A 71,672-nucleotide genomic window follows, 5' to 3' on the forward strand; every position below is an offset into this window, starting at 1 on the left:
AAAGCAACTACTGTAGATTTAATTATCAGTGCCAATTCATTGCCCCTCCCTGGATCCACACTTTTTTTTTATAGCTTCACTCTAGGAAGGACGTATTTCTTACTCCTTGACATTAGTCTTTGTTTTGTGACTTTGTTTATTGAACAATGGGGTGTAAGGAGGTAGGCTGAGTCTTCCTGTGTGCCTCCTTCTTTGGACTTATATTCCTCAACTAATGTGCCAATGTCACTGATCACAGAAAGACGAAAATCACCAGGAGGAAAGCTAGCCTAATTCTGAGATTTGTAAAATTGTGTTATCTTTGCCTTTAATCGTTGAACTTTGTGGAGATTATTTAACAATAGCTTCTGTCAATAGCTAACTAACATTACACATCTCAGAGTGGGGACTGTTTTTGTTCCTACTTTACAGATGATAAAACCTGAGGCCGATATAGGGCAAGTAACTCATTAGCTAGCAGGTAGGTAGATGCCTACAGTTTTTCATCATTATAATATTTAGTGCTGGCCTTCAAAGAAAAGTATTATTCAAGCACATTTGCTTGAATTTTTCAACTTCTAATAAAACTTTACTGCTTATTATGAAGATTCTATATGGCTCATCCAGCAGTCTAATACTTTTATGATTTGTCAATATTAATTTTTATAGATTGAGTTAAAACCATTTCCTTCTTAATCCTACTTCATGGATGTCAATGTGTTTGACCTTGGAATTCTTTTTTTAATCGATGTTTGTAAACCCATACAAAAAAAAGCACCTGTAAGCTATTTGAGGGACATTATCCTAATAAGGTGATACCTGACACCCAGGATTTATGTTCTATGCCATGGGTCCCCCTTACCATGCCTGGCAGTCCTAACAGCCACTCCCACTTCCTGGTGGGTTTTTTTTTTTATTGTTTATTTTCGTTCCTTTCTGGCCTTTATGTAGTTGATTTTCCGCTCATTTACTGTGTTCCTTTCCTAGCTCCCACCCCTTTATACAAACAACCTTAGCTTCTCTCATGTGCCTACATGAATGGAGTGGTTCTGGAAACACTATGATACTTCATGGGAAGCCACGCAGCAGAGTGCTGGCACCAGTCTTTTACTGGGTAACATTTAATTGATGGTGATTAAAAATATTTAATTGATAGTCACATAAAAATGTTAAATTAAAAAAAAATCTTCTTTGGCAGTTCAAATCCCCTGACTTTTTGATGTCAAAAACTTTGCTATTGTTGGGGGGGGGGGTTAATTTTGTATATTACATATTGAAAGCTCACTACCTCCTACATCTTTTCTTTTAAAAGTATTATAGTTTATGACCAAAAGTTTCCCCAGAAGAAGAGATGAGTGCTGCACACAATTACTAACCCAGCTAGTTAACCATTCTGGTCTTATTTAACTCAAGCAGCATTAGTTTTATACTCAGTAATGAGTTTATTGTTCAGGGTTGTGATGGTTTGAATGAGCATCCCCTGAAGATTCACAAGTTCAAGGATCCATCTCCAACTGATACCACTGTTAGGAAGCAAGGAAACAGTTGAGATGGTGGTTAATTGACGGTCACTAGTATTATGCCCTAACTGTGTAATGGGGAGCCCTGACCATTTCTACCGTCTTTGATGCCCCAGCCTTCTCCACCGTGATGTGTTGCTTTGCCATTAGCACAAAAGCAGCAAGTCCAAAGATCATTGACTGAGCTCCATAAAACTGTGCCAAAGTAAACCTCTCTCTTTGCACTGCCTCTCTTGGGTAGTCTGTAATAGTAATGCAGAGGTGACTGACACAGGCCCATGTCAAGATGACCACATCAGGACAGACATCTGTTCTGTATTACTTGTGCTTTAATTTAACATTTGCAATGTCTTCATTGTTAAGTTTTTAATGTAGTCATAAACCCAGTGAAACTCTGATGAGGTTTTAAACCTCTCGAGTCATCCGTAAGCGATTATTGAACTGGTTTCTCAGTGTCTAACCTGCCTTTGAAATGGGTTGTATCTTCCAAACATCTGAGTGCATGCTTATTTGAAAATAAGCATGTATTGACAGAAAAAAATAATGAAATGGCAGAAATACTGTCTGATCACCTCTTGTAAAACTTAAGCATGCACAGTTTGTAAAGCTAAAGCAATCCTGTCCTCACATTACAGGAATGAACAGTGTCATTCTATGGAGAACCTGAACATGAATGTCTCAGAGTGATACTTGTCCAGTTTGCCCATGGTGTTCTTAGCTTTCCTACGCTCAGATGGGTCATTCATACTAAATGCTCTACTCTATTCTTAGTTTCAAGGATGTGGCACCCGGGTCTGTTTCTGGATAGAGCCACAGGTCTGTGGGCTGGCCTTATTTAGATTGTAGTAGTGACCATCCCACTAATTTGTCCTAAGTTTTATTTTCTTTTTATATTATCAAATTAAAGTTCTGTTTGGAGTTCCCCCATTTGCATCCATTTCCCTCTCTTGGTCGATTAATTTTATTGAGCTTTGAGTGAGTGTTCGTTCTCATAACCTAAGCATAGTATTTTAACCAAGGAACAGGTTACTGTAAAGAATTCAAACTCTCTAGCAATTACGGGATTCCACCCTGTACTTCTCCAAACCCTGGCTGGAAAAGAATTCTCCAAGTTCTCTTTCTATACACTTCATCACTACTTGTTCTAATAAAAAGGTTTCACAAGTTTCAGCCATCTTGAAAGAACATTACAACCAGTCACACTCATGGGCTGAAGTTTCGTTTGTTGATTCTATCTCTATATATCCAGCCCAGAAGAGCCCATGCTAAAATGGCATGTCCTACTCATCAGCTATCCATTTCTAATGTCCAAAATGCCAAGTGCCAACTCTTCAGAACTTTCTGGTCCCCTCAGTATCTGATGTCACAGAAATTCATTCATCTCAGTTCCTGTACTGGCCCAGATGGTTCTAGCTAGTTCTCTCTCTGTGTGTCTCTCTCTCTGTCTCTCTGTGTGTCTCTCTGTCTCTCTGTGTGTATGCCTCCCTCCCTCCCTCTCTTTCTCTCTTTCTCTCTCTCTCTCTCTCTCTCTCTCTCTCTCTCTCTCTCTCTCTGTATATGCCTGCCTCTCTCTCTCTCTCTCTCTCTCTCTCTCTCTCTCTCTCTCTCTCTCTGTGTGTGTGTGTGTGTGTGTGTGTGTGTGTGTGTGTGTGTGTGCATGTCTCTCTCTCTCTCTCTCCCTCAACCCTGCCTGCCTTCCTGCTGCCATGGTAATTGACTCATTCTCTGAAACTGTAAACAAACCTCCAATTAAATGCTTTCTTCCTGAAGTTGCCTTGATCACAATGTCTTTTCACATCATTAGAACAGTAACTAAGACATATGACCACTCTATAATAAAATGAAATGGGCTTTATTTATAATTAAGTATACCTAAGCCGCTGAAATAAGCCTAAGAATAGATTCCATAGAAACAACTGATGCCTGTGAATAAGAAAGTTGATTCCAAAACGAGGAAATAACTACTAAGCTGTACATATATTTCAACTTGACATTTCATGAGAGTGGTAAAACTATTGCCTAAAACAAGAGTGCATGAAGCCCAACTCCGTAGTAGAAAATGTTGAGTTTATGTACATATAATCCAAGCACACAGTCAATAGGATCTTAGCTGCCAGTTGTGATCAGTCAGTGCTTCTTGAATGGGAACAATTTTAAACCCCATTTGTAAGACCTTATTTTAGAGAAAAGGAGCTTTAAACTCACATTTATAAGCCAAAATTTTCTGCAAAAAAAAAAAGAGAAGATAATAAATAAAATAATACCCCTTCAGTTTAAAGGTTATTTCCCTGAACTATCTCACCTCCTAACCGCATACAGCATAAACATAAGCTTTGTGATTTCTTTGAGTTGTTTTTCTCTTCTCCAGAATGCTTTTTTCACAGTAACAATTGGGGCTTCGGGTGGTAGCTGAGCAGAATGTTTCTTTCCCACCATAGTATAGGTTCTAGCGGCAGAAGCATTCTGATTCAGTTGCTCCTTACCACTGATAATTCTGGCTCAGCTGGTCCAATGTTTTGGAATGGAAGATTGCTCCTCATGGCTGGGAGAGAATGATAAAGTATATGAGGCACTAACCACATCAAGACTTAGCAGCACATGCGTGTGCATACAAGTGTCAGTGTCTAGAGTACTATGGCTAGCTCACAGGAAATAGTCCAAAAACGTTGACTTAAAAATTTCTTGACAGAAATATAAATTGGAATTGACTGTCTTTGTCACACAAGAACACAAACAGTCCTTCTCCTACTTCATTCATGAGCTCTCAATTAAAAGTAGCTGGGTCTGTCAGAGGATTTCTGTCTTTTTGGCTCTAGCATCCCATGAGGCCAGTGAAGCCTGGAGCCCTGCCCCCCGGTACTCTAATCTCCAGTAGGACTTTCCTTATAAGTCTGGAAATTTAAGCTCTCAGGATTGCTACTCCCAGTTCTAAACATATCTTCTAAATCTCAACATCTCTCCCCTGAGCAACCAGAATAAGCAACCGCCTGTGAGTGCTGGAGAAATTAGTTGCATGAAACAGCAGTCTGTCTTCCAGGTTTGGTTTCCGTTTCACCAGCTTTGCCTGAGAATTCGACAGGAATTGTAGTACCAGGAGGGAATGAAAGTTACGGTTAGATGATACTTAGAATTATGACTTCACCATTAATTGAGTGTAACGTGTTGTATGCCAGTCCTCAGGAGGTGTTCAGTGAAGTAAGTGTTAAAACAAATATGAAAGAAGCAAGCAAGCAAGCAAACAAACAAACAAAAAAGCATATCTCAAAAATTTTTGACTGCCTCTTCCATAGAGATCCTGCCTCTGAGCATTATTTTAAAAGGCTACAGTTATAGCAAGAGTATGTTTTCTCAAAGGAAACAAGCCACTGTTGTGGGGAGAAGAGAGAGGAGATGGAAGAAAAGGGGAGAAACAAAAAGAAAGAGGGGCAAAGGGAGAAAACCCGAAGATGCTAGACAGGAAACAATGTGTGCTGCAAAAATTCAAAGGCACAGCTCGGCTGACAAGTGCTGGGGAACTGATCCAACATTACACGAACCTGGCTTGGAAGAATCTTAAAATTGGGGGAGTAGAGGTGGTAGGATCAGAAGTTCCGAGTCATCCTCAGGCACACAGTGAGTTCCAGGTCTCAAAACTACACACACATATGGGCTTCCCGTCTTGAGGGTGTAATCTCCCCCCCCCTTCCTCCCTCCTCCTCCACCCCCTCCATTCCTGGCCGGCAAATCCCTGAAAGTTTGGAAAGAGGAGGAAAAAAAGCTTACACTCTTAACATCCTCACTTAGGAAGAGAGTAAGGGGTAAATCGGACTGGAGAGGTCAACTGTTGATAGAAAAAAGCACTACTTGAAATGTTGTAATTGTGACTGTCAGAAAAAAATACGGAGAAAAGAAAAGGCAAAGACAGGGAGGGATATAAAAGGAGGAGGCCAGCAAGGAAGAAAGGTGAACAGTCATCTGTTGCTCTCTTCTCACTTGTTCCAGTGTCTTCAAAAGTTTCGGGATGGGCAAGGGGGGGGGGCTTCTATTTGCATACCTAAGGAAAGACAACCTGCACCGGGACTTCGCTTAGGGAACCCCTGGGAGCCGCCCGGCAGCGCCCTTCCAGGGTCCATCCTTCTCCTAGCTGAGAGGAGGGCGGAGAGCCAGCGCCTCCCCGGCCTGGGCCCGCCCTCAGCCAGCAAGCATGGTTCTCCGGCGGCTGCCTGGCGAGTAGAGAGAGAAGGCACAAGAGTCAAAGTTAAGTCAGCCACCCAAGCTCATGCTGGGACAGCTGTAGCACCTACGGGGCACGTGTGCGCTGGCGATCACAGGCCAGGATCCCCTGAGTGTTCCCAAGCGCTGCGGGGCAGAGAAGGGATAGCCGAAGAGGTGGGAAGGCCGGCTCTAGAACAGGATCCTTCCTTCGCCCCTGGAGAAGGGGTCCTGGAGATTGACTAACGCACAGCGGAAGATGGGGAAACATCCCTGAAAAAGCCGGGAAGGCGGCCTGCCAGAAGCAGGTCCCCTAGGCTCAGTCTGTCATCCACCCAGAAGAAGCAGGGCGTCAGTCGCTCAGAGCAACTTGGCAAGGCTTCCGGAGTGCCGGGGCCCCGGGACTGATGCCAGCCAGTTCCACCACCGCGGGTGCCTGCCTGCGCATGGGCACAGTCCTACTCCCTGACGAAGTGGAGAACTATATGAACACCAAACGTCCCTGCCCTGTGCAGCTATCAAGTCCTCGCTTGTTTGTTCTTTTCTCTTCGTGAGAACTTTTCGGCGAAGATACTAACTTTTCTGTGGGAACTGCTGGGCGGTGTTAGGAGAGGAAAAAGAGCAAACTGATGGAGAGGACCTGCTCCCTTCTAGTTTTTCCAGCATCCGCGGGTTAAACCATCACCTCCAGAGCATCGAAGTTGTGGGAAGTGGAGACAGCTGGGAGGGCAGCAGGATTTCCTTGCCACCTTCAGCTGGATCTAGCCCTCCGCATGCATGAGTGTGCCAACACCAGCAAAGTGGGCAGGATTCTGCACGTGGAGTCTCTTCTGGGACCCTAGTGAATGGCCCCCAGGGACAGCGCGGAGCCTCAGCCTCCGCCACCTCCTCAGGGCTGGGTGTGGCCTGGAAAGATAGTGGCAGTGGCGATGGGTGCCCTGGCAGGCTTCTGGGTCCTCAGCCTACTCACCTATGGCTACCTGTGCTGGGGCCAGGGCTTAGAAGAGGAGGGGCTCCTGGGTGCTCAAGCTGAAGAGAGACCTGAAGCAGGCGCCACGGGCACCACCCAGCCCCATCTCATTTTCATCTTAGCTGATGATCAGGGATTTAGAGACGTGGGTTACCACGGATCTGAGATAAAGACGCCCACTCTTGACAAACTCGCTGCGGAAGGAGTTAAACTAGAGAACTACTATGTCCAGCCTATTTGCACACCGTCCAGGAGCCAGTTTATCACCGGAAAGTAAGTGTTACCACTTCTAGTTATTATCTGAAAACATTGTAAACCTTCATTTACATTGGTTTCTCCATTTAAGAGAGAAACAGAAAGTATGGGGCGGTGGGAACAATCCAATGAATGAACAGATGAATGGGTGAATGATGTACCGTCTGTCAATATTGGTGTGAATAGCCGGGTCCTATTCTCCTGCCTTTCCTTTCCCTGACAGCCAGCTGTGAGCTTTTGAGTGGTGTCAGGCTTTTTATATTCATCCAGCAACCAGAGAACTCAGAACTCATTGGTTGCTGCTTGGATTCTGGTTTGATCCTCAAGTATGTTCACATTTTGTTTCAGGTACAGAGCAGAAATCAGAAGGCAAGGTGTCGTTTACAAACTCTTTGTTACAAAAATCTAGAATTGCATGACCAAAACCCCAGGTCATCACAAAGAGAACAGAGGCCACAAAAGAAAAAAACAAAACAAAAAAAAAACAAAGTGACATTTAGTGTGATGGGTATGGAATATGCCTCTGTTGGTCTCTTTGTTTCTTTGTTGGTGCATTTTTTTTCTATGGTGCCATATCTAACTGCCAAGATAATTCTGAAGAAGCCATGAAGTTCAGTGGAATTTGCTGCTCTTTCTCTGAGTGGGAAGGAAGCCTGAGTGACTGTCACAGTGCAGATACCTGAGAAATGCATAAAATGCTGTCGGTCTGCTAAATAGAATCTTCTTAAGGTGTTCATACATTTTTCTGGTTTTACTCTGTCAGAATATCCATGATCATAACTTGTTTACGTGGTGCAAATTCAGTTTGAAAGGCAGGTCAAGGGTCAAGGGTCAAGCTACTCCTGAACCAGTTCATGCTTCATTCTACGTGTCTTGTGAGTTTGGTTTCAGGACAGAGAATCCTTGCTTCAAGTGAAGTTGTTCTTGGAGTTGGATGCTGTCGGAGTAGCCAGTAACCAGTGTGGAAAAATTAAGACTCCAGTGTTTTGTAGGAATCTGGGTCTTGCAAAGACTTTTGCTTATAGCATAATTTCCACTGCTTAGCACACTGTCAAAAGTTGCCATCACTAGGATAAAAAAAAGACAACTTTTTTCATCCTTAGAAAGAAGAGGTAGAGTGCAGGGCATGGTGGCACACATATTCAATCCCAGCACCCAGGAAGCAGAGGCAGGCAGACCTCTGAGGGGATGATGTCAGCCTGGTATACATAGTGAGTTCCTGGTCAGCCAGAGTTACAAAGTGAGATCCTATCGCAAACATAAAAAAAGAAAGTAATGGTAAATAAAAGAAAAAAGAGGTTGGGGAGGAGAAAAGGGAAGGTTCTCAGTGTCCTTAAGAGTCATTTTCATTGCATCATAAAGTCAAGCGCATTTGATATTTATAAAAGAGCAATTGTTGGCTGGAAAAATAAGCCCATCTGTGGCCTAGGATTAAGTTCTTCATCTCTATTCCCAGCCGTCCTTATCCTTGGCTCATGAAATGAACGTGTCATAAAGACACTTCAACTGATTTATAGAATTCAAATTTGCACAGAGAGCCAACAGAAGTTGAAAAAAATATGAAACTGAATTATACAAACTTACTTTACTCAATAAAGTATGTTCAAGGCTTTCCACTGAATAAGGACATTTGGTCCTGAACATTTTATACTGATAAAATATCGGTTCTGCCTTTATGGTTATCTGGAAGTTTACCCAATAAGATGGAACCAGATGAAGATGGAAACGACTCCTGTTTTTCCCCTTTAATCAAGGGCTGACTCAGCATTTTCAGTGCAGCCAAGCATCCAGTAAGAAGATGCTGATTCCTGCTAACATTTCACGTTTGGTCCAATAAGTTGCATAATTGCTTTGTGGACAAGAAAAGTTCAAATCGCTCCTGAGATTTGCTACAGATTTTTACTTGAATTAAGCAATAAGAGATGTCTCACTTGGAGTTTTCCCTGGGACTTTCCTATAAATCAGTACAGTTGTAAAAAGAAGTGGTCATGAGTGCATAGTTCTGGGCTTAATAGCAATACTTCAGGCCCAGGAATATGGCACTTATCCTGTCTGTGAGAACATGTCTGTGCTTTCTGCATCCTCTAAAGAAAAAAGGAAGGAAGTGATAAAAGTCCCGGTGGGATGGATTATTTCAAGAGGAAAGTAGGTTATGTGAAACGTGAGAGGAGTCAAATATCTTTATGCCAGTTGAGTAGAGTCTAATGTCTAGAGTTCAATTCACGTTCGATACCATCAACACAATGCTCCTTTTTTTGTTTTTTTTTTAAATTTTTTTGAATCCAAATATGAAACTGTTTTTTATGCTGCCTAGCTAATGTCACAAATTCCCTTTACAATTTATATCACACTGCTCTGACAACACTGCATATCAGTCACCGTCAGGAAGCAGCTATTGCGTGCAGACAGCTGCCTGCAGACTGAGGAGCCACTGAGGAACCCTGCTCTCTAGGTGGTGGTAGTTCTCAAACTCAGAAATGCAGACGGAGTCACCTCAAGGGCCAGTCAAAGCACAAATCTCTAGGCCAGCTTCAGCGACGATTTCCAGAAATCACTAATATTTTTATGAATATGTTCCGTTATTCTGATGGCAATGCTGCTTATGGTGAATTAAAAGCATCTTTATTAAACACAAGAATCTAGGGAGCTATCATTGTTACACACGTTCCTGTTTTACATAGATTTGGTAACAGTCCAAGAGGGATAATGATGCAGTGTGGTCAATGGATGCTCGTAATTGTTCTGATGACAGAAAGGATAATTGAGAAAGTGACTGCCTGCATTCAATCCATTTCAAGGTAACTTTATTATTCCTAAGGAATTGTTCCAAGTGGTAACTCAGAAAAATAACACCACTTCTCCTTTAAGAAGATCATAATGATGGCTTCTGAATCATGGACTTTGCAAACCTTAGACACACATTTCCAAAAACCTAAAGAAAGACAGGCAATCTGAATTGGATTTCTCTCGTAATAATTCAGTGTCTTCCTCTTGTGGATTTCTCCATGCTGTTGTCTATTGATGTAACTTGTTGAATCTCTCAGTGTGATAGTTTTCCTTTGCGTAAATGTGCTACAGTGTTTACCCATTCTATCATCAAGAATGTTGGTGCTTTCCAGTTTGATACTATTATGAAAATACTGCAAAACAGTTGTCCATGCTTTGTTGAGCATATCTTTGCATTCATTTTTTTTTATCAAGTAGAATTGCTGAGGTACAGGTACAGTGTGAGACTTTTGTAGATACTGCCCAGCAGTTCCCAAAGTCATCACTTCTGAGCTTGAACTCTGAATCACTGCAACTATGTGGTAAATTCCATCTGTACCACCAGTTCGTGCTGTCTCTTTCCGTTTTAGAATTCATGGTCATTGCACACTGGTATGCTGTCCTGATTAAAATTTCCATTTTCGTAATAACTAGTAATGTCGAGTGTCTTTTAGTAAATATTCATGCAAATTGTCCTTCTACTTTCTGTTTAAGTGCCTGTTCATTCCTTGATGGAGTGTGATGATTATTTATATAATCTCATCCTTTTTTCTGTTTGTACTGCACAACTCCTCCACTCTCGCTGTTTCAGTAATGGGGTTGTTAATGACTAGGTTTTAATTTTATTGTAGTTTAATTTCTGTTATTTTCCTTCCTTGCTTATTTAAGACTCTAGCTTATACTACATAATCATAATAGGCTTTTCCTCCTAAATATTTTATTGCTTTGTTTTTATATTTAGATCAACTGGAATTAACTTTTAATGTAGTATTAAACCAGAATTCCAAAGTATGCGCTCTCGTTTGTCTGTCCATTTGGCCTGACAACTTAAATTTGATCCCCAGAACCCACAAGGTGGCAGGAGAGAACTGACTCCCAAAGGACTCCCTAGAATTGTCCTCTGATCTACATGAGCAGGTCGTGATGTGGGCATGCATGCTGTTGCACATGAATGCCTGCACACACACACATGCATGCACGCACGCATGCACACACACAGAAGAAGGGGAGAATGAGAGATAACTTTTAAGATCACATGTTCTCCATAGCATTGATAATCATCATCAACTGTTACGTTTGGTCCGTTTCTAGACTCTTCTGTTCTAATAACTATCCTTTTCTCCAATGGAACCTTTGTTGTATGATAAATATTAATGTGTAGACCAGTGGTTCTCAACCTTCCTCTTACTGTGACCCTTTACTACAGTGCTTCATGCTATAGTGATGGCCAACCCTAAAATTATTTCATTGCTACTTTGTAAGTGTAATTTTCTACTGTTATGAATTGTGCTGTAAATATCTGACATTCAGGATATATAATCCATGATCCTTATGGAAGGACTGTTAGACTCCAAAGGGGTTAGGATGCCACAGGTTGAAAACCGCTGATCTAGAACGTAAATCCTCCTAATTGTCCCTTAAAATCACTTTAGCTGTTTTTTATCTTTTCAGTCTTTATGAAAGGAACAAAGATGGTTACAAAGTGCAAAGAGATTGGAAGATTGGAGGACTATGGAGGAGTTCACTTTGGAATCATTCTGCTTTCTAAATAACATTAAAGTGAGATCACCAACTGAGAATTAAAATTTAGATGTCTGAGAAAGTTGTATATAAAATGGTTTCTGAAGGGACTGAAAAAAATGAACTGAGCAGGGAAATGCAGTCAGAAAGCTGGCAGTGCAGAAAACCCACCTGAGCTTTGTGGCTTAGTTTTGCTGGGGTCAGACATAGTGGTTTCTATCCTGCTGTATTCAGGTAACACAGGGGTAAGCACCTCAATTGCAGAGCTGAATTTAAGCAGATTGGGAGATTTCCAAAACGAACACAGTGACTGATCAAGGACTTGAATGTGGAAAGAAGACATACAGGGAATTTATGTTCTGGCAGTCGGTGGTCTGAGTTTGCAGACAGAGGTTGAGTGAATAGATTGCTAAGTGAAAGGACAGGAAATAGTGGTTGGGAAAACTCGTGATGGGACAAAATTCCAAGTAGTGCAGTGTTTACAAATGATAGAGAAGTGAGGGCAGAGGGAGCTAGAGGGTGAGATCTTTGGAAGTGAAGAAGTTAAGGTGTTAGGATAGAGTGCTGGATACCTCATTCCTGTGGACACCTAAACCACTGAAAATTATGAGGACAACCATAGAGAAGAGGATGGTGACCCAGTGCTGGTCTATGTCTTAGGGATAAGGGGTGAGGCACAGAAATAGCTAAAAGACTGTGAGATGAGTCTGTTTCACTGCTTTTATTTATTACCTTTTAAAGAATTATGCATCTGAAGGAGACAATAGCAATAGTTGATAAGAAGTGTTAATGAGAAAGTAAGATGATGAAAAAGCAACTAAATTTTGGAGTGACTCGCAGCATAAAGTGAGAAGCTTGGGGACTAGATTTAATTAGCCCATTGTATGTTGTATGGCCTTGTATGTCTACACACACACACATACACACACACATTTCCCATCAACATCAAGGTCATATATGCTTCCTACTCTATCTACTTGTTTAAAATCCTAGTTGTAAGTAGTGTTCTATACCCAGATAATGTTCAATACTAGTTATTAAAAATTCGCTCCTTACCTTCACAAATATTTAGTTAATGCCGTGGCACTTGTAAAAATATAAATGTTTATAGTTATCTGTAGATAAACAAGAATTTCTTTCAAGCCTTGCTTCACCTTTAGAAGATGAATATAGCAAGCAGAGAGTGCCTTTCAGGTATCTCTTAGACCATCAATAAAGAACCCAAAGCCAAGGCCATCCAGCAGATAGCTGCTAGTCCTACTCAACTTTTGGATTAGCTGAGAGTAGATGTGTTGATTAGGTAGGCTAGTGGCATACATTAATGATCAAAGTGCTGAATATTCAATGAGCCTCAAAAGACTCATTTAAAATTAGACATATTCATCATCTGGATAAATATCTGTTGAGTTTCTTAAAATGCTAATCTAAATGGTTGAAATGTATCCAAGTGCAGAGGGCTAAGAACTACGAATTCTAGCAAATTTCTACAGATAATTTTGATTTCATCTCACCCTGTGGCTATTTTACTATGATATAATTAGTTTGATGAAATATTCTTTTATTAGCCTAAATATTAAACATACCCACTAGTGGTTTTTCTTTGAGGCATCTGTTTCTCTGTGTGCTCTATTGTAATTAAAAGAAGAAGAAAATCTTCCTTACTCTCGCCCTTTAGCTTTTACCCCCTCTCTCTTCCAATTCATCTAGTACAGTAGCTTTACTAAAACATGAGACTCATAACAACAGCCCCTTCAGCAAACAGCGCCCTTGGTTCCGCAATGTATCAAAAATGAGAAAAGAAATTAATTTTCTCTGAGGGGTTTCATGTGCCTGTTTCTTTTCAAGCATCCTGCCTTTTAATCTTCACACCCAATATTTGAAAATATTCATAAAATATTTAACAAATGTTCTCATTTTTTATGGATAGAATATTAACATTTTAGGGAGTTGTATAAGCAGACCATGAGTACATAGCTTCTAAACTGTAGAGCATGCATTTTGAGCTTAAACTGTATGGCTCGGTCAATGTCCACAAGGCTTTCTTCAGTACTTTCTGCCTTACATATAAGCTATAATCACACCTTAGCCTAGTTTTTGAGCAGTTTCTTCAGCCTCTGCATTTTCAAACTTTCCACACCAGAAGAAGGGACAAATGGCTCAAGGTTTCTAGGGTTCCTCGAACTGCTCCCCATCTCTTTGCTTCACTTCTGGAATTCACACCTTTGCACTGTTTGCCCAAATGCCAGCCACTAGTTAAGATTCAGCAGAAACCCCACATTCCTCATGCTGCTTCCCGTGAGCTCTTAGCCAGAAATAATTTATCTTAGCAGTGACCTTCCACAATTATTCCTATAACTGTCTTATTAGGCATGATTTTCCACTCCTTCACAGCTCTTAGGAAGCTTTTTACCTCCCTTGCTGGCCCTCTGAGAAGCAAGATTCTGATTTATAACTCCATAAATTTCACAAGACCCAGTCCAGGGCTCTGTATTCCTAGGTGCTAAGTAAACATCTGACGAATGAGAGAAAGAAGAGTTGAATAAGCAATTACTTATTTCCCTTATGTAGAAAATGTGATCAAGCCAAAAAAATGGTTCAGAACTTCTTTATAGAAAATGGATTTTTTAATAAAATATATTCTGATTACTGTTTCTCTTCCCCTAACTCCTCCCAGATCCTCTCCAATTCCCCAACCACCCAAATCCACACTTTTTCTTTCTTTCTTTTAAAATATTAATGAGAAATAAACAATAATGTAAGTAATAGTAATAATAGATTAAAAAAAACCAGAATAGTAAAAAGCAAACACACCGAAGAAAAGGAGCCAAAGAAAAGGCCAAGTAACATGTGTGGATACAGAGATGCACACATTTGTACATACATATAAACTATAGAGACGCAAAACTGGAAACCATAATATATGCCCAAAGGACCTGAAAGGGAAAAGGAAAAACAAACAAACAAGCAGCCCTGACGAAGTATTATCAGACAAAGAACCTCTAGAAATGCCAGAGTTTGTTTTGTGTTGGCCACATACACAAAACCCGCATGAGACCTGCCCTTAAGACTGGCTTGTATACACAGTGAGCAGTGAGACTCCATCAGAGAAAACTAAAGTTTCATTTGCGAATGGTTATCAGCTGCAGATAGCTTTTGTATTAATAATGTGAGTTTGTGTCCACTTTCACTCTTGGGGCTGCGACCCCATTCATCAGGCCCAGACCAGTGTAGGATGATTTTTTTTCCTAGTTCCATTCATTTACTAGCAAATTTCATTCTTATAAGAGCTGAGTGAATGTAAATAAATAGTCATGAATGTATGGGGTGGGGATTTGGAATGGGAGGGTCAGAGGGAAAGGGGGAGGTAAGAGTGGGGTAATTTAGCTTTGAATACCATATTGCTTCATGGTTGACACTTAGTCGTTGCATCAAAACTAGTTTTGAATTAGCACATAATCTAGGTTTGGTGGAAATAAAACTTCATGTGCCTGGTGGCCACTATTTCAAAAACCTCTTGAAAGACCGGGAAGGCTTGCAGCATAAGAATCCACCCCTACAAAGAATAGGAGTGAAATTCCCACAGCACAGCACTAGTCCTGCCAGCTAATACTTCAGCTCTTCCCATTCTCTGGAGGCTACAATCCAGTTCCTAGGTCCATCTGAAGACCTACAAAATCTGGCTCAACATTGATGAGTCTACTCAGGGTCAGTCAGCACTGCAAAGGTTCTAGCACTTTCTCACAAGGCTGTGTGCCCTTCCACAGTCATCTTCCTTGTAGGACTATTCTTCACCCTCCTCTGGGAAACTCCGCTGTGTGACTGCAAGCCTCTACCACTTTCATCCCCTTTCCAGAGTTTTCTGATTGTTTCTCACCCTATACCAGCACAACAGCACTCCTGTGTCATTTTCATTCCTACAGTGGCTATTGCATTTCAATCATTGTAATATGTTGTAAACATGAACTTCTTCCTTCCTAATCCCCAAATATGCAATATTACACTAAATTTAAAATCACATGCAAATATAAATTCTTGACATGGAGGTACACCTATCATCCCAGTTATGCAGTTACCGAGCCAGGAGAATTATGACTTCGAGGCCAACTTGGCCTCTATACTGGAACCCTAACTCTAAATAAACACAAGCACATGCATATGGAGAGCTTTATTTTTAACCCAATTCTGGAGTCAACTTATTTAAGACCAATAGAAACAAATGTTCCTGAAATCTCAAGTGTAGAACCTTTATCTGAAATTATGACCACACGGGGTTCTCCCTTCTGATATGTGTCTTAATCTTCAGAACTACCATTTCTAATTCTTTAAAATGTGTGTGTGTGTGTGTGTGTGTGTGTGTGTATCACACGTATTCAGGTGCCTATCAAGGCTAGAATAGGGTGTTTGATCTCCTGGATTTGGAGTTGCAGGTAGTTGTGCTTGCTCACTGTGCTTGTTAAGAACCAAACTTAACTCCTCTAAGAGATCAATAAGTCTTTCTGACTTCTGGGTCATCTCTTCAGCCCCCATTCTTAAATTTCTTAATACTTTTTTTCTTTTCTTGGTTTTTATTGTTGTGAGGAGACAAGACTATGGCAACTCTTATAAAGGAAAACATATAATTGGGGATGGCTTAGAGTTTCAAGGGTTTAGTCCATTATCATCATGGCAAGAAGCATGACAGCATGCAAGCAGGGTACTGGAGAAGGAGTCGAGAGTTCTACATCTTGAGCCACAGACACAGAAGGGAGACTGAGTGCCACACTGGATGTAACTTGAACATATGAGACTCCACAGCCCACTTCCACAGTGACACATTCTCTCCAACAAGGCTACATCTACTCCAACAAGGCCATGCTTCCCCCTGGGTCAAGCATTCAAACACATGAGTGTATGGGGACCATACTTATTCAGATCATGCCATCTGCCAATGTTGTAAAAGATCCCTGTAAAAGTCATCTCTTTCATATTATTGATGGTAAATAAAGCTGCTATCATTGCTCATAAGCCATTTTCTATCTTCCTTCTCGTCTGCCTCAGTGTATCAAGAAAAGACAAAAGACTTGACTTCTTCCATTATCTCTCTCCCCCCTTCATAATTTATATTTATATTCCCCAAATATTTCTATCAACATTTAGATGAGTTCAAGATGGTTTCTTCCATCTAAAATAAACAAAAGTTCTATAGACAATTGACCCAAATTCTATGCCGCCTTACTTAAGATAAAATACAGAGTTACCTGTTCCTGCTAACCCATTACATTAATAACCTATACTTTAATAATTTATGCTGTAAATTTGATAGTATATCTATACTGGTATAACATTAACTAACAAAACTATTTTATACTCTAATTTTATATAGATCCTCCAATAGATGGATGCCAAAATGTGTGGACCTATCTAAATCTGTGTCTCTATACATTCTCTAAACCTCATTTTGTGTATGATGAACTCACACATAGAGAGATTTGTTATCTTGGCCAAAGTCCCAAAGTAATTAAAATGGGATTCTAATTTAAGAACTGATTTTTCCACTCCATTTCCTAGATGATTGACAGGACAGACTTGGTTTAGCTGTACAGTTTATCTTCAGGGTAGAAGTCAATAATATGGTCCTCCAGTAAAAGCAACTATAGCAAAATAGACATAATTACTTAAAAATTCATTTTCTAACTGGCTTCCCCATTCAAATTTGGTGCATTGATATAAGTTCTTATTTTGGTTTGTTTCATATATAAATTTAAGTTGATAATATCAGTTTATCTTCCCTTAGTGAGAGACAAAATTTGTTACTATTTTATCATTACTCTGATAACTTAAATGTTCAACATATACAGGTCCCCTAAGACAATTAAAATGTACCTAAAATCCAGCTTTTGTTACTGTATTAGAAACAGCAATTATCTACTTCCTATATTTTAACTTTGAAAAATTTAATTTCTTCAGATATATTGCTGATTCTAATAGCCTCCCTTTTATGTTTTTATTTGGCTTTGAGACAGTATGCCATGCTGCCCAGGCTGATCTCAAACTTTCTATGTGGCTAAGAATGACTTTAAACCCTGACTCTTCCTGTTCCCACCCCAAAGTGCTAAAATTACAGGCATTTCCACCACACCTGGTTTGTTTCTAACAAGCTCCTAAGTGTTAATAATTAGAATTTACGGCAGTAAATAGCACTGAGAATCACATGAAGGACTTTTTCTGCCTACTGCCCTTGGTTTCTACTTTAGCAGTTCTCCTGCAGAAGGTCTAGTGTGGAATACGAGGTTTGTCTTTAGCAGCAAGCTCCCCTGTGGTGGGAAATAGGTGTTTCTGAGGGCCATGTTGAGTGGTATTACAACAGAGCTCCAGTGCAGTGTTCTGTACAAGTATGCCTCTCATTTTGCCACTGCCATTGACATAACACCTAGTGCAATCTCAGGAGGAAGTTGGAAGACTTGTGTATCGGATTTTATAGATCCCACGTTTTGGAAAGAGATTCCTTTCTTAGGCAAAGCAATTTGTTTAAGATAAAAAGGCTTTCTGAGAACTAAGTCATAAAACTAAAGGTATTCAGACTTGTAAACATTTGGAACATTGCCATTTTTGAACTTTAATACCTCAATTCCAACTGGAAGGAAAAGTAAGTCAACAACACAGTATGTCAGAGGTAGTAGCCTTCTTTGCAAAAGATGAGAAGGCAGGAAGGAGGGTTTAAGTCAGAAATTGTGGGCCAGCAATATTACAGAGATCAGGGAAAAAGGGATAAACTTGTAGCTAACTGCTCCAAAAAAGAAGAACAGAAAATGCACAGGTCTTGGGAGAGTGGTACCTCTGATGTGCTCAGGTACCACCCAGAAGTGATCCCAGCAAAACTGGAACAGAGACAGGAGAAATGAAGGGGAAAAAAATGAGATGGAAGAAGTAACAGAAGTCATCTCCTAAAGACAAAGACTTTCCCTCTAATTAAGCAGAAGTTTGGATCTTAGGAATGCTATGATCTCAAGTAGGTTTATGGGGTTCCTTTAGTAGCTGCACTGAGGATTAATTTAGAAGAGACGTTTACCCAAGGAAGACCTACTAAGGATCCCTTTACTCTGCCCTATGCAAGAATTAATGGTGTCTAGACATTAAGCAATGTGTGAGCTCTGATTGGTTGCTGAACGGATCCAGAAGGCATGGACATCTAAAAGAAACTAAGGGAGAGATCAAAAATTTTCAAAGCCAGAGGTTATTGAGCAAAACAGGAAGTGTTTTAGTGAATGGGTGTTGTTCAAATAGCAGTTAGAACCAATCACAAAGGAATTGCTGAAAATTGTGCTTTTTGTCTTTAAAGCCTACAATAAATAATAACCTTTGACTTCCCCTTGCCTTTTCCTGGTCCTTTAGGTTTTTTAGCTTGAGCAGTTACAGCCATAAACATATTTTTAAATTAAGCACAATAGATGGAGCAGAATATCTGCATAAAGTTCTGACATGGACACTCAGTAAGATTTTAAAAGAAGACACAGCCACACTGGTGACTATGACCAAGAGGTATTGCCAAGGGAAAAGTGTTTGTCTGACCATGGTTGTCCAGGGCAGCATTAACTGAGTGAATATGAGCTGTCCCTCGTTGGCTCATTTGTCTGAATGATCTCTCTTCAACCAGTAGGACTATATGGGAGGCTGTGAGGCCTGCCAGCTGGAGATGAGTCATCAGCAGAGGTCCATTATGAGGTCCTAGCTTCTCCCTGCTTCCTGCCCACCAATATATGAGCATGCCACCCTATCATTGCTGCCATTACCATGGACCAAGCCATCCCACAACCCTGCCTTTCCAGAAATGTCAAAAGAAACCTCTCCTTCCAGTTCTGTTGAGCATTTGGTTCCAGCCATGAGTAAAGTAAAAGACTATGAAAATGAAAGTGCTGTAGTATTAGATATTAGTCATATTAGATGTCAAATGTCCACGCCTACACAGGCACACACGTTTGCCTTCTTTTCTCTTACTGTAGCAGAAGACCGAGCAGGCTGGTTCCACATAGAAATTTTTAGAGTTATAACTTTTAGGGATTTATTTCTGAGAGTATTGGCTTCTCTTTTAATTGTGGCACATATTTTTTCTCTTTGTTTCTTAATTTTCATGTGTCTAAAAATGTGCCATTTTGCTTTTATTTTTAGAAAGTGGTCTTTTAAAAAAAATCTTTTCCACATGGTGATCTCTTCTTTGTTCTCCAGGACACATCACTGGTTGAGCAACCTATGAGCCAGCCTGGGAAGTAATACTGCTGTGTTCTGCAGTTGCTTTCTGGGCCAAAGAATAAACAACTGTGCCAATAGTAGAAACAAGTCTATAAAGATAAATGTTTCTTACAATATGTTCTTCTTAGTGACCACAGCAAACTTCCAAATTAAAGTATACAGTCTGTCCAACCTAACATACAAGCCCAAGTATCCATTCCCCTGGATTTTAAAGACAAATGTTATAAAGTCTCTTTCTAATACAAAAGAAAGTTCAGTCTTTCTTAAGTGAAACAAGGTCTAAGGAAGTCACTATCATTTTTAATCTCCCTTCTCTGTGTCTCTGTCTCTGTCTTTCTCTCCTTTCTCATATTTAAAATTTCCCATTGGTTACAGAGTGATGCTCTCTGCGACAGTTGGGTTAAAATATATCATATTTGGGTACTCCCATTCCCCTCTCCTGCTATTTAGTGTAAAACTCTGAGCAAGTTAGTTGTCTTATTCTATGGAATTTTACCACTCCCAGATTCTCAATGCCTTCTCAAACCCCCATACCCTCATTGGCCTCTTACGTTGGCCTACCCACTGTCTACACAGAACCACACACTAGTCTCCTTCTCCCATCATTCCCATTGCAGTTTGGACTCCAGGAGTCAGCAGGTTCGTATACGTTGTCTGCCATAGGTATGTTCGCTTATTTCCTTGTTGGGCTTGAAATGTGTTCTGTGATTTGTTCTTTCTCATTGGGGAACTTCTCGTTCAAATGCCATCTTTGACAGAAAAGCCCAATACATCAGACATGAAAGCAGGGTGCCTGGCAGGTTCCCAGACACCAACCGCTGCCTTCTAAGGCAGATTCACAGCCGATCCACCCAAGCTTCAGGGCTCCTAGGTCATTGTTTGAAAGACTCTGGCTTTTTTTTTACTTTCTTTCCTTTTTAACATTTTAATGAAGACAAATTACCAAGTTATTTGCTGCAAATTAATAAAATGTTGAGCCATAATCATGTTCCAGAAATAGGCATCAAAGTTAGAAAACATAAAAATGACAATCCATCAACATCAGAAACAGAAAGCTACCAGGATCTTAGGCATGCATTTTATTAGGAAATGTGTTGTTGTTGTTTCATGCAAAGTACGACCTTCATTTTAATGTGTATGCCAGAATTACATGTAACTATTAATGATGAGGTAGTTCAATGACAATATTTTTTATATTTGTCTTAGATAAAGCTCTTTATAGTTAAACCATTTTGAATTTGTTTCATCCATGAGAAGATACACTTAAGATGCAGGTACTAGCCATTGCTCCTACATACTCCTCATTCCTATCTGACAAAAGCTAGAAGTCACATGCATATATAAACATAGCCTTGTCTGTTGACATTTTTGGATGTTGATGCTCTGCTCTGTTTCTAGTCCTATGCTTCATGAGCCATACATAATTTGTATTCTTCGAGTTCTCATTGAATGTTTTCATTTGGAAGGCATTTTTTTCTATTTTTATTCTTTTTAAGACAGCACAGGCTTTCATTTGTAGGAAAATCCTGCAGTAGAGAAATGGTTAGGGTGGAAGCCTCTGTAAGAATCAGAGCGTGCCATCCACTTATACACCCAGGTAGTTCTAGGGTAGAAAAGCAGCAGGTGGAGATGATAATCTGTCTTTGTTAGGGTTTCTATTGTTGTGAAGAGACACCATGACCATGGCAACTCTTATAAAAGAAAACATTTAATTCAATGTCTTACAGTTCAGAGGTTTAGTCTGTTATCACGGCAGAACATAGTGGCCGTGGAGAAGGAGCTGAGAGTTCTACATCTTGCAGGCAACAGGAAGTAGACTGAGATACTGGGCTTGGCTTGAGCATATATGAGACCTCAAAGTCTACCCCCACCATGACACACTTCCTCCAACAAGGACATAGCCACTCCAACAAAGCCACACCTCCTAATAGTGCCACTCCCATTGGGAACCATTTCCTTTGAAACTGCCACATAATCTTATGACATCGCAATGTTCCAGAGGATGTAGACAAGAAACACTTAGGCTTGGGTCTAGGACACAAAAAGTATGTGGAAAATAATAACAATCACAGTTACTTCTGGGGTATAGAGTTTCTCAGACATCAAAATGCCCAGTTTTTCAAGCTGGTCTCCAATTCCATAAAATAGCCACTTAGAGAAGAGTACAAAGTAACAAACTATTGATCCGTATGGCAGAACAGACACAGTGAAAAATCATAGGACTTTGATGTCTCTTGTGTGACATGCCTATTGATGTCACATTATACCAACACCTCATATTTAACATCTTACCATTGCCTCGTCACTGTTCACTGGTTCCTTTCCAGTCCTGTGAAACTCCACTGTTGGCAAAGAAAAGGGAGCTGCTGAATAAAACCTGAAAAAATAAAATACCAACACTGCTAAGAATGGAGAACTAATCAGGAAACAACCTGGACTGCTACTGAAAAAACATGGGATAAAACTGGACGCTCTGAATGTGGCGGACAATGAGAGCTGATGAGAGGCCAAGGAGAATGGCACAGGAACTTTCATCTGGCGATAGATCGAGAGAGAGACAGAGACCCAATTTGGAGCAACGGTCTGAGCTCTTAAGGTCCAAATGAGGAGCAGAAGGAGGGAGAACATGAGCAAGGAAATCAGGACCACGAGGCGTGCACCCACCCACTGTGACAGTGGAACTGATCTATTGGGAGCTCTCCAAGGCCAGCTGGACTGGGACTGAATAAGCATGGGTTGAAACTGGACTCTCTGAACATGGCGGACAATGAAGGCTGATGAGAAGCCAAGGACAATTGCACTAGGTTTCGATCCTAATACATGAACTGGCTTTGTGGGAGCTTAGCCTGTTTGGATGCTCACCTTCCTGGGCCTGGATGGAAGTGGGAGGACCTTGGTCTTCCTGTAGGGCAGGGAATTTGGACTGCTCTTCAGTATCGAGAGGGAGGGGGAATGGACTGGGGGGAGGAGAAGAGGAGTGGGGATGGGGGAGGGGATTGGGGGGAGGGGGCAATATGTGGGAGGAGGGGGAGGGAAATGGGAAACGGGGAGCAGTTGGAAATTTTAATTAAAAAAGAATAAAAAAAATAAAAAAAAAAGAATCCTACTGAAGGATGGGTCATCAGAACCTTCAAATAAAAACAAGGGCAGCTAAAACTTTCAGAAAACATTCTGCTTCATGTTTGGTGGATCTTAACATTAACACAAATAGACATGAGCCATACTGTGAGGTGGGGAATAACGTTAAACTATGCCATTTGGTTACATGTATTTATTTAATCTTTCAGGGAAAATAATCCTTTAATAATACAGTGCCAAACACACACACACACACACACACACACACATCCTGATGAGATAGTTAATCTGTGCTGGCTGTCACTGCCAAATGGCAAAAAAAAAAAAAAAAAAAAAAAAAAAAAGTGAATTAGCATAAAGTAAGATACAGCAGCTGTCTGTAAAATCTTTGAGCCTTTTAAGGACAATAATGATAGCACTTGAGATTATCTGAATAGATGTTTAAGTTCAGGAAAGATAAGACAGGAAAGCAACTTCATTCTGTTTCTCTCTTACTCCAACATCTCATAACAGCTAAAACTTCTGTCTCCCTTGAGACCAAGAAGTTGTTCACAAGTTTACATATTTCCCTCAAGTTCAGTTAGCTACATGTCTGTCTGCAAGAGTTCTATTGCTCTGACTCATATTTGCCTAGATGATTCAATACTGGGGATTTGAGTCACCAACTTAAGAGTCTGTGAATTTGAAACATTAAGCAGACGGCTTTCGAGAAGAAATGGCATGCGCATTTAGAGGCTGGGCTGTGAATGAGACAGAGCACTGAACTGAGTGTGAACAGAATTATTTCCCCACAGTCTAACATTGGATGACGTGGTTATGTTCCACGTGAGCCAAGCAGCACAATCCCCTGAGCAACTGGTGGCATATCACTTAATTCCACAACGTTTGCCTGAAAAAGAAATGTTCTACTCTGACCTCTAATCGTAATTCAGTTTATATTGTGCTTTAAATTGGCAAAACGGAAGATCATTTAACTACCCAACCCCCACTACCACCACCACCACCACTACACACTCCTTAAACAAGCACTTTGATTCTTGAAGGATGCTTAAATTTGTTGATGGAGTAGAAAAGGAAACCTTTGTAGGCTAGATGAGGATCTCAGCCTAAAGTGAAGGAAAGAGAGAATACCATGATAATTAAAGGGGCCAGAGGTTCAAAAGGAAGGTGTTTCTGAGATGGAAAGACAAACTAGTGAAAAATCAATGATTAAATCAGCAGGAGGAGTGAATTTGAACCACAATAATGAAACCTGATTGAAATTTTACTTACCCTTGAAAATGCAGCCAATGTCGTCATTTTCTTTTCTGCTCTTCTGTGCTTTAACTGGGTTACAGATGCAGTTGTATGTAAAAATAACACCTAAGATTGAAATAGGCAATTTCACAGACACAGAGAAAAGCAGCAGATCCATGATGTAGGGTCTAGTCTGAATGAAGGCATAGATATCATCTTGTCTGCTTAAGGGAGCATATTGCAAATAAATATATTAATCTTATACACATAGATAAACATAAAGTCATATTCTATCACTAGTCATAACATTGATGACTCTTTGCATTGCTAGAATGCACGCAAGTCTTTGAACACAGATTTTTGCTTCTCTATATCTCTTGCCTATTAGACTTGGTTTTTTATAAAGTAACGCTTTAAGCATAGAAGCAGTCAAAACACTGGTGGTCCTAATCTTTCCAGACAAGCAACCAGACACCAATGAGAGTGAAAGAGAAAATGTCACTGGTTAACCAAAACCAGGACAGCTTCTGAAAGCCTTAAATGCTGGGTCCAGTTTGTGTTCTCATCTTAGACTCTAAAACACAAGATAGGTTAGGTAGGATTTTACAAATGCTTACCGAGTTGTTAGCAGGTTGTAAAGGGCAATGACCCATAGTTTTTATTTACCTGGGTCATTCTGATTGAGGTAAAAGTGAAGTCATGCTTGGTAAATAGGCAATACAAGCAGTTCCGTAAGTAAATCAGTAAATAAATCATAAATCAATATCTGATAGTTAGCCTTTTCTACCTTATTCTACTTAATTCTCCCTCTCCACCTCCCCCTCCCTTTCTCCCACCCCTCTCATTTTGCTTCTAACCCCATAGTATGTTTTGGAGGAAGAACTCAGAAGAAGAGGCTTCAGATACTAGCAATAGCTGGAAGGCATCCCTAATTAGATTCCAGGTAATCTCTGGCTATGTTTATAATCTTCCATTTGCTGGCTTACCATTTCTTTTTAACTGGTTCCCAAAACAACATTCAAATGTAGGAAGATTTGCTGTACTTGTATATGTCATTCAGTGTGGTTGTTTTGCTTGGGCACCTGCGCATGGAATATGAAATGGTAATGGCTAAGGTTTAACCTGGAAGATGTTATCCAGACAGGATGTCAGGCTCATGTCGTGAATCAGTGTGCTACTTATTCATAAAACTTTCAAGACTGCCATTACATCATAAAACTGAGAGAGGTACTTAAACCTTGTAGATGAAGTCCTAGCTTGCTTTTAAGTTTTTTTTCCCTTACATAAGCAGTTTATAATCTTTTCTTGATGTTCCTTTTTTTTAAAAGAATCAAAAATTACATAAAATAAGAAAGCAAATCGTGTGTTTAATATGTAAAAGGAACTCAGTCCCATGAAATATAACAGCACATTTGTGGACTGGATTACATGTCTGTGCTCAAGGGGACTCACAGCACACATCCTTGGATGCTCCACCATCCAAAGGTTGATGTAAGCGGCTTCAGTGGAATTCTACATTTGCTACAGAACAATTTGAAAAAACAGTTTTTCTTCTCAAATAAATAATCATGCCGGGTGCTTTCTTTTTTCCATTATATTTTTCTGTGTTGTTGCTTTTCATACACAAAGGACTTATTTTTTTTCTGTCTACTCATCTCAGAAAAGGTCTTTTAAACTTAACTATTTTTTTCAAAAGGGAAAAACTGGTGTTAAATTGAATTGTAGCAATACTTTTTCAAAAGCAGAATATAAAAGAACCATTTCTGTCACAGGCATCAAATACCATGTTGAAGCCCTTGTTGCTATTAACTTTGTGTATAACGAATCTTTCCCAAGGGCCCTGCTCAAGACTAGTGTTACTGGAAGCATTCCATGTGAGTATTCCATGTTGTGAGCATTGCATGTTGTGAGTACCCAATTCATTAAACATATATTTTTAATCCAGCAAAGTATTCTTTATCACTTTTTAGGTTAACATAAAAAGCAAAGGGTTTCATCGTGGAATCTTCATACATATATGTCATGTAATTTTTTTCTCCTTCATTACCCTTCAGAGACTATTTTCACCCATTGCCCTCCACTTTCCCAAACAACTGCTTTCATATTGTATCATATTCCTTAACTTCACAAATTCCCAGCCTTCTTAAGATCTCTTTCTTCTCTCTCATGATCTTCTTTCTAGTTTTGTGAACTACATACACTTGCAATAATTACATGCACACACACACTTTAAATGTAAGTTCATATGAGAGAAAAATGTTATATTTCTCTATGTCCAACTCATTTTGCTTGCCATAGTAACTTTTAGCTGCATTCATTTGCCTCCAAATGTCATTATTTCATTTTTCTTATGGCTCTATAAAAATCACACTGCATATACATACCATATTTCCTTTATCCATTGTTGAAGGACATCTAGGCAAAATTTGCTATGGTGACTTGTTTTGTAATAGACACAGATATGCAAGTACCTCTGTGGTATATTGACTTAGAATCCTTCCGTTTTATTCCCAAGAGCAGGATGAGTGGATTGTGTTTGGGCTTTGTAAGGAAACTCCACAGTGTTTTTCATAGTAACTGCACCCATTTGGAGTCCCACCAGCAGGGAATATGGTGTCCCTTTCCCTGCGCCCTCCACCATTTGCACTGATGTATTTCTTCATGGTAACCATCAGAACTAACTTAGATGGCATCTCAAAAGAGCTTTCATTTTCATTCTCCTCTTGACTTAGGATACTGAAGATTTTTCAACTTGCTTTCATATTTCTTCTATTAGTCTCAACAGTCCATTTACTGATAGGATGATGGGGTTGTGGCTGAATATATCCAGTTCTTTATATATCCTAGATACTAATTCCCCTTTGACATGCAGTTCTTTCCATGTTGAAGGACACCTCATCACTCTGGTGATTTGTTCCCTTTTTTGAGCAGATGCCTTTCAATTTGAAATAATCCCAGATGGCAACTCTTGAGCGTCTTTCCTGTGCTGCTAGATGCTTGTTCGGAAAATCCTTAACTATGTCTGCATCCTGAAGGGTCTTCCCTAGGGTTTCGTCCAGCAGCATCCAGTTAACAGTTCCTACCTTAAGATCTTTAATTTCTAAAACTGTATTTTTGTGCAAGGTGAGAAATATGGTTCTAATTTCATTCTGCTTTTGGAAACACAGTTGTACTGCAGAAGACGTAACCCCATTTGTGTGAACAAACAAACAGGCAGTCGTGTGTGTGTGTGTGTGTTTGACACCTTTGTCAAAATCTAAGTGGCCATAACTGCAGGAATTTATTTCTTAACGTTAATATTCATCTTTATTTCCTTTGTCCAGTGTGACTTTATTGCAAATGTAGGATTGATTAACTTGGGCTACATGAGACCATCTTTAAACAAAGTAACAAACAAAATGAAAGTGCTCACAAAATTAGTTAAAAGGAATGATTTTAGCAATAATTATAAGTGTTCACAAATTAGTTAAATACAATGATGTTAGCGATAATTGTAAGTGCTCACAAAATTAGTTAAATGCAATGATATTAGCAATAATAAAACATGAGAGTTAAATAAAGAGAAAAAAAACCTAAAACGAAGTCAGAATACTACCACAGGCAAGCAAAACTTTAAAAAAAGACCTTCTGCTAGGCCCCCAGCCTAGGGTACCTGCCTTCCCCACGTTCTGACATCTGACATCAGACTTTGCCTTCTCACCCTCACCAGCTGGGGGGATATGTCAGGACCGATGGAGCCCGGGTGGGTGGATGCTCGGACCTAGTAAGCTTTCAAAGGCTTCCAGGGGTCTGGAATCCAGCTAAGGGTTGGACCCGGCTCAAAGGTATTGGGGATCACCCTTTGTCCCTGCCACATGAGTTCTATGGAGGATGGCATCTTGGGGACCTCAGATTGGACTGGGCCTAGTGCTCCAGTTAGCCTGGAGACTTTGCAGTCTGAGGGCCAGGAAGGAGCCAGATTGGAGAAGAACTCAGGGGCGGCCTCCCCTGGGCCCTGTACCGTCTACTTACTGCTGTGAAGTTAGAGAAGGTGGAAACAAGACCCAATTATCTCAGCTCTAAATGAGGATTTTAACAGTTATAGCAGTTAAACAAGGCAACACTAGACTGAAAAACACTGCAGTGGAAAATGCTGCATTTTGATTATGCTTTACTTGGTATTTTATTAAGCACTACCCTTGGAAACATGGGGCTTCTTTTATAAAAGAAACATTTTGGCCCTTGCAAGATGGACTAAAACCTGGGTTCTGAGTGTTTTCGTTGACCTTTCCTAGCACAATTCCTTATTTAATTATACCATCACTGAGATGATCATACACAGCTAAAATCTTATAGAACTTGGTGAAGTGTGCCAAGTGAATATCTCCATAGCAACCAGGATGCTCCTTCATTTTGATAAATGTTTGCTTACAATTGATGGAGAGAAGGCCAGTGTAGCGTATCTCCCGGACTGCTAAAAGCTAGACTCATCCTGGGTTTATAAGATGCCTCTTGTTTGGTGGAAGTGGTCTCAATATACTCCTGACCAGTGTGTGCTTTCCTGGCCCCACCATCCTTTCATCCTTCTCATCCTGCCTATGTAAAAAGCACCTTGACCTTCTTTTCCTCAGATTTTCCCAGTGATGGATTGTATTCATCTGGCTTGGGCTCTCAAACAGATGCTCACGTAAGCTAAAGAAAACAGTCCAGAAATTGAGAAAGGAGAGAAAAGAGCAGAGCTGCATCTACAGAAGGAACAGAGCAGTAAACTAGCGCTAGACAAATAAGTGCACAGAGACCAGGGAAAGGAAGAGCGCTGCTGCTCCAGAACGGATCCCAGACCACGTCTACGAGGTGCATGGCTCCTAGAGTACAGGCAGAGGTTGTCCGTGGGCCTCTTAGAAACAGCCCCAATGTCGGAAGCTGCACATTGCTGCTTTGCTGCCTGGTATAAGTTGGGAGCAGCTGTCCTGCTGCTATGAGATCAGGTCCCACCTATTGCACTTGTACATCACAAACGCCCATAAGAACTGTGGGAATCTTCATCCTTGGAATAGTTTGTACAGTGAAAGACAAGAGAGAATGTGTTTAAAGTACCTCTGTATGTTTAAATTCAAATGAAATAAAGAAAAAATTCTTTTGCTATTTGGAGTTTCCTTGCTGTTCTTCTTGAGGCCAACTTTGGAATACAACATATTTTTTATTTTTTTGGTATTCATGATTAATTTTGAATAATATTTTACAAAATTGAAAATATAAGCAAATAATGTGAATTAGGAGCCTATAGTCCATAAATCTGGAGCATTTTCTACTTCATTCCAACTGAACATTAGTGGGACTTTTTTTTTTTTGAGAGAAAGCGATTATGGAAGTGACATGTGTTAATTTTAAAGAAAAATTAGGAATTAAGTAAAAGGAATGTCATATTTGTGTATGATAGGAAAGAGGAGGTGGAGCCAAGGTGGTCATTGCTACTAGCTTTTTTGTATTTAGATATATAATGAATTCATTCAAATATTTAAAATATTAGCCACTCTGGGAAACCAAAATACTGGTTTTGCATTCAGAAGACTCCAAATAGATTATTGTGATAACACATTATTTATTTATTATTAATATAAATTGACAATTTGATATTTTAATTATTAATTTTATATAATAACACATTAATTATGCTTTTGCTGAGAAAGCTCCTAAAATCTCAGAACAGTAAAACTACAGAGAACTGTATTTACAAAAGAATTCTGCTTGTTACAGTCACTTATAGTTCACTATATGGTACTTCCAGGATGCATAGAAATACTGCCTTTTGAGTTGCAGGCCTTCTCAAACAATGTTATTTAAACACATGCCATGCATCTTTGACCACAGTCTCCTTATCATTTTGAATCATGTTTATTTTTCAGAGTATTTGGTCTTTGCTATTTTGGTCAGTTCTTTAAAGGTTCGTTATTAAGCTTTCACTGATCATCTTAAACAAAGATGTATTTATCCATCCACCTAGTTTTATAGATGAACAAATTAAATGTGTTTCTAGCTTTCTAAGCGTGTCCACCCTTAACTTCATTTGAACACATCTTACCTAAAGTCAGAATTGTTACTGAAACTTCTCACTGAACTTACTATATGAAATGCAGAGAGGTAAACTAAGTTCTATTTATTATACTTATATGGCATATGCTTTCCTTGTGACTTTAAAGAAAACCAAATGTATCAGTAATTTTGCTTGCATCACCAGGTACACAATGAACTTCCAATTGTGAGGGATTGCTGAAGCCCGAGTTAAGAGAGAAGACAGACCACCTCTTTACAGAGACTCACAGGGATGGCTGGCTCTTGGGAGCAGATTTCTACCCCACTCCCCTCTGCCCATGTTTCCTCCCAGGCAATCTCATTACTAAAGTCACGTGCCCGCAGTCCTTCACCACATAGTCCGGTGCTCTGCAGTTCAGTTGACTTCCCCTCATATCTTACATAGCTCTGTTGTCTAAATTCTTGTGGTAGATAGCAGGTGTGCTTAGGCTATTAGTGCTGACTCTGCACTATTTTGATCTTGGCTTTAAATAAAAATGTCCACATCAACCAGCACACCAAGGCTTCTATTGTCAAGACTATTGTCTGACCTCCATCCAAGACTTAGTGGTAATGTCTGACATTACTTTGTGATTGGTTAAGTGTTTACTAGCTAATTCATCCTGCATCCTGGTTTTGTCCAAGTTATGTCCATGTCCTCATGGGATTCTTATCTAAACTGTAATTTAGGGATAAGCCTGAATGAGATTAGTCTCCCCTACAAAGAGGTAGGAACTATTGGTCTATTTGTCCTTTTGACCAGGCCACTGCTTTGTACTTATTTCTTGACCCTCTATTGCCCTCTAGTGACCGCCTCCAGCACTACCTCGCCAGGGTTTAACCTCCCACAGAAACCATCTTAGTTACTGTAAGAAGTTAGCTGAATCGAGAGGCAGAATGGATTAAATTACACACTATGTTTAAACACAAGTACATATATTAAATTATTAATATAAGACACTGAATACTCACGAAAATCAAGGATATAATACTGAAGGTGTAGAACAGGCCAGTGTCAAAAGGACAAACTCTGAATCTTAGAAATATTATTACAGTCACCATAATTAATTTTTTGTTAGTAATTGATTGCATTGAGGAAGTCACTAAAGGCATTAGCGATCACCAAGAGGTACCTTGTATTATTTGCAAAGAAAGAATGCTGCAAAATATCATTTAAATTTGTTCTAGCATAATGGCATCACAGAAAGTTAAAGGTACACAATTTCTTAGTTTCAATGAGGAAGACTTATAGAAAAAGACAATTAATTTAAATAGAAAGCCACAATGAGTAATGAATAAAATGTTGTGCCATTTAAAGTGTTTTTATTATGTATCATTAACCAAAGTACTGTTACCGCAAGCTCTAATATGATTCAGAGGAAGGCACGCATTTCCTAAAATTAACTAGAGGGTTCGGTGATACAGTGAGTGAGTAAACAAATGTTTCAAGACTTATAAATAGTAGAAAGAATGAAAGGAAGACCCAAGAAATGGGAAATTTTCTATAAATATCAGCTAAATGAACCACTCTTCTACAAGATGAAGGAAACTAAGGACAACTTAGATGGAAAGAAAGTATCTTGGGATATTTCCCTGCCTGGAAGTTCACAGAAAGATGCCGAACTTCCAATGGAGAAAAGTGATAGTCCCAGTGAACGCTACACCACGGAGAACACATTCAGAATACTACATTCAACTCAAAGTGAGATGTTCTTATGGAAAAAAAAATGTTCATTTTGAAATAATTTTCATTTAGAAATAGAAAACCTCTTAGGGAAGAAGAAATGAGAGAGAAACACAAAGTACATAGGCAGCATTTTACATCCTGAGCTTCTCACACCCCCATTTGTTCACTAGCTCTCACAATGAGCCAGCTCTCAGCCACCCTCAACGTTATTCATAGGGATATGGGCTAGTTTCACAAAGAAGTCAAGGAGTCCCGTGATAGCAAATCCGCTGGCTGTCGCCATGGCAATCTTCTGGGATTCTTTTCTATTGGGTTTGGTGTATCATTTAATCAGCCAAATTGAGTCCTTTATGAACTTCCAACTTGACTCAACAAACCGCATTACCTGATTCATGACTGAATGCAGGATAGCAGTTTGAGAAGGTAGAGACACCGAGCATAGAAGAGGATTCCACAGAGCAGATTGACACAGTGAAACATGTGCTAAAGACAACCGACAACCACAGAGCATGATGCTTGGCAAAGTAACAGACAACTCAAAAACATGTGAGCAATCATTACAAGCGTGAAAAACTATAATCTGGGGATGGGGTTGGAATTCCGCACTTCCTGAGATACCAGGCAAGGAGAACCTGGGTGAAGACCAAAATAACAAACTCATTGTTAGTAAATAGCTCGGATGCCCTGGAGAGGTGGCTCGGTAAATTAGTAGTGCCTGCCGGGCAACTGTGGATATCTACTTGAGATTAGACTTAACAAGCCAGAACAAGTCCGTGTGTGTGTGTGTGTGTGTGTGTGTGTGTGTGTGTGTGTGTGTATGTATGTTTGTATTCTCTGCATTGGAGACAATGGACACAGAGGATTGGCAGGGCTTGTTGGTTATCAGCCTAGCAGAAAACACAGGAGCTCTGGGTTTAATGAAAGACCTTATCTCAAAGGAACAAGGAAGGGGTGAAAGCAAGGACACCACACCTGGTTCCCTCCACTGGTTTAATCTGTTTTCTGGGATAGTTTCATAAAGCCCTGTTTGACCTCAAAAGCTGATCTGCAGTACATTCATGCCATAGATTTCTATTGGCAGAGCTCACAGAGTTAATAATACACCTTGAGGTCACTTAAGACTGAGGTCCTACTCTGTATTAAGTCTATTTGTTTAAACTTCCTTTAAGAGAACAATTAACCTTACGTGCCTTGTATTCACCAGGTAGTCAGCTACCTAATGCAAAGAACACCTAAAATCTGATGTTGTGTTCTCCCATGCTCCTGACCCAAGGTAATGTGTGATAATGGCCATTTGCTGAAAAAAGCAAACAGAGAGGCTTATGCAGTGAATATCCACCATAAATGTTGAACACAACAATCAGATATTGGTAGATAAACAGCGATGTTTGTAATACTGTTATCTGGGGCAGTTGGAGTCAGTGACTCAGTCCCTTTTAGAAGCCTGTTACGATTCCTCTAACTTATTCCTCATTCTTTCCCAATGTGATCTTTTTCTGTGCTGTTTAGTAAAAGAGAGAGCAAAGCCCTGTGTTGGGGATAGACACATACAAAGTCACATACGGGGACAGAAATAACACTGGGGTACATTCACAAAATGGCCGTTAGTTCCACGCAGATTCAGGCTCTTACAACAGACAGAGGACAGAAGAGACAGAGAATGACACAGAAATTCAAATCTAGACTAGCACTTAGTTAAATGTCACCAAAGAAGTGTTTTTATTTTTTTCCTTAATGTTACCCTAGCATATTATTGGAGAGTCAGTGATTATTGTTAAGACATTCAGTCTACTGCAATGTAATACTTAAAGATTCACTTTTAAAAGTATGGACAGACAACACCTGACAATTCAGTTAACTACACGGAAAATAGGGGATTTTAGTTTTCATCAAAACATTTTATGTAAGATTGACCTTTATTCAAATATTTAAAATTACAATATTTAAGCACTTCAGTAATGATTTTAAATTGAGGAATAATTAGCTCTTTCTTAACATGAAGAGAAGACAGTTAAACCAAAACTACATTGACTATAAAAGGTTCCTAGCATGTTTCACTATTTCCTTTTGTTTATCTTTAAAATCTATTATGGACTATAGTAATCGCCTTCTGAGAAAATATTGCCAAACTTATTTTTTTCATATGTTTTTAATTACAGATTCTTTCTTGCCCTTTCTATAACTGTTTTTAATTTATTAGAAAACTTATCTTTTCTCATTTTACATGTCAAATCCATTTCCCATTTGCTCCCCTCCTCCTGCTCCCTCTATTTTCCCCCATCCCACCCCCGTCCACTCCTCAGAGAGGGTGAGCCTTCCCATGGGGAATCAGCATAGTCTAGCATATTGTTTTGAGGCAGGACCAAGACCCTCCCCACCATATCTAGGCTGAGCAAGGTATCCCTCCAGAGAGAATGGGCTCCAAAAAGCCCTAATAAGTAGTAGGTATAAATTCTGGTCTCACTGCCAGTGGCCCCACAGTCTGCCACAGCCATACAACTGTCACCCACATTCAAAGGGACTTGTTTGGTACTATGCTGGTTCCCCTGCTGTCAGGCCAGAGTTGGAAGGCTTCCATTAGCTCAAGTAAGCAAAACATTACCAAATTTATAAGGGTACAGGTTATATCTTTTAATTGTATGAATCCCATTTAATCATTTTTGTTATAATTTTTAATCTTTCTATCTAATTAAAACATATTTACGTATAGCATTTTTCATATAGATGAGCTCTAGTCAGGAATTACTTGTTGTAATTTTCAGTCCTTCCTTTATGGATCATTGATTTCCTGACTTCACCAAAGAATTTGAATCAGGAAATACTTTAAATTTAAATACTTTAAATAAAGGAATACTTTATTCAGAACCTTCTTTGAAGTTAACAAAGATTTGAACACTTCTCAGAACCCTAGGGGTACATTAAACCTTGTATTTTATAGTTTCTAGGAAGTTTTAAAATAAAATGTTGATATTTTAGTTTATCTAGATAATAGTTGGAAATATTCTAATATTTTGCCCACCCACCTTGATGATACCCTTTTGAATTACTTCTCTATTATGCTTCTGATTTAATTATCTCTGTGTATCCAGAAAACTATACTTTAGAACTAAATTCCAGTGGACACACTGGAATACCTAACAAGTACATGGCCATAGGATTTCAAGGAGAAACATGGTGCTCAGTGCTATGGAGGAGTTGGCAGCAGCTCTTATTTTTTTTAGATTTTTTTTATTTATTCATTATGTATACAACATTCTGCCTCGACGTATGCCCGCACGCCAGATCTCAGTACAAATGGCCATGAGCCACCATGTGGTTGCTGGGAATTGAACTCAGGACCTCTGGAAGAGCAGCCAGTGCTCTTAACCTCTGTGCCATCTCTCCAGCTCCAAGGTCTTATTTTTTTAATCTGTCTTTGAATATTCTCATGTCCTCATTGCACTTAGTCCTCATGCTCTAAGGAACTATGGTAAGAAGCCTGCTACATCTTCCAGACCTGTTTTTTCTGCTTATAGAATTGAAGATTTGGTGCACATCAGAGAAAAGAACAGCTCTTCTTTGTGCTTGACTCTCATCAAAAGTTGGAAAAGGGTTATATAGATATGATGTGTGGCAATGCACAGTAGACTCTCTTATGGCTAAGGGAGGTTTGTGATCTGTGAACACTCATTAAGACCAGTGCTCAGTGAACTTCCTTTATACCGTGGGAACTCCGTGACTGCATCTGTAATTCCCAACTTTAAAATGGAAATAATCTGAGCAACTGAATGTTATGGAGATATTCTCCAGACCGGCCTCTGTGTTAAGGGCTTTACTTCCCTATTCTCCACTTTTCACCAAAAGCACCTCATAGGATATATGGATAGATGTACAATTTGCACATATTGGTGCCATCTTGAAAATGAAGAAACAAAGATGTAAAAACATGGAATAGGTTCACTATATGGAAAGTCACTCAGTGCTGGTGGCACCTTTGAAATCTGTGCCCTTCTCCATGTATTATATCTGCCAATATCTCTGTGAGGTTAAAGGTCACCATCATGGCTCCCGGTTTCTCCACTTGATGTCAAAAAATGTTCTTTAGAGAAACACAAGTATGGAGGATTTCCCTCCGTTGGATTTTCCCAGTTTTTGATCTGAGAAGAAAGTTATACACTTTAAAATTTTAGGTGTATTGCAATGCATGGCTCGCAAATGCAAACCTATCTGTTTTGGGGCGGGGGGGGGGCAAAAGTCCTGATAAGATCTATTGAAAAGTGGTTACACAGACTAATCCTGCCCAGCTGCTGACAGGCAGCGCAGTGTCTCTGCTTCCCTCTTCTGAAGTGACTTCAGCTGTCGAGGCTGCCCTGAAGGAAATCCATCACAGAAGAAAAGAGCTTGCTCTCTTCACTTGCCCCATTCCTTTGAGGTTCCCCAATACCTGCACCCAATACCTACACCCTTACCTCTGCTTTATTTCTGGAAGAGAAGTACTATTCCCATCACAGCAGATGCAAAAGCACCTTCCAGAACTATGAATAGTATCATTTTGGGATGAGAAAGGGCTCGAGAGAATTGTAGAAAAAGAACTCTGAATCACAGGGTGGAGGTGGAGGGGAGAAACACCAACATCTGAGAGACAGACCTAGAAATAAAAGAGTGAATGAGGGAAAAATAAAAAGGGGATATGAGAAAGAAGGGCTGGCAATGACAAGAAGGTCAGGAGGGCAAAGGGGAGGAAGTGGCAGAAGGAGAGAAGGACAAGAGAAGACAGAAAGCCACAGTTGCTGATTCTGAATTCAACAGAGAGTCTTCCAAGAACAGTCTTTTCAAATGTGAAGAGATAATTCCATCCTAATACATGGCCACACTACATGTCACTCCATTTGCTGGCTCTAGAACTCTAATGGATAAGGATTTAATATATTAGCATGTATTTTGTTGTTTGTTTTTATATTTGTTTTTGAGGGGTGGCTTTGGTTTTTAAGGAAGAATTTCACTATGTAGGCTAGGCTAGCCTTGGATTTGTGATCCTCCAGTCTCAGCTTCCTGAGGGCTGGAGTTACAAACTTGCATCACCAGGCCCAGTTCTGAAGGCATTAACTTTTAACTGTGGTTGAAATGATGTTCTGACTTGATGCTTGTAATTTAAATAGTAAGTACGTATAGAAAGAGGAAGAAGCTAGAGACTTCTGCAAGGAACAGAAGAGACTTTCTCGTCACATCAGCAACATAGCTGCTGCTTCTTGATATGAAAGGTACTGCTCAACTCTAATGCTGTGTAGAGAGGAATTATATAATTCATGCAAACATGAAATGATGAATATATTGCTATTATTATCGGGCAAAGAGAAATGTAGGCTGTGTAAATTAGAATGGAACTCGGAGCTTGACATATTAAAGACATAAATTATTTTTCCTTATAGATGTATGTATGTAAAAAGAACCTTTTATTTTATTATTATTATTACTCTAATTGTTCATTGTTAGAATATGAGATGGTAGCTCATTGTTGAAAAGATGATGGTTTAAAGTTATTGTCAGTTTCTTTGTCTTTTGGTGCATTTGCTGCTGCTGTTAAAATGTCATTTTATATAGTCTCCTTCATATAAAACCCTTCTGTGACTGCAATATTATATTTATGCTGGCTGCGGGTAAATCAAGGGTAGTGGCCATATTAGAAAATCTGTTTGCTTTAATTATGGAATAGAATGAGCACCATCCCTGCTATGTGAAGTTCAAGGTAAACAGAGGATGCAGGTAACAAAATTGAAAAAACACACCAGAAAGGGTGAAGAAGGAGACTGAATTACTTTTCACTGTCTTTCACTCACCCAGGGAATACGGTTAAATGTGATTTACACTCCTTTATTTTAACTTAACCATTCCAATAGCTACAAAGCAAATTACTTTTATGCCAGGAGGGAAAAGTGATTCTGGAGGGAAATTTTTTAAAGAATAGAAAGAAAAGTATTTTATGAGAAATTGTTTTCCTAAATCACTCTGCCAGCAACTCTAAACCAATGGATATTTTCAAGCCCCTCGGGGGTCCCATCAACAACCAAAATGGTTGTTGGTTAAAATTACAGAAGAAGCTGTGTGGAAACTACATAAGAGAAGTGTTTTTGCCTTCCCGCAGAAAGAAAGAAGACAAAGACAGACTGTGTGCATGAATCCAGGCCATTTCTAAACAATAATGATTGTATCTTTTTGTATAGACAGATCTATACAAACATAAAAGTAGCCTATGTCAAGCACGTTAATATTTCAGAGAGTTTATAAGGACAATTAAGTGAGTTTTGTCATGCTTATTTATGATTTCTCTTTGAAAATTTCAATTCCATCCCTTAACCCCTCCCCCCAAGTTATATACCTTGGGATCAATTCCACAAATATTCCATGATGGGAATGGTATTACGAATTTCAATAGGAAAGCTTGTTGTATTTCTATTCTATCTTGTCTCGTTGTCAGAAAAATATTTGAGAATGAGACTAAAAAAATAACTAAAGACATCATTTGTCTATTTGAACTCAGAAATGTTTGTTAGTTTTCTGTGCACAACTATTTTCCAGGCTAACACATAATTTCAAAAGCTAAAAATGTTATTCTCATATACAGAATTAAAACATATCCAATATTTTATTAAAACCATAGTTTTAAGAAATTAAAATACCACTATTTCAAATGAGAATGGGGGAGTTATGTATATAATCAGAAATGTTCACGTGAATTTAATGTGCATAATACCATTTAGCTTGCTTTACAACATAGTATTTGAGGCAGTTTTTATATGAAGAAAAGTAAATTTTATCTCTATTGAACAAATTCAGTTGCATTCATATGGGTAAAATAGTTGGTAATGTCCTTAATTCTCTACCACTTATAAAATACCTTTAGCAGTCATATAGAAAGTATGGCCCTTGTGATCTCAACTGAAGCCCTCCACCTCCTGTCCTATACCTGAAAGGACACCATGTCACTCTTTAGCCTGTTTTCAGGCCACAGACAGCCTCTCTTTAACACAGGACATAATTTCGCTGAACGTGTTGGTTTCAACTTTTTTTGTGTGTGTGAATGGGTATCTTTGGTGGCTAGCTGATTCTAAAGTTGTGAACTGAGCCATTACTTGAACTCCACCAAATGAAGCAGCTTCCAACATCCAGAAAGCTACAGGTCTTTAAAAAATGGTATTCTATTTTTATTAATTCAGGACAAGGGGAACTGTGCTTCAGGCTAGGTGAACACTCCAGAGAGTGCAATTTACTAGCAAAATAGGGATGAAAACAGAAGGAGAAATGTGGGGAGTCGATGGGAATCATGGATTCACAGATGCTCAGTTCATCTGTGGTGTGTGATTTGCACAAGTTAAAACACAGCTGGTGTTAGAGTTGAGCCCAGCAGGGAGGAGTGATGCAGACATGGGGTGATGAGCCTTATGGTCACAAGAACATCATCAACAAAGAGGCTGGAAAAACAGGTGTTTTAGGGAATAAGATATTTGTTTTGTGATTCCTGAGTGAATAGAGGGATTATGAATAAATTCTTAGGGATAGATAGGTATATGTCTCAATGGTTAAGAGTGCTTTGTTATACAAACATGGTGACATGGCATATGCATGAATCCCCAGATAGCCACATAAAAAACCTAGGCATTGCCACATCACCCCAGCATTATGGGAGGCAAACAGAAGAATTCCTGATTCTGCCATCCTGTTGACTCTATCTCAGGGTCGTCTGTTCCTGCCCCATGTTTGCATGCCAATTTGTTGTAGGAGGCCACTTGTTTGTTCCAGGCTTCTCAGTCCCAAAATAACAACAAAGAAACTATATTATTTGCAACACTGTTTGTCCAATAGCTTAAGCATATTTCTGGCTAACTCTTATACCCTAAACATCTCCATTAATCTGTGTATCACCACGTGGCTGTGGCTTACTGGCAAAATTTCAGCATGTCTGTCTCTGGTGGCAGCTCCTTGGCTTCTCTCTGACTCTGCTTTCTTTCTCCCATCATTCAGTGTAGTTTTCTCAGCCTAGTTGTACTTTGCCCTATGAGCAGGCTAAGGCAGTTTCATAGGAATAAATACCTTTGAATGAAAGAATTTCTAGCACATATCTGTAACATATATCTCTAATGTATATATGAATAGTTATGTCAGCATGAATTGTAAATGAAAATACATTTAAATATATAATGTATGAAATAATAGCTTTGAAAGAGAAATTTTAAAAGAATTATAAAATACATACAATATTTAATCTTTGTGTTTTTTGCTTTATAGCCACCTTGATGTGATTATATCCAGTTGGTAGATTACTAACCGAATACCTGTCATAGCGTCTAGACAGAATGAGGGTCTGAAAGCCAATACAACTGAACTACTGAGCACTGGGGGAACAAAAACATTAACAGTGTCCCTCTGGCTCCCTTTTCTAGGTTATCAATCCTCACCTTTAGTTGCACATTACATTTGGAAGAAGTGTGGCTGTTACTGTTCATCAACAGTAGACGCATCCATCCAATGCCTTTGACATACGTCCACATTCTTCCCTTACGTGGTTACTTTTGAGCTTTAACTTTTGAAGGGAATAGCTTTTGCTTCTTCTCGAGTCTCTGATGCTATTCTTCTCACACATCCCAAACAGCAGCCTACATATTTGTGCTGTCTGTAGGGAAGATAGCCTCAATTTTAGAAGATCCTCTAAGTGATTGAACATTGCCAAAATAGAAAGAGAGGAAGCTGGCTTCTGAAACTTTGACTTTTGGTTTCAGGCTCTGTTGTAGGAGGCTGCTTGTTTGTTCCCGGCTGCTCAGCCCCAAAATGACCACATAGAAACTGTATTATTTGTAATACTGTTTGGCCAATAGCTTAAGCATATTCCTGACTCTTGCATTTTAAATTAACCTATCTCCATTAATCTGTGTATCGCCATGAGGCTGTGGCTTACCGGGTAAAGTTCCAGCGTCTGTCTCTGGTGGGGTTACATGGCTTCTTTCTCTGGATGGCATTAGTCAAGATTCTATAAAGAACAGAACAAATAGGAAAGATGGGGAATGATTTAAGTAATTACGTTGTGGCTGCCACAATCCCAGCTTCCATAGGATAACCAGGCACCCAGCAGGCTGGAGACAGGAATGATGGGGCGATGCTGCAGTTCAAATCAACAAGGTGTTCTGCTGACAAAATTCTGTTTTCAAGACAGATTCACTTTTTCCATCAAGTGTCTGGACTGATTCCATGAGAACCACACATATTGCTGTGGGTAATCTGATTTATTCATAGTCAACTGACTTAAGTCAATCTCACCTAAAATTACTCTCAGAAACTATCTAGATTACAGGGGAATGAAATATCTGGGTGCCTTGCCTTAGCCAAGTTGACTTGTTTCATCCCACAGTTTTTGTATGTACAGCAAATTGTATTCTTCCATGGAGGACACTGGAAGGAAATTTGATTAAAGAAAATTGTCTTATATAATCACATGGAGCTCCATCACTAGGTAGAGCTTTCCAATTCAATTTTATATTACATAGTTCCATGGTATCCTAAAACATTTGATACCATAATGTCTTGTTTTCTATAAGATAGGAGTATGTATCTAAAGACCATGAACTTTGCAATCACCCCAGTGAAAATATAACAGTGATTGATGAGAGCTAAATCCACCATTGCTTATATCAAGTACCTATAAAACATGCCTATCTATTAGGTGAAGTGTAAGGAGACAGAAACAAGATCAGATAGGACAATACTGTACTACACAGGCCATTATTAAACTAGAACAATAGCTAATCACAAAAGAATAATCAAAATATTTGATAGTAACTCTCTTCTTTACATTTTAAGTATGAAAATTAAGTGCTGAATTATATTTCTTCCTTGATTACAAACTCTCACAAATTAACACTAACTAAAATTGAGTGACAATATTTAATTTGCACTGGTTTACAATTTCACACTCCAAACTCCAATATCCAAAGGGATGAGGTTTAAGTTAATAAGATTGTTGATGTGGTAAAAGAGTTAGAGGCAACTGTTTCATTGTTTCTTAACTTTTCTAGCTTGTCATCAACACCATACTTTCCTTGCAATGACATTGATGGATCGTAAAATGAGCTGGATTGTTGTGTGTTGCCGAGGCATGCTGCCTGTTATTTGACTCGTTCTTGCCATTCATTCCTTACCATGGAATTGCTTGGTACAACCCCACTTTGGTAACACAAGAGGCACCACTCAGTGCATGTCACTCACCAGGCTGTCTGAATGTGTCTGTTTGCTGTGAACGAGGGACTGTTGTGTGAGATGTGGGCTAGAAACTGCTGGCTGCCACCCCTGTTCAGGTAATCTGTAGAAGAGAAAGCTGAATTCAAGGGCATCTGCTCTCTGACTGAGAAGCAAAGCTACCACGGGCTGGGAGACTGTTCCAAGGGCTTCCGACTTTTCCTTAAGCTACGGCAGCAATGCTTTCCATAACAGCCTGTGGAGTGAGCATGGTGATATTTGGAGCTTTGAACCTTTGGTTAAATTTCCATCTCTGGCAATTTAAATGAATTTTGTCGTTCTGAGTGAATAACTGTGAATGTCCCCTCTCTCCCTCTTCATGGGGATTTAACAGAGAATGGGAAAAAGAGGACACAAATTAAATGAATTTTACCGGCATTCTCTCCTCAAGATGGCGGGCTGACTTAGGCACTGTTCTCTCCACTCCTCTGTGTCCTGCTAACAGGAGTGATGCTCAGCACCGTCGCTGCAAGGCTCTGTGCCAAGACTCCACTCTCAGTGCTTTCTATCAAATATTGTGTCCTAATATCAGCCAGTGCTTGAAGCTTCTAATATTTATTCTTTACCGTTTTCTTGGGGGAATGAGGGGCCCAGGCTAGCTTTAAACTCATTGTGTGCTAGAAGCTGATGTTGAACTCCTGATTTCCTTTCTCCACCATCCAAATGCTTAAGTTCCTGGAAGATATCACCACATCTGGGACAGATGTCTAATTCTTATTCCTATACTTTGATTTCCCAGTCATGGACAATTAAAGTAAGAAAGTGTGTGTGTGTGTGTGTGTGTGTGTGTGTGTGTGTGTGTGTGTGTTTCAGAAAACTGAACAGTATCTCTTTTTATTCGAACATGGAATAACACAATACCGATACAGTCATGCCTCCCATGTGTAAACCCAGCGTTAGTCTCCCAGTGTATTGTTACTGCTGGCATTTTTTTTTTCTTTTTGCCCAATGCTTTGTAGAACTTGCTCCTTTCCTAGATCACATATGAGTGTGGCATCTGTTAACTTCCTGAGCTATTGTTATTTAATGTTGTAAAGCTCCATTCTTACTACACAGTGTGATAATATATGTGAAATTCTTGCCAGACTGACTTCCTCATAGGAGTTAATCACCACAGACAGTCCTCACCAGCCATGACTGTGGACTTTAATGTAACCACATTAAGTGTGAGTCACGTTTCTTCAGCCAGTCTTCAGAGTGACCCTTGGGTTTCTGCATTCTTTATGACTGTTCTTTTCATTTTTAATCTTGTGTGTGTGTGTGTGTGTGTGTGTGTGTGTGTGTGTGTGACACATGTAGGTAGGAAGATAATTTTGTCCTTGTCTTCCACTTTGTTTGAAACCTATGACTTCCTATAAGTCATCAAAATGCCCCTTGCTTTTGAAGATTAAAATATCACAACATTTCCCATAGAGTTGTTTGTCCTAAATCCTCAGGATGTTTTATGCTCTACTGGCATGGTCACCTGGATTACAGTGCCTAAGCATGTTTGAATGCTTAAGAACCTCAGTTTCTACTAAGTTAAATAGTGGGGTTTTTTTTTGGGGGGGGGGTGTTTGTTTGTTTGTTTTTTGGTCTGGAAAAAGTCATCTTGAGTTTTAAGTCTTTTCATATGCCTTGGAGCTGTGACACAAATGTGTTCCACATGAGTTTGAAATAAGATACATTCACATTGTCAGTCTAATCTACGTGCAAAGACGCTCAGTCTTGACAAGCACTTTCTAACCACAGCTAAAAGGAAATATTCTGTCCTGGAATGGAACTTTTTGTTGGGTTAATAGCTACAGAAACACTTAGTGAACATAAATTTGAAACTCTTCATAACTAAACTTATTTTTCAAAATCACCTAACTGCCAGGCTTGGGAAAAAGGCTCATTTGAAAGGCACTTGCAGGATTCCTGGTAGCTCGCTGTGATCATCGTCTAGTGATTAGTCCTCTGTGTTGTGAAAAGGCACTTGCTGCTCAAACATGTATAAGTTAACTCGATTTGGGAAATAACCAGGCCAGCTTAAAGATAAACTATTTTATTTTTACTTCTTATAAGGGGAAACTCACACCACAAGAATGGGAAGTCCAAGTTCCACTGTGTCCCATTGGAATCACCCAGAGAGAGCGAGCACCTGGTCCCTTCCCAGTTTTTCTTCCTGAGCCCCAGGTAGCCGTGCCTTGACTAGGTTCCACTTCTTAAAGATGATTGGTTAACAAAGCTTCCCCCATCACAAGCATAAAGACGAGAATTAGGATGATCAGGACCCAAATCAAATCCTTAATAACCAAGCATGGTAGCCCATGGCTAACCATCGTGAACAGCAGATGTGGCAGGCAGAGACAAGAGGCCCTTTGAAGCTCTTTGGCCAAGCAGCTTGTCTGAATACATGAGCTCCACCTTCAGTGAGAGACTCTGTCTCAAAACAAAAAGTGATGTGCAATAGAAAATACACAGATTCGACGTCTGGCCTCCATATGCATCAACACATATGTGCACACATGCAAAGATGTGAACAAGTACACACACTAACACACTACACACAAAGGGAAAATGGCATAACTACAAAGAAATGTTATGTTTCTTAAATATGGCAAGTATAGCTATAGAGGAAAAAGTTAACCTTTATGGATTGATTCCTATAAACAAGAGACGTAATTCTTTCAAATTAACTGAAAGAATTTTAAATTATTGTGAGATTCTAACTATTGCTACAAAGATATTGTTTATAATATTTTCTGTAACATTGCCTATTTATAGGGCACAGTGAATAATGCCAAACATGGTTTAACATTTAGTGTTAAGTATGTTTTCAATTTGGAATAAATGGACTGAACATGAAATTTTTAAAATTAATTTAATAGTATTCTGTGGTAATAATGATAACAGGAAAAATACAAATTTTACTTTGAAGTATGTATACACTGTTTCATGGAATATTTGAATCTTTGAAACAGAGCTGGAAATTAGAGAATTTTAAATGTGTCCACGGAGCTGTTTCTCAAAATTTGACCTAAAAATAATTTGCCAAATGAAGAATCCATTAATCACATAAAGGGGTAGTCACTTTGATAGATATGGGGTAGTTTAGATATTGCAATATTAGCTTAGTTATTAAACTATAGGTATACAGAGCGTCACATTGTGAAGCAGCCCTGTAATCCCAGCACTCGGAAGACAGTACAAAAGGCAGCCTTGGTTACATGGAATGTTCCTTAAAATATAAAGTGTAAGCTCAAAAAGAATTAGTTTCCTTCCCCCAAAAAAGAATAAAAGAGAATGTGATAGAGATGAATCTTCCTTCTGATGGAAGCTGTTTGCACAAAGGAGCCAGCTAATGTGTGATTTGTATGTAGCCCCTTTCCCCAAGCAGAGCTGCATTTAGTGTAGAACAATAAATATCACAAATGTTAACGGATTGGAGACCAGAAGGCAGTTGCAAGGACAAACAGCAGGCTTTGGTGACCAAGAAAGATCATCTACAGGTAGGAATTTTAATGTTACTTGCCAGGCTGACTGAATTCATTTGCAGTAGAGTCTGTTCAACTCACAGCCTGCTTCTTTGGTCTAAACTTCTTTTTTAGAGTCGAGGTTCCTTCTAGCAATGACATCACTGATGATATGAATGATTTTGAATTCTTTGACATTTATATTTATTTTTTATTTTAAATTAATTTGTTCCATTAACAAGAGTTACATAATCTGAGTAGAAAAGGCTAATTTTCATGCAATAATGTAAATTTTACATATCAGTTTATAAAGCTAAAAATAAAAGTAACTTTTCCTATGATTATTATCTCCATAGGAACAATCATCTTTGGTAGTTTCACGTAGTCTTATTTGTTTCTCTCTCCTTCTGCATATGCTGTGTTATTCATTCATTTAGCAATTTTTTAAAATATGTGCATTATGTATGGACCTCATAAAGTTTTACATGATATAGATACAGTAGTGAACAAATACCCTACCCTCATGGAGCTTAAACAATTTTGTCATAAAAATATTTTATGATACAATAGTCACTCTGCTTCATCCATTGTTAATTCACTCGGTGATACATAGTCAAAACTTTTTCCCATCATGCCTTACAGCCCTACCCCTAATGTCCGTGTCCACCATCTGCCCATTTCCACTTCCAATCTGAGTCTCCATTCACAAAACACTGAGTTTCTTCCCCCTTACGTGTTTCTTCTGATTGCTATTAAAATATGTCTGCATTGCATCTTGGTGATGATTTTCAATGCTCACCATTCCTGACTTCTCCACTGCTCTAGTTCCGAGCTGGTGCTTCATCTCCGTCTTTAGCTAGTACTTCTTGCTTTTCTCCTAAATGGGGTATTATCTGGGCTCCAAATTAGATTCTTAGCCTCCATTCTGTCTCTGTATGATCTGATGAAACTCTGCCTGCGAGCTAATGAGTGGCGAATCTCTCCTGCTTCAGTGTTACGTCTGAGCAAATATTCTCTTCTGAGTACTTCTAGCAACACGAATAGGACTCACCGCCCTCCATTTGCATCTATGCATCTTCCTGGGTTGCAAGAAACCTCCTCACACCCAGTGTGTGCTGGCTTTAACCATTCTGTCTTCCTTGCTCACACCTAGAGTTTATAATCCTATCCAGAGTCTACTATAAACCCAAACATTGTATCTCACTTTCGCTTAACCATTCTGTTTCTGCTGTCATTGTTTATCTCTTAGACTAGAGGGAATATTCACAATTATGCCTTGTTTCATTAGACTCTGTCCTCACTACCACCCGAGTGAGTTTTCTAATTTAAAGGTTTTACTGTGCATTCTGTTTGGAGCAGCCCTGCTGTGCCTGCCCATGACCTACATGAAATTGGTTTGCTCTGCACTGCAATGCAGTCTGTGTCGTTTGACAGTCTCCTTCCTCTGTTGAGCAGTGGTCCCATCAAGACATGTGTGAATCATTTACATTCCAAGTGATTCATCAACAGAGGGCCACACTTTAATACCTGCATTCTGCCCCAGTTACTGAAACATTCTTCATTTTTCTTTGAGCCCCCACCTGGATGATGCTTCATTTGAATGGCCTGTCTCAGATGTGGGTTCCCCTGACAATGTGCTTTATTGCACTCTTCCCACTGCTTGTGATACTTGCCTCTGATCAGCATCTCCAGATACTCCATCTGTACTGAATTTCTAAACACAGTCCCTAAGGAGTGGTCTCCAATCCCGCCTGGAAACACTTAAGGAATCCTTTGACTCTTAGCTGGGGGTGCTTGCTGCTAGTCAGGTGCTCCTCTAATTGCTTCTGTTCTCATCCACTAAACTGAACATCTTGAGAGCAGAGACCATTTTAATTATTTCTGTGGCCCCCAAAGTAAGCACTGTGTCTGTGAGACAGTAGGAAAATGAGTGTTAAGTGAATAATTTACCCTTTCATTCACCAGATGAAAAATTAGTCTTTCTCTTGTGATACTCCCACCCAACAGCACCACCCTCCAGGGTGGAATTAACTGAAAGATGAAATTAAAGCCTATAAATAGAATTATTTTGTGAGACAGCAGAGTCCACTGAAAGAAAGTGATAAAGGAATACATTTTTCAATATGTAATATTAATTGTTTTGTGCATTATGAATATCTGTTACTTGATTTATGAAATACAATCTCCTATTATCTGTTTCCCTCATATTAAAATCAATTTGTACTGAAATAGTGTCAAGTAATTTTTAAAATGGCTCAAGAAAAAAAGCATTTCTGACTATCCTTGCAATTTTTCTATAAATATGAGATAGTTTCAAGCATAGTAAAAAATATATAAAAATAAGTATAATAAGTGAAAAATATTTCTGTTAAAAATTTCAGTTAGACTGGGCAGTGGTGGAGCATGCCTTTAATCCCAACACTTGGGAAGCAGAGGCAGGAGGATCTCTTTGAGTTCGAGGCCAGCCTGGTCTACGAGAGCCAGTGCCAGGACAGGCTCCAAAGCTACAAAGAAAAAAATCTTGAAAAATCAAAAAAAAAAAAATCCAATTAGTTTAGGGACTATAAATGAATCCAAGGAATTAGATCCCTTTAGCTATGAATTCTTGAATTCAATAAATAAAAATAGAAAACATAACAATGAAAAAGAAAAAAATAAGATCTAAAATGTTAATAAGTACTATTGGGATTCATTTTATATGCCATTAATAAATGTAAATTAAATGTGAAATTATCTAAAAATAATAATTGAGCTTATATTTACAAATAAGAATGCATTCTCTTTTAATATAATATAATTTCTTTGAATCATAATATCTAATACTTAGTGATACAAATTAAGATTTTTGAAAGATTATAAACTTCCTCATATGTTCTTCTGCCAAGCTGAAAGACTCATTTAGTGTGTTTCTTTTAAATTGACAGATAAGTGATGGCTACCTTTATCTTTAGCAGAGCTGGCATCAATGCCTGGTTCACTCCATGTCTTATCAAAGTTTCTTTCCATGGCAGAGGGACAAAAAAAATGTCCACTATATTTCAAGAATATTTTCTCTATTTAACATAGGTGATGAAAACTTTCAAGTTATGATCTATAAAGAATACACACTTACATATTAATCACAGTTAACACAAAAAACTCAATGGAATTTTAACACAATCAGACAGACAGACAGACAGACACACCCATGCACCATCTACTGCAAGAAGAAGCTTCTCTTGATAGTGGCTAAACAAGGCATTGATCAATGGGTATAGCAATACCGTTGGGAGTCATTTTATTGCTATGATTTTTAGCAAAATAATAGTATTAGGTTCCCCCCAGGGTTCATGATCTATCTAGTTTCAGGTACTTGGCCACTTTAGCAATGTCAGGCATGTATTCCACCACATTGACTAGATCTTAGACACAGTCAATGGAACTTTCTGTTGGTTACTCTGATTGCATATTGTACTAGTATATCTTGCAGGAAGGTCACTGTTGTAGATCACAGGGTTTGTAGCTGGGAGACAGTGATGATGAACTTTTTCTTCCAGTAGCATACAAAGTCTTCAGAACCATGAACACTTATCAGCAGGTGTAAAGCATTCGTTAGGAATCAGCTTGACCTCCCTGTGGTTGATAATATGAATAAGTGTTGTAGTCAGCAACAGAGCCTTAGCGTCAGGTTGTAGTTAGTGAGCAACCAATAGCCTTGACCATAGCCTGTGATGTTAAGGGAGTCCATGGGACCACCTTGGTCAATGACTCAACACATATAACTCATTCTTGCCACTGTGTGGTTTTACTTTCTCTTTTGAGAGGTAAAAAATAATGGCATCTTGAGATTTTCAGGCAAATGGATGGATCTAGAAAAAAAACATATTGAGTGTGATAACCCAGACCCAGAAAGAAAATATAATATGTGCTCATTCATAAGTGGCTTTAGACATAAAACAAAGAAAAAGCATCCTACAGTCCACAACCCCAGAGAACCTAGACAACAAAGAGAACATTAAGAGAGACATACATGTGTCTAAATAGGAAGGAGAAAAGGAAAAGACCTCCTGAGTAAATTGGGAGTGTGGGAATCACGGGAGAGGGTAGAAGGGAAGAGGGAAGGAAGGGCGGGGAGCAGAGAAAAAATATATTGTGCAATAAAATCAATAAAAAAAAAATACAAAGCAAAACAGAAAACACCAAAGCTCTCTGCCCCTCTGCCTTCCTGGTCATGAAATGAAGACACAGAGTGTGAGTTGCCCTCACTGCAGTACGGAGGATGCAGGGCAACTGGACATTTGAGAGAAAATCTGTAAAACTTTCTACAAATGTGTCATAACACAGCACTCTACACTTTAGGGTAGGCACAGTGACAGCTGCCATTTACTGAACTGCTCTCCTTAACCTAGACTCCATGCTCCTCTCCAGGACCTACCACGCCCCAATACATCTCATCACTCAGTGTTTCTGATGAGAAAACCCAAAGATCAGAGTTAATGTCTGCCCCCACTCTCACAGGTAACTGGAAATCCAAACTCAGCTATGTCAGATGTCAGCACCTGACAGTGACCCACATTCTGTTCCCAACTCAGCAGGAGTCTGAGTCTTAGAACTACCAATAGAGAAGCCAACTTGAGGAATCTCTCATTTGTTATGAGTTGATGACAAGTCTTTATGTTACTGACTCTACATATCCCAGCGTGAAAACTGTTCTACTTTCCAGAGAGGCTGAAACCTCTTGGTTCACTAGTGACCCTAGAACTCTCATTGATCTGCCAACATTACCCCGTCCCCTGAAAGCAGTTTTCTCTCTTCTCCTCTCCTCTCCCCTCCTCTATTCTCCCTTCCCTCATCTCCCCAACCCAGAACATTTTTATAGTTTGATAATCATCTTTTTACTTTACCACTAGGTGAGAAATGATCAATTTAATTACAAAACTTAAAATTTTTAGCCTTTTGAACAATTAAATAACCATTCAGATTAAGGATGAGATCTTTGTACGATAACTATTTATTTAACAATATATCCTCGTGAAGTGTTGCTAAAATTTTTACAAATAAAGACTTCTCCCCCTTCAGTTTTTTTCCAAGTTTACATTGGTGGTCACTTCATGACAAGTGATTGTTATGGATCCTAAACTGACCAAAATTATGAAGAACACCTTCTGAACTGGATGTGTAACAACACTTGTGAAGGGTCTTTACGAGTATATCCATCTTAAGCTCCCGTGACTGTGATTGCTGGGACATGCTAACTACTAACGATGAGACGAGTGGAGTAAAGGGCAGATGCAAAAGCAGGTTTGAAGAGTGAGAAGTGGTCACCATGATGCTGACTAACTCGTCAGCATGCATGTGCCATCAATACTCAAGAGTTCACACTTGCATAACATTACCTGCTAGGCATTTAAACACAAATCAGACTAGTCACCCAAAGTGTATAAGACATGTCATCCTTGCAGAATACATTACTATGGACAAAAGGTGTCTGGGAGGCTTTTTTGGTGTGTGTGTTCTGTGAGGTCTATGCGTGTGCATATCTGTGGAGCTCAGTGAATCAGATAGACGTCTGGCCACCTAGCTCCAGGGATCTGCCTGGCCCCACCTGTGCTGGGGTTACAGACAAAAGCCACCATGCCCAGCTTTTCCTATGTGGCTTCTGAGTCTTGAAACTCAGGTTTGCATTTTACCCACTGAACCATCTCTTAGCCCAAGTTTGGGTTTTCTGTCTTAGTTTTCCTCTTTACAATTCATTTGATTCCAAGATCACCTTCTCATTTCCCCTGTTTTTATAGCCTTTGCGTTTCTGTTCTACTTTAAAAATTATTAGGGAATATGCGATAACTTCTGTCAATTCCTTTTTAAAGTATCACAAATTAACAGGTGTAAAGGGATTCACATGAAGCTCACATGTTTAATATGATAGCAACCAATTCTCAGGGGAAAATCTCTTGGGAAAACATGTAGGGAAAAATTCTGGAAACTAGCTTCCTTGTCATTTTAATATAGAAAGGTTACCTTGCTTTTTTAGATTCCATTCCAAGTGATTTATTAATGGTGGCAGGGGAGACACAGGCCAACAGAAGCACATTTACTTCCTGTGGCACTGGAAGAACTATTGCCAACAGTAGCTACAAACACCAAGGTTTGGTATAAGCAGCCAAACCCACTTCCTTTGTCAGAGATCCAATGGGTCAGGGGTGAAGTGTGAAATGATGTTTGACAAGTTACTGAGAGACTTTGTCATAATAATTCTGCCTGTGTTCTAGAACATAAGAGTTAGTTTGAAACATATGCTCTCAGAAGCTACTGTGACACATCAGACTCTAATTCTGTGCATCCTTCTCTATCTCGCTAGCACTCCATCATGTAATTAAAAGACTAAATTTCATTGTCGTTCATTCCGTTGTAAGGACTTTAAAAAGACTTTGAGATAAGCAGTAAAAATCTTAGTTGCCAAAGTGCTGAAAATGTACTTCACCTGTTAAGCATGAAGCCAAATTAAAGCTTTGAAACGAGAGGAGAGCTGATCCTATCTATTTTGAGGTCGAGTTGATCTTCAGAGAAACTTTATAATTTTAGAATCATCTGTATGGAGAATGTCCCTTTTACCCTGCCTTGACAAGATGTTTACTCTTCCCTTAAAGGTATCAGATCCACACAGGACTCCAGCATTCTATCATCAGACCTACCCAACCCAACTGTCTACCTCTAGACAACGCAACCCTACCTCAAAAGCTGAAGGAGGTCGGCTATTCAACTCACATGGTTGGGAAATGGCACTTGGGGTTTTACAGGAAAGAATGCATGCCTACTAAGAGAGGATTTGATACCTTCTTTGGCTCCCTTTTGGGAAGTGGAGATTATTATACACACTACAAATGTGACAGCCCAGGGATGTGTGGCTATGACTTATACGAAAATGATAACGCTGCTTGGGACTATGACAATGGCATATATTCAACACAGATGTATACTCAGAGAGTGCAGCAAATCCTAGCTTCCCATGACCCCGCCAAACCTATATTTTTATACGTTGCTTACCAAGCTGTGCACTCACCCCTGCAAGCCCCTGGCAGGTATTTCGAACACTACCGATCCATCATCAACATAAACAGGAGGAGGTACGCAGCCATGCTCTCCTGCTTGGATGAAGCGATCCACAATGTGACCCTGGCTCTAAAGCAGTATGGCTTCTATAACAATAGCATTATCATATACTCCTCAGATAACGGTGGACAGCCCACAGCAGGAGGAAGTAACTGGCCTCTCAGAGGTAGCAAAGGAACATATTGGGAAGGAGGCATCCGGGCAGTTGGCTTTGTGCACAGTCCGCTTCTGAAAAACAAGGGAACGGTGTGTAAGGAACTTGTGCACATTACAGATTGGTACCCAACCCTGATTTCACTGGCGGAAGGGCAGATTGATGAAGACATTCAGCTGGATGGATACGATATCTGGGAGACGATAAGTGAAGGTCTTCGTTCACCCCGAGTGGATATTTTGCACAACATTGACCCTATTTACACCAAGGCGAAAAATGGCTCCTGGGCAGCAGGCTATGGAATCTGGAACACGGCAATCCAGTCAGCCATCCGGGTGCATCACTGGAAGCTGCTCACAGGAAATCCTGGTTACAGTGACTGGGTGCCCCCTCAGGCTTTCAGCAATCTGGGCCCAAACCGATGGCACAACGAGAGGATTACCTTGTCAACTGGCAAAAGCATCTGGCTTTTCAACATCACCGCCGATCCATACGAGAGGGTGGACCTCTCCAGCCGGTATCCTGGCATCGTGAAGAAGCTGCTGCGGAGGCTGTCACAGTTCAACAAGACGGCCGTGCCAGTCAGGTATCCCCCGAAGGATCCCAGAAGCAACCCTCGACTCAACGGAGGAGTCTGGGGCCCGTGGTATAAAGAGGAAAACAAGAAAAAGAAAATAAACAAAACCAAGGCAAAAGAAAACAAGCAAAAGAAAAGTAAAGCGAGGACGAGAAAACAACCAGCGGCACACTCTTCAACAAAATACCACCCACGTGTTACTGCCGGCTGAATGCAAGACTTTCTGACTTGGTTAAGCTTAAATCGCCTGGTTTCCAGGTAATTCAAAGAATTTGCCTCAGAAATACCACTGCCAGTCCCATTGGGCGTATTTTCATTTTGCTCTCTGCCAGCGGCTTCTGGCACCTGGCTGCCAGTGTGGGCCAAACTATCCTCCTGCGTGCCAAGGGCATTGCTTCTGTGGGCCACACAGAGAGCGGAGTGCAGTTATTTATTTCTCTCTGTCCTGTCAATGATTAGTCAGTTGACAAAACAGAACGCTTTGAATTGCAATAGGGACGGTGACCTGTAGAGGATGGAAATCAGACATTTGATACAGTCGAAGACTGTGTTACCTCAAAGGCCTAAAAACAGTATTTCTAAGAGAAAATTTTTATCTGTATCATATGCAACTTGGGCTTTTTTATAAACAAATTCTACTTTGTGCTGTCTTTGCCGCTTCTCTTAGTGAACAGCTTGCTCCTCACCACATCCTACTTAAAGCAAAAGCAGATAATGTCTGAGCATTGCCAGAAATGAATGTAACTACATCCCAAACACTTTAATAGGACAATAATTTCAGGTGAAAGTACCTAATTTATTTTTTAAAAGAAGTTATGCAGATGATTTTAATTATTTTAATTAATTAGTTTCTAAGTAAGAATTGTATTCCAATTCTTTAAAGTTACTAAGCACTGTCATGCCCTAAATCACTGTTATATTATGTATGTTCATTAAATATAAAAGGAAACTCATTCAGAAAAAATTACAGCCTTCAGTTTTTCACCATTATTTGAATGTAAGACGATAAATATATTTTTAAATTTTTGTAAATTTGTGATTGTACAGAGTTGATTTTACTTTTTGTTTCCACCATGAACTATTTATGTATATTAATTATTAAAGTGATTTATTTTATGGCATTAGTGTGGCTTTTCCAATTTCATTATTACACTTCTAGATACAATCGTATTATTCATTTTGACAAATAGAAATCTTCTTAGTGTTTTTAACTGCCCAGGCTGGCCTTGAATTTGTAATTACAGGTATAAAACAAATGCCTGGCAACAGGCAAAAGTCTGTGCAAATAGGCATTTGAAGGGACGGTGTGCTAGCATGGTAATAAATAAAGATTTTGCAAATGAAGAGAATTATTTTCTCACATGGCTACTGCATTGAGAACAATGTTTCGTTTTGAGAAATAATATATTATTTATATATATATTATATATGCATATGTGAATGTATAAACCCTCCTCTTACATAAAGTATAAGATAAAAAATAGAAATTGAAGATGCAGATAATCTGAAGACAGAATTGAAGAAAGATTACGTGAAATGAAGCCAATCACGGGGCCATGGGACAACAACTGTCCCTGGCAGCCTCGGAGCTTTCTTTGACATGTCTCCTCTGAATGCAGAAGCTGAGAAGCCACACCTGAAGTGCCACGACAGCAGGAACCGTGGCTAACAACCATGATAAAACAGCTGGTGGTAGAGAAGGTGAGTGGGGCCTGAACCGTTTACCATGCAAATATGAGTCAGCAAAGGCTGTCCTTCATGATTCTGAGAACTTGTGAAGGTGTCTGCTAGCTAGTTCTCAAACTACAGACCAAAATGGGCATAGAGGTTTTTTGTTGTTGTTGTTTTGTTGTTTGTTTGTTTGTTTGTTTGTTTAAAGTGCTTGACTGAACCATTTGGTTTCTAAAGGGTATGGTTCCGTTTTGCTCCATGGCATTTCCTGTAGCTTTTTCTCATGACAACATTGTCAGTCCATTTCTTTGTGGGATGCAAAACAGTGCTGTGACTGTTTTAAGAGATGACATAGGCTTTGGTAAAGTTATAACTAAAGTAAGGTTTAGAAGAAAAACGGGTGTGAGTGATGCTTGGTTGATCCAGGCATGGTGGCTCACACCTTTAACCCCAGCACTGGTCTCTAAAGTGAGTTCCAGGACATTCAAGGCTGTCATACTGAGAAGCCTTGTCTCCAAAACAAAATAACAAATTTTACCATGTGGTCTTCTCTATGGCTCTAGTAAGGAAAGGGAAGAAAAGGGACCAAGGTGATAAATTAAGATTGTATTAACCCACAGTGGAGCAGTTAAGTGCTACCTATTGTGCTAGGATTATAAATAACTATAAATAACTGCAAATTCTTAATACTGTATACAACCGAAAGATTTTCTGCCAGAAAATGGCTAAAGTGATCTATTGCCATTATGAGAATATTTTTATTTATTACTTGGCAGTTTACTGCATGTAAACAGTGTATTCTAATCAGCCCCCATTACCTACCCACAGAGCCCTTTTCTCCCTCCTGCTCCCGTTAAAAACAGAACTAATCATCTTTTTTTTCTTGAGACAGTATCTCTTTGTGTAATCCTGGCTGTCCTAGAACTTACTATATAGACCAGGTTGGCCTAGAACTCACAGAGATCCTCATGCTGCTGTATCCCAAATGCTGGGATTGAAAGAGTATGCCATCACCAAGCCCAGATTTTCGTTTTGTTTTTAAACCAGGTCTCCTGTAGCCCAGGCTGACTACAAATGCCCTATGTCCATGTGAAGGACTGTCTCAGTTACAGCTCTATTTCTGTGAAGAGACACCGTGACTAAAGCAACTAATAAAAGAAAACTTTTAACTGGAGGCTTGTTTACAGTTTCCGAAGGTGTGTCCATGACCATGATAGTGGGGAACACAGCAGCAGGTAGGCAGGCAGGGTGCTGGAGAAGTAGCTGATTATATCATATCTGCAAATTGAAGGCAGAAAGAGAGAAACTGGGCCTAGAGTCAGGTATCTAAGCCTCAAAGCCAATCCCAGTGACACTCCTTTTCCAAGAAGGCCACACCTCTTAATCCTTCCTAAACAGTCCATCAATTAAGAACCAAGCATCCAAATACATGAAATTATGGGGGCCATTCTCCTTTACACCACCACGATGGTCTTGAGCTTCTGATCACCCTGCCTCTACTTCCAAGTGCTGGAATTACAGACGTGTGCCACCATACCCACGTTAGAATTAATTATCTTTAATACCATTCCTCATAATAAAAGAATTGACAGAAAGTTCAGAAGTTTCTAGAACTATAAAAACTTATTACTGGAACATGGAGTTACAGTTAAACGTTCAGCAAAAAAAAAATCAAATAAAATAGAAAGCAAACTTTATCTGTATCATCTTTATTTCCTCATAACACAGACCATTGCCTTTCTAGCACAGTGCTGAGGGTTACAGAATGCACTGCCTTAAAAGTGATCTCCAGGAAAGAAGCATTGTGAATGACTTCTTTGTACCACTTTGGGAAAAGGAAAAACTGTAATTATCAGATAAACATTTGTGTCTCTGTAGAAATATGGATGCTGAATGATTTGTGGTTCAAATATTGGTATTTTGTTATGAAGCTATCCAGACTTACAGACTATGAATCTTGTTTCTGGAAAAGATATGCCCCTCTCACCCAGCTCACTGGTCATCTGAGTGAAGTTGATACATTGACTGGATATGATGTTAATCAAAGCACAGAAAGTTCAGCAGATTAGATCAGACTTACCTAAATCCTGACAGCTCTCCTCTGATTAGAAGTTTCCTTGCTCTCAAATTTGCCACCATTTTGTCACAGTCATTGTCAACTGGCAAATATAATTTCAGGGAACAATAAATTCTCTGTTAAAATATAATAAGAAAATAGCAGAGGCTCATCAGAAATGTCCTGCCTATTCATTCACTACCTTCTTTTTTTTCCAACTGGTAATTAAGTGGAAAACATGCATCTCACAAATCAGAAGTAAAATTTGTCTTCCTGGTAAAAATCCAAACAGAGTCATTAATGCCAGCATGTCATATGACTTTCTAGGACCAAAGCTTTCAGAATTAAAGTTCCTTTTTGCTTTGAGAACTACCTGGGGAGAGCCATGAACTGACTCCTAAATTCTAAACAACCATTGAAGTCTAATGCCCGAGAGTGAAGGCACAAGAGGAGGTTTGCCTGTGCCTTGGGAAGGTATCCAGAAATGAACTGCTGTCTATTTAACAGGAGAAACACGCTAAGTTATGTGCACAAAAGTATTCATAAGATGAGTTTGTGCCAGAGCAACAGAGACAGAATCCTGTACCCCACTTTCCAGAGGGGAGGGTGAAAGCAGAATGCAGACAGTTTGGGGGCACAATGGTAAATGTTGTGTAGGAGAATCGTTGGGCTTGAAGACACTTTGAAGAACAGTGTCTACTATGCCCACAGAGCAAAGGATTGCAAGGAATTCTCTTCGGAAGACCAGAATAAACAGGTTCAAAATAGAAGAAAATGTTGTGTGACAATGGTGTGTATGACAGGGTGTGTGGCTAAAACTTGTTTTAAGATTCAGCAGGCTGTATTTACATTTTGTTAGCATGTATGTATAATTAAGTATATATGTATATATAATATATATTATGTATATTTAAATAAAGAGACCATGAATTAGAGAGGAAGTTAGGAAATACAGAAATTAGAGGGATGAGTATTAAATGATGTATATGTAATTTCTCTTTACAATTATATATATACTTATACACATATATAATATGTACACATACATATATAATTTTGAAAGTAATTTTAAAACATACTTCAGTCTTACCTCTTGTGATGGGAGTTTAACTAATGCAAACTCTAAGAAGGAACGACAGATAGTTGCCTTCCTCTTTGGCAGATCAATATTTTAGCAAACAAGTAGATCTCACACTAAAGCCTCCTACATCTTGTGGTCTATCACAGTGAAGCTCCTTCCTACATCCTGTGGGCTATCATAGTGAATTTTTTTCCTATATCCTGTGCTCTAAATTCCTTTCACTTAAAACTATCATAAGGTGATACTTGAAACTACTTTTTATGTCTTCTCATGTTTCTGACACCAAATATCCAGAGAGTACCTAGCAGAAGAACTAGCTTAACATCGGCCATGGAAAATCCCTCTTTCCAATATGGGCACTGGTTGTCTGTTTTTAGCATTTCCTGGTAGGAACAGTCCTGTCCAATATCTATACAGAGAGAAAGGTAAGCACATTCACTATTTATTGCAGGGCATTTAAATTTAATAAGAGCAGAATAATGTTATAAATTATTTTTCTTTTCTTCAGTTTTTGCTGACAGCTACAGCTACCACACAATTCCAGATGTTAACTTTGCAGCTGCCGAGGTTTCCCGCTGTCTCTCAGCTGGCTCCAGGCAGTGCGGACTAAGTGATGAGCAGGATGAAGATGAACCACCCTTACCTACACTTGGTTTTGTATTTTCCAGTTCCTGACATTTACACTGGCCTCCAGCTGTGCCTTTCTACATCTCCCAAATGATTGTTATCATAGACTCAACAGTTGTTCTTGGACACCAGTCTCAATGTTCCCATTAAAGAGATGAATGATGGGGGAAAGTAGAGAAATGATACTGAATTACTGTGGCACATTAGAAAACGGGAGCCAAAAAGGGGATGGAATGATCCCAAGTTCATCTTTGGGAAACTGACATGAGCTTCAGGTTTAAATGGAGGGAGAATTGGGGTGGGATACAGAAGGTATGCACAATGAAGCAGTCCTGGTTATGAGTAGAGTCTCCTTAATTATTGTCTCAATTTGGGTTCTGCAAGGCAGTTCCAAGAAGTCCCTTGCTTGAGGAAGCAAGACAGTTCACATGAGATGATTACACTCACTCCAGGGTACACCCTCACCCTCATTTGTAATTGCCCTCATCCACTGAGGTTCTTTTTGGCTAGACCTTGTTCTTCCTAAAATCCTAGGTGACTGCACGCTTAGGACAAAGGATACAGACCATCAGATGTCTTTTAGGGGTCTGGAATAGGACGTTGCAACACACTGCTGATAAGATGGCTCATTTATTCTTATCATTATGCCCACAGCTTTGAAAGGGAATAAGAACAATTGGGATTTCCTGGCCTTCGGATGGCTACTGTCTGTGCGATTCTCATGGCTGCCTGCAGGGGAAGCACCGATGCAGAAGTAGGTAGAGGTGCCAAGGTCAATCCTTTTGTTACCCTGCAGGCCAGTGCTCCTTAGCCAAAGCAATTTCTATTACCTAATGTACAACTATGATACATATTTGGATTTCATGGAACCTTGACAACCCCTAGGTCCCCGCATCCATTCCTGGCATGAAATAAGGCTCATAGAACCCAGGTGAACAGTGGTCAGTATTTGGTGCCTCCTCCCTGAGGTCTTTCAGCATAAAGAGATGGATTCTAGAGTTACCAGAACACCTGGTGGTCAGACCTGTGCCCCACCTGTAAACCGTAAAAGGCATGAAATGAGGGAAGAAAGGAAAGATGGGGGAAAAAACTGTCTACCCACAAGTAAGATCCAGGTTTTGTGGGTTTGTTTGTTTGTTTGTTTGTTTGTTTGTTTGTTTGTTTGTTTTCTGATCCAGAGCAGTTTAGGAGTTGGAGTCCCTAAAGTCATTCTTAGTGTTAGGAGCAAATCCATTTTATCTTTCTGTTTAAAAAAGAACAGCAAGCAAAGCAAGTTCTACTATTTGAAGCCTCCTCAAATCTCACTTTTAGGAATTCTCATTCTTTACTCTCCAGGACCTGGGAGAGTTCTAAGATTCTTTCTCTTCAGAAAGTCCATGTTTAGAAAGTTCCAGATTTTCTTCCTTTCCCTGGAAACAAAGTCAGCTTTCAGTCTGCCTGACCCACAGCCCTCAGCCCAAGTCAGCACTTTCTCTGCCCACTTCAAATGTCTGCAGCTGGTCCTGTTAGCTTCCCTCACATCCTGGTAGTGAAGAGTGGGTCCCTCCTCTGTTTCTTCCAGACTACCATGTTCCAAAAGCCAGCCCTGATGGCACGAACTTAGAATCCAGCACTAAGGAGACTACGGCAAGATGGTTGCTAGGGATTCAAGGCAACTTGGGTGATATATGGCAAGACTGTTTCAATATGAAAAAAAGGGGGATGGTGAGTGAAGAGAAGGAAAGAGGCAGGAGAGAAGAATGGAGGGAAATAGGGAACGGAAAGAAAGCGAGAAGAGGAAAGGGAACCATATTTTAAATAAGAGGCCATCTTGTCAGCAAAGTGGGCCTCCAGAACATTGCACCTGGTTCCCCTCGCTCCCCTCTTCCTTCCCCCCTTCTCCTCACATGGCACAGCTGTTCTGGTTATGCTCATTCCGGGCTCCCCCAGATGCCCTGTCTCTGCCTCTGGCTATGCTTTCCCAAACATCTACAGTAACCTTTTCCTCCACCATACCTTAGAGCAATCATAGTCCTTTCTTTTCTTTTCCTTTTTATTTCTTTTTTAACTTTCATTCAGTGCCGACACTTGGAAATGGCATAAATGAGCTCCCTTCTGGGGAACTCTGTCAAGCTGCTGATCTGACTCTCCTAAATTGATATTGGCTTCTGCCACTCACAAAATTTGGTTCCAAATTCTAGAGTCCGATTCTCTACCTACTTTCTCTAACCTGCCCTTCTCCTTCTCTTCTGGGTAACTGTCACTTAGCGTCACCTGCTTTGTGTACTGTTACTACCAAAGCCACATTGGCGTGCCAAGAAGCTCCTCTTGCTCACACTGAGCTCCAGTCAAAGAACAAGAGATGCCTTTCCTCTGTGATGTGGAACATTTTTCTCTCTTACCAGTTTCCCATCATGCTTAGAAATATCCCGGATGGAAATTCCTATTACTAAGGCATTTTTCTCATTCCAGCTACTCACTTCTCTCGGCTGCACTAGTCTGGGTCTCTCCATTACCCCGCCCCCCCGCTTTCTCTCACCTCCCCCAGTACTACAGACCACCAGCAGGACCACTACCATTCTCTCTAGCCGGCAGGTCCTGCAGTTTCATCTCTCAAAGCCTACTTCCGAGTTCACAGGGACACCCCTCCTCCATGCAAGGTTCTGTTTTGAGACCCTGTCCCTCTTTTCCATGGATTCAGAGTTTATTATTACAGTTTGGCTTTAGTGCAGTGCAATGGTCAAAAATTGGCACACTTGATTTCCAAGTTCTCACAGATCGTAAGAACTGCACAGACAAATGATCCCCAAATCGTTTATATCTAAACCTGCTCTGCCCTCCACTTCCAAACATCTCTTATCTCTAAGGCACCACTCCAGAATCTGCTGCCTCTGTGATTTCTCTATGTTCTGCTCTCAAAATATCTCTTAAGACTGCTGTAAACTCTGCCTCAAGATTTATAAATTCACTGGATGTGCCTAAGAATCTGTAAAGTTTTAACAAAATAGCTTTAAAACTTATAACAAAAGACTTATAACTAAAACTTATACATAGAAATTTTAATTTGCTGCAACATCCTATCTACGTGATTTGGCTCTTGTTTAAAATATACTGTATATATAATTTAGATTCAACTCTTGTTTAGAAAAAAAGATGTCTTTAAATACTAAAAAATATGGTTTTCCTTTATATTGGCAGATAGCTTCAGTCATCTGGCCCAGGTTTGAAACCTCACATGCACTAAACAGGCTTCTTAGCGATAAATGAAATTTAGGATTGCTAGGATATAAACATTCATCAGAATCGATCAGTATTTAGTCTTAACTACCCTAACAAAGGAAACAACCCTGACTTACAAGAAGGTCTTAGGCTCATGTCCCCACCAAACTACAGGCAACCCAAATGGCAACACAGGGTGACAATCCTCCTGAAGCCTTGGCCTGCCATAATGTCCCCAGCTCTCTTCTTAAGTGAAGCCCAATTCCTCGATGTCTGAGGAGTCCACCCTGGGTAACAATTCATTGAAAAGAGCAATGCCAGTGTGTTTAAGAAATAATCCTAGCAACCTTCTCAGAAATTGACCACATGCTTGGTAACAAAACAAACCTCAACAAATACAAAAAATATTGGAATAAACCCATGTATCTTATCAGATCGCCATGGTTTAAAACTAGAATTCAGCAGCAATATTAATTCCAGAAAGCCCACGAACACATGAAAATTAAACAATGCTCACCTGAATCATCAAAGGGGTCAAATAAGAAATAAAGGGAGAAATTAAAGACTTCCTAAAATTCAATGAGAATGACCACACAGCATATCCAACTTTGTGGGATACAATGATAGCAGTGAAAAGGAAAGTTCATAGCACTAAATACCTACATACATAAAGAAGCTGGGAAAATCCCACACTAGTGAATTAACAGAACATTTGTAAACTTTAGAACAAAAAGAAGAGAACTAGATGGCAGGAAATAATCTAATTGAGAGCTGAAATCAACAAAATAGAAACAAAGAAAACAATACAAAGAATCAATGAGACAAAGAGTTGGTTCTTTGAGAAAATCAACAAAATAGACAAACCTTTATCCAAACTAACCAAAAGGCAGAGAGAATATCCAAATTAACAATATCAGAAATGAAAAGTGAGACATAACAACAGACACTGAGGAAATACAGAGGATCATCAGGTCATATTTCAAAACCTGTACTCCACAAAATTGAAAAATAAAGGAAATGGACAAGTTTTTGGATAAATATCACTTACTCAAATTAAGACCAGATAAGCAAATTAAACAGACCAATAACTGCTGAAGAAATAGAAACAGTCATCAAAAGTCTCCCCCCCCCCCAAAAAAAAGAGCCCAGGACCAGATGGTTTTAACTAAGAATTCTACAAAATTTTTCAAAGAAGAACTAATACCAATATTCCTCAAATTATTCCACACAATAGAAACAGAAGACAGAAGCCCTGCAAACAATGTCCTCTGGGCATTGAACGCATTGGCCCAGAAGACCACTTCCTAAATATAAGCCCAGCAGTACAGGCACTGAGAGAAACAATTAATAAATGGGACCTCCTGAAATGGAAAAGCTTCTGTAAAGCAATGGACACAGTCAATGAGACAAAATGACAACCTACAGAATGGTAAAAGATCTTCACAAATCCCACATCAGACAAAGATCTGATCTCCAAAATATACAAATAACTAAAAAATTGGTCACCAAAAGAACAAATAATCCAATAAAAAAAATGGAGTACAGACCTAAACAGAGAACTCTCAACAGAGGAATCTAAAATGGCTGAAAGACACTTAAGGAAATGTTCAACATCCTTAGTCATCAGAGAAATGCAAATCAAAACAAACCTGAGATTTCATCTTACATCTGTATGAAAGGTCAAGATCAAAAACACTGATGACAACTTATGCTGGAGAGGATGTAGGGTAAAGGGAACTCCTGCATTGCTGGTGGGAATGCAAGCTGGTATAGCCCCTTTGGATGTCAGTGTGGCAATTTCTCAGAAAATTAGGAAACAATCTTCCTCAAGACCCAGTAATTGTGTCACAAGGACATGTGCTCAACTATGTTCATAGCAGCATTGTTTGTCATAGCCAGAACCTGGAAACAACCTCAATGCCCCTCGATTGAAGAATGGATAAGGAAATGTGGTACATTTACACAATAAAGTGTTGTGATCTAGCTGCCCTCACTCCTCCTGACCAACAGCGGAACTTCCTTGTGGTCTGAAATTAACAAGGATGTTTGTGTTCTTTTTGGCCAATGGTTTTCCACAGAAAGAGTAGAGGTATAAAAGGCTTTAACTCAGGAAAAAATAAAGGTTGCTCTTCTGCTACCTGAAAAGAAGCCTCCCTGTCTCAATCCCAGCACCCCTTGCCAGTCTTGGCATCCAGGTTGCGCATAAATGGAGTACTACACAGCAGAAAATAAACAATGACATGTTGAATTTTTCAGGAAAATAGATGGAGCTAGAAAACATCATTTTGAGTGAGGTAACCCAGACCCAATAAAGACAAATATCACATGTACTCACTCATAAGTGGTTTTTAAACATAAAGCAAAGAAATACAGCCCACAAATCACAATCCCAGAGAACCTAGACAAAAATGAGAACCCTAAGAGAGACTTACATAGATCTAATCTATATGGGAAGTAGAACTAGACAAGATCTCCCAAGTAAATTGTGAGCATGGGGAACTTGGGAGAGGGTTGAAGGGGAGGGGAAAAATAGGAAGGGGGCAGAGAAAAATGTAGACCTCAATAAAAAAATCAATGAAAGAAGAAATAATCCTAGCAATTCATTTGCCGTGGAAATCTCCCATCTGCCTAAGTGGCTAGTCTGGCAGTCTCCTGATTGCGTTTAAGTTGTTCAAAGTATAACCTGGGACTGGGGCATGAAAGCAGTTCTAAGTATGCCCGTATAGGTGGAATGGATAAGCATAAGTTCTATCTATATAGGTTAGTAAATTTTTCTGTTTGAGGCCAGTTACCCTTTGGGCATTAGCCAGAACCGGATAAATTTTATTTATAATTAAAGTGCTGTTTCCTCACATTTCCTCTCTGTGTGTAATGAGTTCTCACGGGAGGAGGCTAGATTTCTCTGCTTCAGTTTCACTGTCTTTATTTCTTCCTGTCATCTTGAAGAAGTGAGTCTTCGAGAACACAAGTCACAGTCAGCACAGCAGAGCAGTAATTACAAGGGATACGTTTAAAGCTCATGCAGAGGTCAAGGGTTATTACTGGATAGAAACTCTGCAGTTCTGACCCTGAGGTTGAATAAAAAGAAAAGCACAACTTATGCCCTCCATCCCCATCTTCCCTTCCTGTGAAGGGAAAACCTCCTCCTTCAGTCTTTTAAGCAGGGAGCTTCACATATGTGTATGTGTGTATGTGTGTGTGTGTGTGTGTCTGTCTGTCTGTCTCTCTCTCTCTCTCTCTCTCTCTCTCTCTCTCTGTGTGTGTGTGTGTGTGAAGCTCTATCCCTTTCCTCTGTCACTCTCCTCCGTGGTTTTCAAACACAGTCTCTCACTGATTCCAGAATTTGTTTACCAATTGGCTAAATTGAATTCTGGCAATCCACTCTGTGTTGTGTCCCAGCACCACTAGAGCTGAGGTTACAGATATGTGTCACTATAACCAGTTTTTATTTGACTACTAAGGATGCAAACACTGGTCCTTATGCTTCCATGGCAGGTGCTTTGCTGACTGTATCCTCCCTAACATTCTTTTCACAAGCCTTTGAAACCCAAGTGAATTTTCTCAGAGAGGTAAAAGAGTTAGTGAGAAACCCAGACTGCCAACCAATTGGTTCTGAGAAAAAAAAAGTTTATTTTCCTTTCCCACAAGTGTTCTTTTGCCCAGGTGCTGGCAACATTTGCTCAGAAGGCTCTAACTGTTCTGAAACATAAGAATATTTGCTTCTTCACACTGCTCAGTGGCTGTCTGTGGGTGGAGGCTGGGATAGGGATTAACCACAGATAGGTATGACGGAATCTTTTGGGATAAAGGGAGAATTTATAACTGAACTGTTATAAATGGAGATGACTGTACAGCTGCATAGGTAATGTACTAAAGACTCCTAACCTATACACTTACAAAGAGCAAATTATACAGTGTATAATGGATTAAATGAAGATTGCCCCTTGGGAAAATTGTCTTCAGTTCATACATTTCACAAAATATTAATTCCTGAAACACATAAAAAACTCCCACAAAGCAATGAGAGAAGTAAAAATTGTTTTATGAAACCTGACACATGTATAAGCAACAAATTTATAAAAATAAGATCAGAGTCATTAAATACCACAGAAATACACCTAAAAACCATAGCATTCCTGCTATGTACTTCTATAGGAAGTGAAATGAAAGACACTATAAAATAGTACCAATTATGTTGAACATCAGACTGGTAGGACTGGTAAGAATCTAAGTTAATGCTGTCTCTTCATCTGAAACCTTTTGGGTATACCAGTGAAGTCGAGCATATATCAAATATTTTTGGTTGCATTAATCCAAGCTACTAGTGTATGCCACTATGGCCTGTAACTTATACTCCTAGGGATATACCCACAAGCAGTGTGTTTCATATATTCAGCAAAATTGTCATAAAGATGTAAAAATAACAGTATTCTTAATAGCTCAATTCTGTAAATTTCTCTAAATACCCACCAATAGGAGAGTAACTGTGGTATACCCATAAAAAAAATGCTATTCAGTTGAGGAAGGAAGTGTTAGGAGCTTACTGAAAGGGCACAGTTGGGGCATCTGGGGTGGAGTGGTTTGAATTTTAATGGCCCCCATAGACTCACATATTTGAATGTTGGGCTTGGTTCCAGTGGATGGGACTGTCTGAAAGAATTAGGGCACATGACCTTGTTGGAGGACTTGTTCCCATTGTGTGGACTTTTAGGTTTCAAAAGCCCACACCTGTCCCAGTTAGCCTACCCCCCCAACCCCGTGTCTCTGCCTCCTATCTGAGTATAAGATACAGGATTTCAGTGACTGCTCCATCACCATGTCTGCCTGCTTGCTTCCATGTTCCCTGCTGTGGTAGTCATGGGTTCACCCTCTGAACTGTAAACTCTCAATAAACTCTTTCTTCTGTAAGTTACCTTGGTCATGGTGTCTCTCCACCACAGTCAAAAAGTAACTAAAGATGTGAGATTTTGTCCGTGTATTCACCTGAGAGACATTTATGAAAGTACAGTCATATTCTTGAGTTTTATGGCTCTGTTTAACTCTGATGATGTTATTCCCGTTCCAGTGCTTCACTTCTTTCTCAAAGCACCTCTGCCGAGTCCCCTCCACATGTCAGCATGGCTACTCTGTGCATATGTAGTTAAATAGGATTTCCATTTCCAGATAGCCACACAATTCCAGCAAGAAAAACAAGATGCAGGTAGCAGAGTGTCTTGCCCATTAAGGTATCCAACGAGCATAGAACACAGCATTTGGAAAAGCAGCTTCTCCACTGAACACCTCTCCTGTCCCTATTATAGTCTGAGTAGTTCAAATCAGTTCATTTGCAATTACAGCAAGAAAGGGAGGCCATGTAACTAAGATCATATGAGTAACATGAATACAGTTAGTCAGATTCAGAAATGTAATAGAGTCTACATGTGTATTTAATTCACAAATGAGTCATGTCCGCTCGTCACAACCCAAATTTAAATTTTTAAAAAATATGCTGTGAAACAATGTTTGTACATTGTAAGTATGTTTTACTCTCATTGGTTAATAAAGAGCTGATTGGCCTATAGCTGGGCAGGAAGAGATTGGGCAGGAGAGCCATAGCAGGAGAATGCCAGGAGAAAGAAGGCGGAGCCTGGGGAGTCCTAGAAGACACAGAGGAAGCAGGACAAGAACATGCTGTACTGAGATGAGGTACCAAGCCATGGGGTAGAATATAAATTATAAAAAAAAAAAAGTTAATTTAAAATATAAGTGTCAGTTAGTAAAAAGTCTAAGCTATTGGCTGAGCAAATGTAATTAATATTAAGCCTCGTTGCAGTTATTGGGAGCAGTTGCCGAGACACAGAGAAACTCCAACTACAAGAATTATGGCCTTGCATATATGCTTCCATATTAATTCCTCTTGAATGCTCCGGTATGCTATTTTTTCCCCTTGGTCTATCCTCATGTTCCCTGGGTTATCCCACTCTACCACTCCTTTTTCTTCTGTTCACCTCTTCTCAACACTGAGTCTTCTCTTTCCCATTTCTTCCTTCACCCTCCTACCAGTTATAATCAGCTTAATAACTCTACTAGCTAAAGAAACTTGTTTGCTTAAACACATTAGAATCTATGTGTGTGTTTTCTGTTTTGTTAACTTTTAGGTTACCATACAGAGCAGTCTTATTTATGGCACTTTTATATGTATTTTGTTCTCATTTGCCCCTGTGCCTCACTCTCTCCTGTAACCCCTAATATTCAAATATTAGTGTCTTCACCTTTAGCTAAAGATATTGAGAATATCTAATAAGAGCAAAAGGCTTAATTAACTACTGTCAGATTCACAATTTTCTTTGCATGCTTATTTATAGTTCTGCTTGTATAAGTTATGATACCCTGACCTCATGTTTTACTGTATTTCTTATTGAAAGGGGAACATATTGATTATGTATTTTTAAGTGAATGAATATTTACCCTGAAATGAGACAACTAAAGTTATGCTTTTTGAATTAGGAATTGTTCATATATAATAATACTATTTTCTGTTTTCCTTACCGATTCCTGTTTTATCATCCAAAACCATTTCTTGTTCTCTTCTAATATCTTTTAATTTTTGCTTAACAAACTTTACTATAAAAATACAAATAAATCAAAAACATAACACCAAAATTAGGTAGACCCAAAGTCTACATAACTTATTGAACTTCTATATACCTAGAACTGGCATTTGAAACAGAAGCTATGAAGCTTCACACTAAATTCATGGTTTTGGTATCAAGTGAATTTAATGCACTTATCCACCACATTCCCTGGCCCCAAATCCATTACAGAATTAAGATTTTAAAATAAATTAGCTATAAATTTTCAATCATAATTTTTGTAAGTAAAATTGACATAAAATTGAATTTGAAAACCAGGGAATGAAAACAATAAGAAGGATCAGTTGGTAGAGTTCTTGCCACACAAGTTTGATGATCAGAGTTGGAGCCCCAGAAGGCACACAAAAGTAGACAGGTCAAAGAAGAACTAACTCCACAATTATCATCTAACTTCCAGCCATCCATAATGGCACACACACACACACACACACACACACACTCCTGGAACATGCACAACAAGAATGCACATAAACACATAATACTAATTAAAAATTAGTAATTTTAAAAACTTGTGGACACAAAGATAGGTGAGTATCCTCAATACCATCTCATTAACCCTTGACAAGAATTATAGTCTAATTTTCAGACATTGATGTATTTGCCCAGTTTGCACTGCATTATGGAAAACCTTTTTGTAACATGTGGTTTGAATTATCTTTGACTTCAGTAAACTAACTTATTAATCTAAAGAAACAGTACCTATTTTGTGGGTTGCCTAGTTTCATCTCCAAATGGAGCCTATTAAGCAAACTTCTTACCACACCATAAGCCTTCTCTTCTCTCGGAATGCATTCCAACCACTTTTCCACTATGAATTATTCTATTCCCTTTACGATCCACAAGTAAATCTTGCTTTTTATTAATGGGAAAACGTTCTGATTTCCTGTAGCATGTTATTGAAGCTAATCTGCTCCATAATTGATTTGCCCTTTGCAGCTTCTCTTTGACATTTATCTCTCTATGAGCAGCGGTTGCCAGTCTGCACATCTTGTTAGCTGACTTCGGAGCTGTACATATTCATTAAACACGGCCACACTCACGCTTGGGAGTTTCCCTGTAACTTCTAGCCTAGTCTTACACTGAAACATGTAGGATCTATTACTGGCTTGTCGATTTTAGATTTCTCAAACCCAGGTCTTACAATTTAGCTGAAAATGGAAAGAACTTGGCACATACACTTTTTGAATATTTTTTCAACATTCTTTCATTTTTGAGGCTGCATTGGTGATTGGGCTCTTTTTCATTACTTTTTTTTTTTTTTCTGAAGAAAGCAACCCTATCATACTGTCTTGACAATGTCACTCACCCAGTTTTCAGTTCATTTCACAACAGGTGATATTTTTTAATTCCTATAGTACATGAAAATTAAACCAATATCTTTTATTATTCTTTATGATTGTGTGTAAAAAGAAATGGTTAATGTCAATTACATAAGATGAACGATTTCATGATTATTTTGTTCACTTTGTCTAAGTCAAAGAAGCATCATTGATGCTGAAAGGAGAGGCATCCTGTGCTCACATCCATCTTCTACAGAGCACAAAAGAGTACAGGTATTTTACTGATCCCATGTTGTTGGTTTTTCTTTTTATCTGTTTTTCTCCTTTTATTTTTAATTTTTTATTTAATATAATTCTTTATTGAATCTTAGGGAATTTTACCTCATGCACCACAATTCTGCTACCTCCCATTCCCCCATATCTTCCCTGTTCCCCTGCAGTGACCTCCCAAAGAAAAACTTAAAAAAAAAAATCAAACGAAAATAAAACATGCAAACAGATAAAAACAAAAGAAAAATATAAAACAAAAGAACAAACAAAACAAACAAATCATCATCAGATCATGGTGGCTCTGGTGGCAGCATGAACCCCAGAAATCAACAAGGCCGCAGGTTGTGGCCCTAACCCCAGGATTCTGTGCAGCCTTTGTTTACACAGACCCTGGCTACAGTGGGACCACAGACCTAGATCGTCCTCGGCAGCAGCGAGTAGGGGATGTCACCATTGTCCCAGGTGGCAGTGCAGGCCACTACACTGTGCATGGCCCCAGGGACAACACGGCCCACTGACACTAGCATGGCCTCAGGTCTCCGGCATCCACATGGCCTTCAATAGTAACAGGGACCTCAAACATCGACACAGACCCTGAGTGCAGTAGGATCACAGACTCAGACATGGCCCTCAGTGGCAGCTCTGCCTGGATGTCACCAAGGAATCACATAACAGCAACGACCACTTAGATCTGTACAGTCCCAGGTGCAGGATATCTCTGAGTCACCAACATGGACTCAAGTGGCTGACCTGACCTCAGGCATCAGCATGGCCCTCAATGGCAACATGGGTCACAGACATCAAGAGAGACCCAGGCTAACGTCCTGTGCTCTTAGACCAGACATGTGTACAGGGTATTTTATCTGTGAGAAGGGAAATGTTGGACTAAACTAAAACAGTTCAACAACAGAAAAGATTGATTCTTTGCAAGTCATGATGTCTAAAAATAGATGTCTCCAACCTTTGATGTTGACATAGTCTCTGAGCTTCACCTGACTGTTGCTTCATCCTTGGGCTTTAGTAGGTTAGCAGAGCTCAGCTCTCCCTCTTTGTACCTCATACTTATTCTCCAACTTGAAGAGTCCTGGACGCAAGGAGTGGTTATGTGTCTACTTACTCCTGAAAAAATGTAAAATGATATGTCTATAATTCCAAATAAGAAAAGAACATACTATCATTGCTGACAAGATGTTCAGAGTTTGTCATTAACTGGCAGGAACCTTGTGTTCTGTGTCTGAAATGGCTGACAATAAGCAGCTTCAGGGAGGAGGATGCAGTTTATCAAGGAGGGGAAGGCAGGTGGCAGGCACAAGAGGTAGCCGGCCACGTGGTGCTGACAGTCAGGAAGCCAAGAGCAAATGGGAAGTGGAACTGAGCAATGAAGCAAACCCCAAGGCTTAACCCTTGAGGTCCTCTTCCTCCAGCGATGCTGTACTTCTTAAAAGTTCCACAACTTTCCAACATGGTACCAATAGCAGGGGATCCTGTGAACCTATGGGAGTCATTTCACCTTCAAACCACAATGAATACATTCTGGGAAAAGTGAATCATGAAATGTCACAAACTAATGTGACTACATCACCGGGTATGTAACTATGTAACCACCATCATTCATGAGATATGCTGTTAACCAACAAG

The 71,672-nt window shown here is 39.5% G+C and overlaps 1 protein-coding gene and 1 pseudogene across 1 annotated transcript; one reads left to right on the forward strand and one right to left on the reverse strand.

Annotated features, from left to right (window-relative positions):
- The first annotated feature begins 6,187 nt into the window (after positions 1 to 6,187).
- On the forward strand, positions 6,188 to 53,591 carry Arsj (arylsulfatase family member J). Its single transcript, XM_057793619.1, has 2 exons — positions 6,188 to 6,933; positions 52,026 to 53,591. Exons 1-2 carry the CDS (start codon positions 6,536 to 6,538, stop codon positions 53,428 to 53,430), a joined length of 1,803 nt encoding a protein of 600 aa, XP_057649602.1. The 5' UTR covers positions 6,188 to 6,535; the 3' UTR covers positions 53,431 to 53,591.
- LOC130889718 (protein transport protein Sec61 subunit gamma-like) lies at positions 31,890 to 32,093 on the reverse strand (annotated as a pseudogene).
- Positions 53,592 to 71,672: the final 18,081 nt, after the last annotated feature.

Source organism: Chionomys nivalis, chromosome 18, assembly GCF_950005125.1.
Source record: "Chionomys nivalis chromosome 18, mChiNiv1.1, whole genome shotgun sequence".
In the NCBI taxonomy this organism is placed as follows: Eukaryota; Metazoa; Chordata; class Mammalia; order Rodentia; family Cricetidae; genus Chionomys; species Chionomys nivalis.

What these genes read in the sequence shown, in the direction of transcription:
- Arsj (XM_057793619.1), top strand. Translation starts at nt 6,536, where the DNA reads ATGGCCCCCAGGGACAGCGCGGAGCCTCAGCCTCCGCCACCTCCTCAG. An exon ending in AGCCAGTTTATCACCGGAAA is followed by an intron (nt 6,934 to 52,025) that starts GTAAGTGTTACC and finishes CTTCCCTTAAAG; the next exon opens with GTATCAGATCCACACAGGAC.